The sequence below is a fragment of the Clarias gariepinus genome, chromosome 17, assembly GCF_024256425.1.
Source record: "Clarias gariepinus isolate MV-2021 ecotype Netherlands chromosome 17, CGAR_prim_01v2, whole genome shotgun sequence".
Classification (NCBI taxonomy): domain Eukaryota; kingdom Metazoa; phylum Chordata; class Actinopteri; order Siluriformes; family Clariidae; genus Clarias; species Clarias gariepinus.
In genome coordinates, this window is record NC_071116.1 from 3449686 (window position 1) to 3521774 (window position 72089).

Here is a 72089-nt window from a genome sequence, read left to right on the forward strand (position 1 = left end):
ATTATTTTGACTATAACAGATACTAAGATGTGGCAAATACAGTACAGTACGTGTACACTTGCATGTTCCAGGCATAATATGTCTTCGCATCACATGTTGCCCATGTCTTTATACCATACTTAGATGGTTTTTGTTTGGCTTATACTGCATAAATGGGCACTGAGGTGAATTTAACATGGCTCTCGCTCCTATAGTGCAAAAACACTATTTTTTGGATTGATCCACAGCCAAGACTAAGGCACTTTGGCAGTAATACCTAATGCTGAAAGATTTCCCACTTGCTAACACTCCAACTAGCAGTGGTTATATCACCAAGACATTGTTAATACCAGTGGAGCTTGGTATAAACCCAGACTTTAAACTACAAACTATTCAAGCACTGATTGAAGCTCCTGATGGTAAACTAACTAATCTTAAAGGCTAGCTGCAACTACCAACATGCTAATAGCTAGTTTCAATGATTGCTATTTTTGAATTCCATTTTTAAATTTATTTTTGATTAAATTTAGATAAACTATTTCAAGCCATGTAATGTATTATGACATTAAAATATATGTAATTATAGTGAAATTGGGTGTTATTTTAGTAAAGAATAAGCGGCAAGTGGGCGGGAGTCTGTGCTAGGCTAAAAACAAACCCTCGCCGACCAGCACTCTTGTCCATCATTTTTTTCCACTGTCTTCTCCCTGGAAAATAAACTGGACTTCATCCTACCCCAGACTGGACAGCATGAGTTTAGAGACTGCTGCGTCTTTGTTTTCATGAAGACATGGCTCAGTGACAGATTTCCAGACGACGCCATTCAGCTAGAAAAGCTATAATAATTTCCTTTTTTTGTGGCGACAGAAATGCAGCTCCATGCAAAAAGAATCATGGCAGTGGCTTGTGTGTTTACATCAACACGGAATGGTGCAAGAACTCAAGAAAATAGCACATCGCTGTTTTTTGTTACTTTATGTGGTAATTTTATGTTGTCTTGTCATTCCGTCTTGTCTCAGCTATCCAGCTAAATAGGTCTCTTAGTTAGCTAGTTAGTTTTTGTTAACTTATGTTGTTAACTTATGTTGTTTGTAGCACCTTAGTCCTGGAGGAACGTTGTTTCATTTCTTTGTGTACTGAACTTTATATGGTTGAAGTAACAATAAAAGCCTACTTGATATGACATTGACTTGATTAAAAATACTTTGTAGCCTCCCTCTTGTATTATTTCCCTTCTAATGATACATTCATGTATAGCTTATAATTGTTAAAATTAAATTGATCTCTGCTCCACTATATGCTTTGATACAACATTTTCAGCTGCACATTTTGTCACTGAACAGCAATCAGTAATGAAAAAACTGTCTTATCACAGCGTGTAATGGGAAGCTAAACCTAGTCTGTCTTTATTTCTCATATAACTATGAACACCAGATAAACAATGGGTGCCTGAGAGAGTATGATGCTTTACTTCTAATAGACACTAATGTACATGATATAAATACAGTGTGTGTTTGGAGAACATGGGAACTGAAGTACAGCCTGAGAAAGAGTGAGACATTTGATAAGGCTTTATCACATCACTAAACTAACTCTTTCGGGCAAAGGTAGCAGACCCTGACATACTGTATACTGTAGAAAGAAGGATAATTTAGTCATAAGATCACAAACTCGTGCTTTATGAATTACCAACTCTCTGGAACCCAGGGAACACAATGCTGTTGAAGTGACGGGTCGAAAAATATAGAGGATGAAAATTGTTATAGCTGGAAATACTTATTTTAATTACTTTATTACTGTGTCAGTAAGAAGAAAGTTTGAAGTGCACAAACAGTGGAGCAGGTTGTTGGGTCTTTGGGCGATTAGTTATCAGGGATTGGTTGTTAACAACAATGGTGATTTGTGATTTGCCATTGGGAGTAACCCAGTAATTGGTGCTTTGGAGCAACATTTTGAGCAAGTCTTATCTCATTGGTAGAAAGCTGATTTAACATGCTCTTTCTACTCATGTAACCAAAAGCTGTGATTTGAGCTGGAAAGACATATAGAGTGCAGGGCAGTCGCTAACAACACCGCAATATATTTAACAATATTTAATATTTAACATATCTGTTATTGCATAGTTTCGAAATCCCAAAGTGATGGGAAATTGCAAGTGATCCCAAACTTTTGAGCGGTAAGGTTTGTCTGTACTTTTGAGAGTTACCAACAGCTGTAATTAATCAAATTTCTTGTACTATCAGCATACACGGTCAATAAAAAGTTGATGCAATCAAAGTTACAAAAAGGGGTATAAAAGTTACCATGGTAATAAAGTCAGAGAAAAGTAGCTAACCCTATCATATTGAAAGCCTCTGTTGGCAACACTGGCACTAAGAGCTAAAGAAGAAATGACACATTATTTTGATTTGATAAAAGTTAAAAAGATGTTTCAAATTGGATCCTGATGTGGTGTTTAAGTGTGAACTTCATTGTAGGCGGCTCTGTTAGTATCACTACAGACACCACAGGTCACTATAAAAATGTTCATGTTCCTGTTGTGCTGTACAGTGGGAGCCACGTCAAACAGCCGCTTGGAGCATGATAGGTCCATGACAGGACCGTGACAGGACCATGATCGATCCGTGCACGGAATGTGATCCCCCGCGATGATGTAGTTAACAATGCCCCACCCCATAAACGCCCCCATGCGCTTTCTAAAAAGATAGTTGCAATGCTGTATAATTCCGCCAGATGGAGCATTGACTGCTTCAGTTAACTGCAGTGTCCAAGCAGCCGGTTACTATATTTAATATATATATAACATAACTTACGTCAACATAGTTTCATGAAAAGATGATGTGGTAAAAAAGAGGGATAAAAAACGATTCATAAAACAGATTTAAATCACTCAATACACAATCCATGATGCTTATGCTATTTTAATTAATGATTAAATTAATTAATAAAACTACTTATTGCAATATTTTTCACGACATCCTTAATAATACTTAAAGACGGTAACATCTGTAATTTATCTATACCAGTCGTTATAGGTACGGAATACAAATGCGGGCTATGTACAGTAATTTACATTATGGTGTTTTTATCTATTTCCGTTTAATACACTGGTAGATAATATTTTACTGCAAAGTGAAGCTTGAAATTTAACTTCTGCTTGAGTTTGTTTTCGTTATATTTTTGATGTTTTCGCTGATGTTTTTTTCGCTAATAGTCAAAAATTGGCATAACAAATCGATTAATGGCGCATAATATCTGGAACAAGTATCTGTTCATACGGATCAGTATGTCTTTAGTCATTTAACCAGCATAACGTTTCCCCATCAAAGATCTGATGGGACATTAATCACTTATCACTACGGTGAATAGATGCGGCGGCAGAGACAGATTAAATTCCCATAAACATTTACACTTGAACACAATACTAACAGAACTAAACAGGTCCAGAGGGTCAGCGCCTGTTATCAGGACAGGGATCACCTACAGGATACTACTGTATTTTTTACTGCTTATATATTTTTGCCATAGTTTTTGGTTTTATTCATTTGGTTTTAGCCGATTTCATGTTTTAATTGTTCGTGTGTGTACGTGTGTCTGTGTGTGTGTGTGTGTGTGAGAGAGAGAGTGCGCGAGATAGGGCTTATATTGTGATTTATCCAGGGTTACTAAAGACTGGCTTACTACTACTAATAAAAAATATTTAAATGTAACCCATGGGTCTCAATCACAAAATCAGCCAACGCTGTAAACAGATGACAAGACAAATTATATAGGCTACCCAGAAACGTTAATTCGAACATAAAAAATATATATATATATATATATATATATATATATATATATATATATATATATATAAGATCGACTATTATTGTCAGGGTCAAGTTTACGGGGCTTCTCAGTCTTTCGTTAATTTTACTACTGACTCGAAACCAATGCGGCTTATTAAAGATGCACTGTTTTATTGGACATGGCTGTTTTGTAATGTTCTGCAAAATAAACACTGTCTACGGTTCGAATATACTGTGAACGTCTCAAAGTCACGTCTCTAGATCCTTCTGCAGTAATGTTATCGTGGTGTAAATTATTAACGTATCGATGTATTTCACTTGCAGACAAAATAGACCATGTCTAGTAACGAAAGTAATAAATCTCTTACGCAGCACGGCTAAAAAGATAAGAAAAGTTACACCAATCCTGCCACGATGCTACCCTGTCCCAACACTGGCTGGGGAGATGAACTCATACCAAAACTCCAAAACTTACTATTATTTCATGAGATGAAATTAAGCTAGGATGAAGAAAACAAAAATTAACTCCCCTCTGTGTAATATCTAAGTAGAGTGTAACTGGAGCAGTCACAAAATGCCCCCCGTCTAACTCTGATTAGGAAAAGCTCACAGACACCAAACCTGCAGCACTTTGGTGTAATTTTTATTATCTTTTTAGCCGTGCTGCATGAGAGAAGTGTAGGGTTCGGGCATAACACACCTCTGAACGTCTTTTGTCTTGTAAATGATTATCTTCGTTCACCTTCCAATCCCCCACAGCGCACACACTCTACACTGTGGCTATGTCTGTTGGGGCACTTAGTTATACACAGCACCTTAATGTATGAAACACTTACTTCCTGGTTTGTTTTATTTTAAATATTGCTTATTACCTTTTCCCGCAAAATAAACATTAAACATAAACAACATGTTATCATTGTGTAAATTATTAACATATTGGTGTTTTTTAATTAAGGACAAAAACATACCCTGCGCTTGTGTTTAGGACTGATGCTGAACAGCTGTGTTCATAGGTTTAATCAACGATTTACAAGACAACAGTTAAAGCGTTTGTGGATGAGAGGTGTGTGTGTGTGTGTGTGTGTGCGCGCTCCGGCATTTCTCCGTTGCTTTAACACAAACATTTGGGCAGAGACAAGTAAGTCTGAAGTACCCCTCCCCCCGCCAAACACACACACACACACACACACACACAAACACACACAGAGAGCAATTAGCACCATGTCACAGTCAGTATTCTCCACTGAGGTTTCTTACCTTCCACTCCTTCTAAGTTTGTCTTTGCTCTTTTAATGGAGTTCTTAAAAAACCCTAAAACTTTTATACTGAGAAAAAATTATAATGGGTCACATAGTCACAAACTAGCACAGATACATATGATCAAGTGTTTAACTGTTGTTTTAATTTGTTTCTATAACCAGTAATAATAATAATAATAATAATAATTATTATTATTATTATTATTATCATTATTATTAGCCCAACTCTTTGACTATTTAAAACAACGTCGGGTCCCATTTTTGCACATTGAAGTTGTTGGTTTAAGTAAATGTATTTTTAAATACACAAACAATCCCCCAACAATTAAAACACGCACACATGACTTTAAAAATAAAATTTATTCTTCCAAAACTAGTCAAAGGTAAAACAATAATTTGTATAAAACAGGTAAAAACATGTTAAATTTTTGCTTAAAGGTCATTAAAATACCCGGATAACACCAGCTGCTTATCAGTCTCTATCTGGTTCTTTTATATTAAAATATCATTAAAAAAAAAAAAAATATTGAAGATGGAACTGTTTAATTCTTTGTTTTCCCCCTAAAGTATCAGACGTTTTGCAATTCTATGTTCAGAACATACAGTAGACCTGACCAAACATCATTCTAAAGCTGTTGCACTGTGACGTCATCCCTCCTACAGCTCCCTCAACAGCTTGTTCAGGCTCCTCCAGTAGCTCCAAAAGGCCAACCGTCATCCGTCTGACCCCCAATCCTCCAGGGCGGAGCTCTGATTAAAGAAAACAGGAGTATTTAGTGAAGACAAAGATAAATAAACGTTACAGAATATCTAGTTGTAATAAATATAAAAGATATTAGTAAACCTACACTACAGAGTGTGTAAAATACTGTTTTGGGGAATTCTGGAATGTAAATAAACTGGGATAACTTTAACCATTGAACTTTGTTAGTGTAAACCCCGGTTTGTCTGTATTATCGTCTACATTAAATTAACCGAGAATTTACTTAATGCGCTTTTCATACAAATAAGTTAGGCGATATAACACTCGTATATATTAGTTCATCTCTGAAGCCAAACTATACCTTACCCAGTACTGAAGCCCCCCACACCTCCTCACACACCTCCCCCCACACACACCTCCCCACACACACACCTCCCCACACACACACCCCACTCATTAACTGATAAACACTTCCGAGTTTTTATCCAGCTCGGTAACTAAGCGCTCGCGCTACCGCGCAAAGTCACGGCCAAATTGAGAAAAATATAAACCGGGTTATGAGCGTTTAGCTCGCGAGCTCCTGTACATCTATCCTCAGCTTGTGTCCTTCATGAACTGCATCACATTATATTCACAGATATAACCTGCAGATTAACTCTTACCCAAAGAATAAATAAATGCTGAATTAATCCAGACAACACGCGGTCAGATTCTAAAGGCCTTTTTATAAAGCACAAACACTCTTCATCCGGTAGTGCAGCTTTTGTAATAGGGACATTAATAGTATTTTCGAAGCTTTAGTGTCTTTTTTAGTTAAAGAGGATTGACATTGTGAGTTTGTGACACTGACAGTAAGCTGTAATGTTAACTCCAGACTTGGTAAACAGATCATTAAGTTATCTAAAGTTACATCTGACCGCTGCTGGTGCTGCCAGTGATTTTCAAAATGGCCGATAAAAAAACTAAACTGGGAAATAAACTTTAAACTAATCCCAAACAAATTTTATAAATTAAAACACCACTTACCGCGAATAGTCCATTTAGCCGCCATCTTCATCTCTAGTGCAGTTTGGTAGCGTCAGTTCGGCGGGGGTGGGAGCGGGTTGTTAAAATCACGTGATTGCAACTCAGCGCAGCTAAATTGCTGGCTTGTGTTAACGTGTCCTTGAGAACGATCTAGTGGTGGAACCAGGTAAATGCTTAAATAGGGCTTGAATGGGCGTGTTTACTGTGAAATCTTGACACGCCTTTCTCGAAGAAAAAGGAGGGGGGATTACGGCGTGCATAGGGCAGCCGTACGCCATTCGTACGCAATTCACACGGCCGCGGCTATTTGGCGTGGCTCCATCTGTAAGTTAACCCCTAATTAGTCTTTATAGTTCCCAAGTGCATCACATCGCCTCAATTAGCACTTAAAGGTCACAGTGATACTCCTGTCTGCCTGCTGGAGACAGCCCTAATCAGATGTCTAAAATGTGCCCTCTAGATTTTCACCTCCAACAGAAACTTGTTGGAAGAGCTTGGAAAGCAAAATTGTTTACAAGATCATTGGTTAATTAGCAGATCACATTAACATGAAGGATAAAACAGGGGCTAAGAGTGGGTTCTCCTTATTTTAGGACATAAATAATTGGAAAACCTTTTGTTCAGAAGATGACGTCACACCACTCACTGACAGACCTCTAGGTAAAATGTTGTTTACATCAAAATGTTTACATTTTCTGATGCTTGTTAGTGATATGATGGGAAGCTGCATTGACCGGTGAACGTCCTATTTGCCCTTTCAAGTAGCTCAGAATGGCTAAAAGAGCCTCATGCAGGATGTGCATTCGAATCTTCATTTATTTACTTCATTTATTTACTTTATTTATTTGTCACTCCTGTCAAGGAGATGCACAGAGAAAGGAGCTAATGCTAGTGCTTCTCTGACACATGCTAATGAGCCCCATGACTTTCTAAAAGTCGCATGTTGCTGCTAATGTTACCCTGGATTCATCACCTCCTGAGTGCCTGTCTCATCACGCTGAACCGTAACAAAGCTGTGCAGGGCTGTACGCCTCCTCGCTGATAAATATCTTTTAAAGGCATGTTTGTTTGTGATTTTTATTTTCTCATTCAAGAGGAATAAGAAGCAGGGCCAAATAAAATCTGTAGATATCAAGCGCTATAGTGGGCGATGGCTTTATGTCTTTAAGTGGCCATGGTTGGTGTCCATGGCAACGAAATGTTTATTAATATTGTGAATTTACTGGTGATCTGGAATCTCAACCTAATAATTACAACAAAAAAGGAGATATTGGCTGGAAGAGAAATCTTGAATCAAGCAGCACAAGTAAGGATGGGCGTAAATGCCTCTGTAATAAAGCGATTCAGTCAGAGGAAGTAATAAAGATTGTGCTTACTTGGAAAAAAATGGTAGAGTTATTTCCACTCAAAACTGTTAAAAATCCCCTTCACAAACAGGTTCACACACCCACAAATCCATAAAACCCCCTTTAGGATGCAATCGGAAGTGTGTGTTTGTTGGAGATAAAGGCTCTGAAAAGTCGCAGTCGTCTAATCTGGCACTCGGCACTGACAAGAAACGTCACTGACCGTGAAAACAAAGCGAAGGAGAAAGATTTCAGTGTAGCATTAGTCATTCTCGTCCTTTCAAAGAAAATCTGCAAATTGGGCATAAAAATGACTTGTGGCTCTTATCACTGCTCGGGAGAAGCAAAAAACAAATCACACTTTACATCAAATGCAGCATTTTATTTACAACTTACACCGAGAGTGCGTTTAATCACCGCCGAGCGAAATAAAGCTTTAACTCAGGCACAAGTGCCTTTACATAGCCTAATTTTTTATATCACGGTGATGTTGAATTCTTGAATCGGATTGGCTAAACAGAGCTAATTAATGTTCGCTCAAAAAAAAGAGTTTTATATACAGTATAAATAAAATTAATTACATTTAATTCAAATGTATTTGTATAATTATTTTAACAATTGTCATTGTCGCAAAGCAGCTTGAATTGAAAGAAAATTATGTAAATGTGTATGAATCAAAATTAGTAGATTATCCCTGATTGTTCCTGATTAGATTGTCCCCAGGGATTAGAGTCATTAATGCAGTGCAACATGTATTTTACCTCGTTACAGTAAATTATAGAAATGAGTTGTTAATTTACTGTATGTGCTAAACTAACTCCAGACATACATGAGATTAGAGAATAATATGTTAAACATGTAAACATGTAGCTTTAGTATAAAACCAGAGAAAAAAAATAGAAAAGATTGACACTTCTCCACTAAATGCACTGTGTTAAAAAGATAACGCTGTGTTTTGCTTGTGAGTGCACGATAGGTATTCCTCTTTTAAGCTGCACATATGGCTCTGGCCTGAGACAGACGATCTCATCCCTGTGTGTCTCTGTAATTCCGTAACACTAACACGCCGAGCTGCTCTCAGTCCTCTTGTTATTATTTGACTTTGCACCGTGAGCCCCGAGGCTACTGATGTGAGTCTTTTGCCCCAGTGTGAGTGTAAATTGTTGATTTCTGCAGTGACAGCTTGGGATAGCGCTCACACAGACTTATTAGTCTGCAGCATCACAAGCTTGATAATGGATGTCCTGAGAATGAGCCCGGACATGAGCAGATTACTGAACCGTTTGCAGGGGACATCATTGAGTCAGACACCAGACTGTGTCTTTAATGCAGCAGAAAAAACAAGAATTTATTTATTTATTTATTTATTTAATATCTAACTCTGCTTATATTAGTCTATTTTAAAAAACTTAGTACACATAAGAAAAGTTGTTTATACTGTAAGTGAAAACTGATTAAGTTTATTATAATGCGGCATTGTCTCTCACCTGATTGGCTTTTGCCAGTCACTGTGTACTTTGATTTTTTTTTATTCTGCACCATCATCATGGAAATGATGATGTTTGATTTATCTGGACGTGAGGAATATTTCACCAATTCTACTTCTACACCTCTGGCACAGCAATAAAGACATTCTCCAGATTAAGAAGCAAAGAACCAAAAAAGGGCATAATCAATCATAGTGAGGCCATTGTTGGGAATCTCCTGAGTCTTTTGCTGCTCACACTCTACTGATGAGCTGTTAGTCCTTATTAATGCTGCTCGGGTCGTTGCTTTAGTCTTTTAGCTTTCTGTAAATAATCAGTGTTTTAATTTAAATCTATCAGACTAAGCTGGCTTTAAATGGGGTCATGTTTAAGGCTATTAACACCTTGAGTGCTTTGACCCATCAGTTTAATCACAGAGGAATGAGCTTTGAAGTAAAAACAATCTCCTTGGTCACAGTCCTTAACAACCCGCTAATTAGATTATAATTATTTGACGTATATTTGTTCATCAGAATTGAATTCATGGCATGAGACATGTACAAGCTGCTCTGCTCACTCAGCACAAGGATTCTTAATTTAGATGGTTTATAGTCATTCTTAGGTCCTGATGGTGATGAGGTGAAGCTCATAATCAGCTTCACCTCCGGACCAGTCCCAGGTTAAACTTAGTCTTAAGGAGTTGAGGTGAACTCACAATCAAGTCCATACTTGATTGTGCTACTTTGTAGAAGTATTAAGGCAGATAAAATTGTTTAATACCACTGTGATTTCTTCCCTACTTCTATTTTCAATATAAAAACATTAAATATAATTCAATTTCAATATAAAAAACATTCAATAATTATTAAATGTTTATGACCTCATTCTTGATTTTGTCTCACTTTCATTTAGACTTGATTGTGACTTAATTAAAGAGTCTCAACTCTTGGTTTAGACTCAATCTTAGCTTAGTTAGAGTGGCTAAGAGAAGCTACTCTGAAAAGCTGGAAATGACCCAGGCTTGAAAACCATCACCAACCACAACATGCCATTCCCCAACTCTGTAGGGAATTAACAACTGGTTGATCACCTGAATGAGTTCTATTGTAGATTTGAAACTCCCAGTCTCACACCACACTCCTGTCCTGACCCTCTTTCCACAACACCATTATCCCATTTGACAACCACCCTCTCTCTGAAAGGCCCATCAGAGGTTATATTTCCTTCGCCAGCTGAAGAAGTTCGACCTGCCACAGGAGCTGCTCACACAGTTCTACTGAGCTGTCATTGAATCCGTCCTGTGCACTTCAATAACTCTAAGTCTGGTTTGGCTCAGCTATGAAAGCAGACTCCAGAAGACTACAAAGGACGGTTCGGACTGCTTAAAGAATTATTGGCACTCCCCTTCCCACGCTGCAAGAACTGTATATATCCAGAATATCACTTTGGACCCCTCACACCCAGGCCACCTTCTACAGTATTTGAACTTTTGCCGTCGGGTCGACGCTACAGAGCATCAAACACCAGGACAGTCAGACACAACAACAGTTTTTTTTTTTTCCAGACAACTTACCTCATGAACGGCTAAAACATTCTTCTCACTGTCAATAAATATATGTGCAATATTGTATGCAACACCACTGTGCCATATACTGTGCAATACCACAGATATTTAAATGTAACTTATTTGAAAGTAACTCACACCCTACTCCATTTGATGTTAACCTTTTTCTTAAAAAAAAATAATAATTCTTAAGTTTTTTGTGTGTGTGTCGTGCTGTTTTGTCTTGTCATTTGTTTTTTTCTGGAAGCGCTGTCACTAAAACAATTTCCTTGTATGTGCAAGCATACTTGGCAATAAAACTTTTTCTGATTCTGATCTTTCAAGTCTTTTTTTCTTTTCACAATGCATTATTTCATTGTGCATGGTGTCCAGCTCTGCATTGCACCTCTGGCTGAGGGCATGGCAACCTTTTGGATTTGCAAAAACATGCATTTTTAAGTTTTCTTGTAGGCCTTTTTTTTACCCTTGGGCATAAACAAACATAAAACAATGCAGTGTTTAAATATCTAATTATTCCTGAAGTTTCTATTATACATGTTGTGAGCTGCATAAAACACTTCAGCACATGCTGTTGAGAAAAAATTAGACATTTTGGTGTGCTGACAGTGATGTTGTTTCTTCACACCACTGATTTGTTATTTTCCTACAACAGCATGACACCAGGTGTTTTATTACTTAGATCTTACCCTACTGTTCAATAGTGAAAAACTATAGTGTCAGAATTCGTAGACGCATACTATAATTAGATAAGTGAGGCTACAGGGAGCAGAGGTAAAGAAGGTGCAGGATTTTAAGTACTTGGGGTCAACGGTCCAGAGCAACGGAGAGTGTGGAAATGAGGTGAAGAGGCGGGTACAGGCAGGTTGGAATGGGTGGAGAAAAGTGTCAGGTGTGTTGTGCGATAAAAGAGTATCAGCGAGAATGAAAGGAAAGGTGTACAGGACAGTGGTGAGACCAGCGATGCTCTACGGCTTAGAGACAGTGGCGCTGAAAAAAAGACAGAAGGCAGAGTTGGAGGTAGCGGAGCTGAAGATGTTGAGGTTCTCTTTGGGAGTGACAAGGATGGATAGGATCAAGAATGAGTTTATCAGAGGGACAACCCATGTTAGATGTTTTGGAGATAAAATCAGAGAGACCAGATTGAGGTGGTTTGGACATGTTCAGAGGAGAGATTGTGAATATATCGGTAGAAGGATGCTGAGGTTGGAACTGCCAGGCAGGAGGTCTAGAGGAAGACCAAAGAGGAGATTTATGGATGCAGTGAGAGAGGACATGAAGTTAGTTGGTGTGAGAGAAGAGGATGCAGAGGATAGGGTTAGATGGAGGCAAATGTTTCGCTGTAGCGACCCCTGAAAGGGAACAGCCGAAAGGCAAAAAAGATACTATAATAAGATAAATAAATGAATTCCGCCCTGTATATACCTATATACTGTATGATCTAAATTGTATATTTGGTCACAAGGGGTCACCACAGCGAACCATCGGAGCCTCACAACAACATGTCTCAGGTTTTACACCAGATGCCCTTCCTGATGCATCCCGTGGCTGGGTAGTGTGGGTTTTTTAACAAATCATCTTTAAATAAGTACAGACATTTACCAAGTAAATAAATCTGTTCTCAGATCATGGTAGACATAAAATTTATTGACTTTGTTGACTCGAATTTGAATTCATCTTTTTGAGATCTGAGTCCTTTAAAATGCCTGACCCATGTTTCTATGGAGAAATCTGACGCTGTAACAGTGTGGTTTCCTGCCCTCCCTGTATCATTCCTCTGCCTGTGTTATACCTTTAATAAAAGCTGTTTTATACCTTTAATATCCCTGTTGCTCCTTGTGCTATTTTACTGAGCCTCACACGCTGGTGCGTTACCTGATGAATGGAATTGCAAATATGGAAATAGAAAAGTGGAAAGATGTCAGACCCTGCGGCAGGTTAAGAGATGAGAGTTAGATAGAAGAATATGTACCATGTTGAGGTTGTTCTTCTGTTCTTATCTGTATGATGTATTTTATTTATTAAATCATTCAGAAAACTCATTGTAAGCAAGTTATACTATTTACTTAATTAGTATAAAAGTCAGGTTATAATCAATTTATAATAATTAATAAACTATGTATAAACTAGTTATAAGTAGTTTATTAATTAAATGATCTACCAGTACATCAGTATCTGGAAATTTTTATATAAACTTATAATTAAAAATATCTTGCCTCATTCATTATATTTTCAGGGAAAGCAAAGGAGAGTTGAGAAACAAATAAATGCTATGATTAATGTCTGTGTCAAGTTTAATTTATTATCTCGGGCTCTTTCCCCAACATAATAGGCTAGCCTCGGAGCTCATTGCATCAATGGATTTACTCATGATTCCCAGTTTGTTTTCATCAGCTTTATACCTATGTGAAAGAGCAGGAGCCTGAGTTGATACCAAACCGCACATGTCTAATGATTATATATACAGTATATAAAAAAACTCCTAGTCTTATAGCAGTCATAGAAAACTAATCAACGACAGGGGGGAAGCCAAGTCACTGCTGCATGGAATATTTAAAATAATGTTAGATTCACTTTTTAAATAATCTCCTTATTACAATATTGGTAAAACAGATAAATCTACCTAGGCCAAAGTGTTAAAATTACTGTAATTTGTAGTGCATTTTTCGAAAATTGAGATTTTCTCACTCTCGTATATCATTTGGAGTTGACATGTGTTTGGGCAATTTTCCATCTAGGATTAGCTTTTTGTTTGTTTGTTTGCTTGCTCTTTTTATTAGCAATTTGGAATACTCACTTGATTGTTTAAATGCTACCATTGACTTTGACACACACATTTCTTCTAAGTTGTTGCTTTGTGCTCAAATAAGTGCCATTTTTAGGTTTTATGATCTTTTCCTGATGGATGTAGGTTTTATCACACATTTTACCCCACTGCTCTTCAATACTGCAAATTTGAGGAAGCCATCTCTCTCTCTCTCTCTCTCTCTCTGCAGCTCATTAGTCTCTGTTCTGGATGTTTAGTCGAGATCCAAGCTGTCCTCATGGTTTAGCATCATCTTCCCTTCTCCTTATCTTAGTATCTCTGTCTTAGATATTGGTTTACTTCCAAAGCTTGTTCATTCTTCACATGATACGCCACTCATCTCTGATAGAAGATGCTGTGACTATCTGTTCTATTTTTATGTGAAAAAGTAATTGCTCCCTTGCTAAATTATGAATGAACTGTGTTTTTTAGAGAACTAGGGTAGGTTTTACTTGACACTTCCAAGCCCTGAATACTGTCAGCCATGTTGAATCAAGAAATAATTTAAATAAAAGCTGTCTGACAAAGTGAAACAGAAAAATCTCAAAATCAGGATGATACAAATACTTTTTTACAGCACTGTATCATGCTACTATCTTAGCATTATGGTGCCATGTTGGTGTCTCACATCCATACAGTTGGTGGACTTGCTATGCTAAACCATGACTAAATGTGATTGGGGAGATTGGGGAAAAAGGTGGAATGTTGTTTTTCTCTTCATTTTCCTCAGGTTGACAGCAATCTGTGAATTAAACCACCTAATGGAAGTAATTGCACTCATTTGCTGATCTTGCTACTGAGGTTATGTAAGGATTTCTGCTGTTCTCAGGAATCATGTTGTCCCTGAGGTGAAAGCCTCGGGTCTGAGCTCATACAGCATACTGATTTGAGACATTTCACCCACGCTGCTATGCCATAGAGGCAGGCTAATCTTGCTTACTGACCTGGAACTGGGAGCACTGGAGTCCAACAGATTCATTGTTCAAACTGAGCTCGACAATATTTCTGCTCTTCTTGAAAATGTAAGAAATGGATACTTAGGGCCCATGACAGGGCAGCACTGGGATGATAAATGTGTCAGAAAGCACTGCCTTAAATACAAGGTGAAAGCAGAGCTAGAGGAAAGATGATGTGAGAAGAGTTTAAATGTCATTATTGTTACAAGAGAGATGCTGGTGTTAATCTGTGACAGTCAGGGTGGGAACAAGTTGATATTGATATTGATATCATAGTCTTATTTTTATTTGTACATACTTCTTCTTCTTCTTTCCTCATTATTATTATTATTATTATTATTATTATTATTAGTGTTTTTATTATTATATAAAACTCTGCACAGTGTGGAGTTTGTTGCAATTTCATTTCACTACTGTTGTACTTGTAAAACAATGTATGTGACAAATAAAAAATTCTTAAATCTTGATTCATGTTGGAAATACATTTTTAGCTTGAATTTGAAAGACACTAAAAATCTCCTTTTAGCCCTGAAGGTGACATCAGAAAGACCCTTGTGGTAAAAATAAAATAGAAAGGTAGATGTTATTCTGATCCTAAAAGTGAACAACGCACAAAACAGGCTGAGTAAATAACCAAGTTCAAGTTCAAATAATAAACTATTGATAGAAATTCCGGTAAAATTTCACTTCTTCATTTCATGCTGTTATATTAAAACTAATCAGCCACACTGAATGCTCTAATAAGGTGGAGTCTCATTTCCCCCTAAAGTTGTACTTTCAAATAACAGCATTTCCCTGTGTTTTATTCCTCTTACTGTATATCATAGCAATTTGTCAATTCATACAATTCTATATTTATTATAGATTATGTAATATTTTATATACATTTGTAGTTATGTTTAAGGAACATCCTAGTCCCAGTTCCAGCCTCTCATATTTCCACAAAGTGTAAACTTCTCACTCTAAAAGATCAGTCTATTTGGAGAAATAGCAAAACTTTTATTGTTCAGCATATGTTTAATTTCTACCCAATTATTTCACTGATTTAAACCTGTATCTGCTATAGAAACCTGGAGAAAACATCAACGTATAGATCAGGATTTCTTTACTTCTACATAAATTCTCCAAAGATTTTTATGTCCTTCTGATTCACTGATCTAAGGTTGCAGGGCTGGTTAAGCTTGTAGTAGTGTTCTATAACCAAAAAGCTTCTGGGGCTCTACACAATATCTTGTCTTTTTCAGTTTCCTCTGCAGTTCTTCAGCTCATCTGATATACTCAATATGCACATTTTAGTTTTGTCAGTCTGCCATTTAAGGGCAATTACTGTGGAACCTCGGATTGCGAGTAACACAGTTTGTGAGTGCTCCGCAAGTGGCATATTTTTTTTTTTTAAATTCACTTGAAAAACAAACAAGTCTTGGTTTATGAGTACCGAGTAGCACGCATGCGCTTCTTGTTTTGATGCTGAGCGTCACGTGATCAGAACTGAGCCAGTGGTTTTTCTATCTCTTGCACTCCAGAATTGTGAGTTATCGTCTCCCCTGCTTGGACTAAGAACATTGTGACCACATGTGTGTGCGTTGAGCATATAGTGTATGCTCACTCAAGTGTCATTAGAGATTTCTTATTTATTTTTCAGATAAAACAGTGTTGGAACCCTTCAGGTAGAGGGGTGGGTCTCATTCCTCCTCTCTTTTTACTTTAGCTTCACACATATACACAAACACACACACACACACACACACACGCATGCATACACAGAGCGTCTGCGCGCATAAATGGAAACACTTACAGTTTTGTTAAAAATAATAGGTTTTCCTATGCATTTCTTTCTGAAAATCAGAGTAAAATGGATCGTTTCAGACATTGTTCAGAAGAACAGCGTACTTTGATTCAAAAGTTGATTAGAGATGGAAAAAACATACAAAGAAGTGCAGAAAATGATAGCCTGCTCTGCTAAAGTGATATCAAATGCTTTAAAATGGAGATCAAAACCAGAGAGATGTGGAAGAAAACAGAAAACTACCATTCGAATGGATCCAAGAATAACAAAATTGGCAAAGACTCAGCCAATGATCAGTTCCAGCATGATCACAGATCATCTAAAGTTACCTGTGAGTATTGTTACTATTACTGTTACTTTTACTAAGTAAAACCAAGTTATCAGCAAGAAGCCCCCGCAAAAACTTAACTGAACTTAAAAAACTTAACTTAACAAAGTCCTATTATTGAAAAAAAGACATGTGCTGAAGAGGTTACAGTTCATCAAAAAACACATTGACTAGCCTAAAGAGAAATGGCGCAACATTTTGCAGACTGATGAAAGCAATTTCTGCTATTTTTTTTAACAGACTAATATTTGTTTTTCTTCACTTTCTGTAACCTAATAATACATTTAGTACATTTTTCTTCATGTTGTAATTCAGAATAGAATGTGCAGGGTGTCCAATGGATTTGTGTGATTTAAAAATAAAAGTGATTATATGGATATGAAGATTTACTTACTTTTTTCAACACACTGCTATTATTATTAACACAACTGTATCAGTCGGGATTTATTTTAATATTTTTAAAGGTAAAGTGCAGGGTTTGTTTTATTTTTACTTTATATTTTTTATTTAAATTTTTGTATTTAAATTTTTTTGTATGTATTTTTTCGGCCTGGGGAATGGATAATTTGAGTTTCCATTATTTCTTATTGTACAATTTGTTTTGATATACGTGCCTGAACCCAGAACGAATTATGCTCACAATCCAAGGTTCCACTGTATAGTTAAAAGGCTGAGAGCACGGCAAATCGGTCGAGCATTGTATGTGACCTTGGACATTACTTGATGGATAGTGGAATAGGACTTGCTATTTGTAATCACAGAGGAGTGTGCAGAAAAGCATGCACAATTGAATGATGTCCAGCACTATATGCTCTTCAAAGTCAACAGCGACAGACAACTAAGGCCTTGTTCAGACGGGCGTTAAATCTTTGGATAAATGAACGCGCTTTGAACGTCCTAGACATTTATGTTGCGTTTTGTAGTGGCGCTCGATTTGGCGTTCGTTTGGCTCTGTCTAACACCAGCCTGCAGCCCAAATTGTAGTTTGTGAGTTAACCTGTGGGGGCAATGTCGGAAACTGGTTATAAAAGCCCATGTCATTTTATTTGATGTGCCTTATTTGAATATGGACCATTTTGCTATATTAGACATTAATCTTAATTCTTGTTTTTAAAATTCTCGAAATACAGCAACGTAGGGAGAGAAAAATTAGCCGCCGCTACTTGTTTCACCCTCTGACTGCACAACGTTGGATTAAACAATGATTGTTTTTGTGGTTTATGAAGAAATGCAAAAATGCGAAAAACGAGCTGGGCTGGATCAACTTCCTCTGACATTTTAATTAGCTTTTTTCCGCATTTCCCTATGTATAGCATGTAGGATCATGGAATATATCCGGTCCTCCGAACCGTAAAATGAACGCGAAGAAAACGCACTAGAAGCGTTTTCCTTGCGTTCTTCGGGATTTGAGCGGCAAGAAAAAGCTGCATGCAATGTTTTTTTTATGCCGTTCAAACACGCAGCCGGTCAAACGCATGTCACCAAAGCCTGTGTGAACATTCTCATTGACTCCTATGTGTAAAAAACCCTCGGCGCTTGATCTGCGCTTACCTGATGCTACGAATGCCAGAAAAACACTTGATTTTAACGCCCGTGTGAACAAGGCCTAAATAAAACCAATAGGTGAATTAAAGTATAATGTCCATTTGCAGAGTAATCATTGAAATTGTGAACATTAACAGTGGAAATTCTTTTTGGACAAATAATAAATCATCAGTCTCAGCTCATGAAGATCTGATGTATGAATTCGAAAGGTACCAGTTAGCTAAAATTGGGCTCAAATGTGATAGATATGGTGGATAGCACATCTCCACGATTCCTGGTTCTCCATGTATCCCTGTGGCTTTTTCCCAAATTTTCACCCTTCCATACTTGGCAGACTGGTGAGTCTAATCAGCCCCTAGGTGTGATCGTGGAAAGGTGTGTTTGTATGGTATTATAGGACAGTATATGTACAGTATATGTACAGTATGTATTTAATCAAGAGTTCCTTGGATAGATTCTGGATTCATCGTAATCCTCACCTGGGTAATGAAAATGAATGAATTACCTCCCATCATACATGGTATTGAGATTGAAAGAGATTTCTTCAGTAAAGGTTTGGATGGGTGTGAGTACTGTATACTCATGCTCCCTCTGCATTTAATTTACCAAATTATCTGCATCCCAAACTTTACATGTGGTCAGATGTGGGTAGAGTAGCCAAAAATTGTACCTCAAAGAATATTACAGAACTAGAATCCTTTAGCAAGGAAGAATGGGAGAAAATCCCAAGTAAAAGAATTAAAATACTTTTAGCTAGCTATAAAAATCTGCCAGAGGAGGTGTTACTAAGTACTGATTATGTAGGGTGCCCAAGCTTTTGCACAGTGCCACAATAATGTTTTTATTTATTTATTTATTTATTTATTAGTTTTTCTATTCAATTTATGGCATAAGAAGTAACTATGCATTAATGTTTGCTGACAATATTGTGCATTTTTTCTATTTCCAAGAGAGACTGTGTTAACATCATTTTTTCAATAAAAAAATTACAAAAAAAAATCTGTTATTTATCAAGGGGTGCCCAAACGTTTGCATAAGACTGTACATAGGTTTGATGTATTTTTGTGGTTTAAGAATTAAACTCTTTTTTCAAATACGATATTATAAAGTCAAATGTAATTTTTACCTCTTCATAACAGTGTAAAAAATCACCAAAAACAAACAAAGCACAAGCCTCAAGATCATCAATGTGTAACATATTTTGAGAAGTGTATTAAATCACATACCCACCTGAGCAATGACTTAAAGGTTAGTCCTCCCAGTGGGACACCTACAGTACTTACCCCAAGCTGACCTATTGGGAAGAACTGAAAGCTGGAAGGAACACTTCATGTCAAGTCATAAAACAAGGTTGTCACTTTTTTTACTTAAAGAATAAACTCTTTAATATCAGCAAGTTATATGTGTAATCTCATAGGTTTGTGGGAAATATGTTTCTTTTAGTTTAACACCTATGAACTATAAAATAGGCTTTAATAAGGACAACTCAGCTACTACAAGCCTTGAACTTCTACCATCATACTTGGCTAAAGTATGACAAAAAGACACAAAGCAGCAGCAACAGGAACATTTTAAAACCAGGTACAAAGTAACAGAATCAGAAAAACTCTGGCCTCTCAACAGCATTAATGCATGTAAACTTTATAATGAGACAAACAACAAAAAAATGGAATCGGTACGTGATGTGTACTTTGACAAGGGAATTCATGTCAGTGAGTGCATGGAGTTTCTCTTTTCCCTCTTTACTATAGTAATGTGATAGACAGCAGAGAAGATCACAGTACAATACACTACAGTACAGTAGCTGGATACTTCTACAAACTCATAATTCATTTAGAGAATGCTTGTGTGCAAATCTAATAATATTACTCTGATTTGTGTAAACCCTGCCCATACTGGCAAACTCCATCAGGCTGTGGTTTTTACTGTCAGTGAACATTTAGGGAAATGGAAGGATTGCTGGGCAACATCTTAAAACAATGCATAAAATCTCTTCAGTGCTTCTTAGATCTTTTTTCCCCACAAAGCAAAATTACAAACATGGTTTATAGATTTTTTTGTTATAATGAAAGAAATTATCTTCCTCATGTTCGTTTTAAATCTCATTAGCTCAGTTATCTTATTAGGGGTGCTATTGGGTCAATACATCTAGGTGCTTGGTTTTGTTGTTTTAGGGGGAAACAGCTGACCTAAGTATTAAGAAGACCCTAAGCTCCCTATGGGGTTTTGCTAACTGGATGAGCTGATACACTTCTTTAACAGCCTCAGTGATGAGCTGGGTTGATTTAGTCAGAGCTCAGTAGTAGAGTCCACCATCTGAGAGCACTAGATGAGCTCCTGTAAGATCTTAACACACACTCCGTCTTTCCTTAGGTGCTGATGTTGTGAATTGTCTCTTCCTCATTTAACGGCTCCCTTTAAGGTGGCCTGCTAGTCCCTACATATCCCCCTTTTGCTCTGTGCAGTCTTTGCGTGAGCAGGCTGCTGGTCCAGGAAGCTGCACACTTCAAGGCTGGATGTTGCTTGGAACAAATAGAATCTACCTTGGTAGAGATGTTGGGTCTCATTTCAAGATGGAAATCAATGTCTCTTACAGTAGATCAGTGTGGGCATCTTAGCTGCCTGGCATATGCAGCGTGAATTTGTCAATGTTCCTGGTAAGCTTGTCGAGGTCTTTGAAATCTACGCCGTGCGATGCTCTGTGGCTGAAGGGCGCAGGCTCCTGGTGTTTTGCCGTGAAGTAGGTTTCTTTGGAGGGTGCTGGGGGATGCATCCCATCACTTCTTTCACTACATGTCGGTCCAAGGGCATGGGACCTGGTCCTGCTCAGCAGGGGTAAGATAGATGCACATTGTTTCCTTGACAGATCGTGGCACCACTCAAAGGCGTGCTTGAGTTCCTCTGTGACGCTGTCGGACTCTTCTGTAATAGGGTTTAGCTGTCGCGCGAGGTGGCTGATCCCATTTCTTGCCTTATCCAGGTGAGCTTCCAGTTCCAGCTGCTTAATGCGCCATTGTACGCGTGTCAGCTCCTGCTGGAGATAGGCAGCGTGCCTGTCGCTCGGCTTGAGGGCGACATTGAGTGTGTGATGTAAGGATCCGGTGATCTTGGACAGTTCATTGGGACTGCAGCAGGGACTTGGGTCTTGTCTCATAGAGCTGGTTAAATTGTCAGGGTGCTTCTAAATAAAGGGGTTTTGAAATAGGGATTTCTCAGTAAGGACTTACCAGGACTTATTTACTTTACCAGTACTGTGATTGTTATTTAAATTTTCCTCTAGGCAAAAGTAAACAATAATGGTGATAGTATTAGTTTACTCAGCATTAGGGTTGACAACCATATACAAATTAAAACACTTCTAGACACGTCTTTAAATTTTTATAAAAACAGTTTTCTAGTTGACCTGCTTTAGCCTTGGCTTAGTGGGATCCCAGCATAAAAAGGGAAAGTACAGTAAGAGTTGGACGCCTTTGAACCTGTCACGATCTGGGTGTATTGGCAGGTGTTGAACGCCGTGGGCGGGAGGAGCAGGCATAGAGGCAGAGGGGTGGTGTAATCAAAAAAAGAGTCTTTTTAATAATAAACAAAATATAAATAAAGATACAAACAAAGAAACAAACAAACTTAAACGATACTTAACTTTGTGCTGACAGGGGCTCTCTGGTAAGACACAGACAGGGCAAGACACATAACACGCCCTGCGGCGAGACACATAACACGCCCTGCGGCGAGACACATAACACGCCCTGCGGCGAGACACATAACACGCCCTGCGGCGAGACACATAACACGCCCTGCGGCGAGACACATAACACGCCCTGCGGCGAGACACATAACACGCCCTGCGGCGAGACACATAACACGCCCTGCGGCGAGACACATAACACGCCCTGCGGCGAGACACATAACACGCCCTGCGGCGAGACACATAACACGCCCTGCGGCGAGACACATAACACGCCCTGCGGCGAGACACATAACAGGGGGACAAACACAACAGGACATAAACGAGGTGTGGAGCTGAAACGAGACACTAGGGAGAACGGGAGACACTAGAGACACAGGAGACACTAGAGACACAGGAGACACAGGAGACACTGGAGAGGACAGGAGACACTGGAGAGGACAGGAGACACGTAACGACGAGACGAGAGACCAAGAGAGGGACAGGACAAGGGCTAAAGACATGGCAATCAGCTAGGCATGGCTTCTAGCTAAACATGGTTAAGCACTGCTTAACCATGGCAGTTAGCTACACATACACCTAGCTAAGCATGTCTTCAGCCCCAACATGCACTAAGCTATACTTACCTAATAGCTAAAACACACTAGGGAATAGGGGCTCAGAAACACAGACAAGGATACCCAGTGGCTAGGCGAGGCAGCCCTCCAAGACTAAGGGAGGCAGCACTCACAAGCTAGTCGTTACTCCCAAGCCAGGAGGGACAGCACTCTAAACCTAGGCACACTGGAACACTAGGGGTAGAGGAAACACAGGACAGCTAGAGACACAAAGGGGTTAAGGCTAGAAGCATGCTAGTTACTGTAACACAATATAGATCTTAGCTAAGCACGCTCCTAGCCCCACACACACCTAACTACTTACCTGCTCTAGCTAACCACAAGAACACAGGAGGACAGGACTGAATCAGCTCCACTAACACAGACACACAAAACATACACAGAGACATTGCCGGTAAGAGAGCCCAAGTCAACACAACTAAAATCAAAGTACAAACTAAACATAAAACTAAACAGAACAAAAGCCCACACATGTGACAGTGGTAATTCCCAAAAATGCTCGACCCAGTTTCCCAGTCTAAACAGCTATTTATAGATTGGTTGATGGCTACCTCGGTTCAGGTGTGCACTGCATCACCTGACCGAGGTGCCTGCTGGGAAACTGAGTCGGCCAACAAAAACTACAAACTAAAAACAGTGACCTCTAGTGGAGGACCCTTACAGTACCCCCCCCCTTAAACCGCTCCTCCGGAGCGCTATTGGTGGTCCCAGGGCACTTCCCTGGTGTCCCTTCACCCGACCCCGACGGGCTAACTCCCATAGTCAACTGTGTGGCGGAGGCAGCACCGGATCGCTGTTGTAGGCCGGGCGGAGGGGGCAGCACTGTATTGCTCTGAAAAGTAGAGCCCCTGAAGACAGTGCTGTGTTGTCCCCCAATCCGGGCGGCCGATGCAGTACTGGCTTTTCCTCCGCCGTGCAGCGGTGGGTGCCCGACATCGAAGCCGGGTGCTGGACGCTGTGCTGGGGTGTCGCTCCGAAGGCGGTGAGCCTTGAATAAGGGCTACTGGACGAAGGTGGGGGCCTTCACATGAGGCCTGCTGGTGTTGCTGGGACCTCCTCGAGGCGCTCGGCGGCTGCTGCTGCTGGGACCTCCTCGAGGCGCTCGGCGGGTGCTGCAGCGGTGGCCTCCCCGTGAGGCGCGAAGGGTGCTGCAGCGGTGGCCTCCCCGTGAGGCGCGAAGGGTGCTGCAGCGGTGGCCTCCCCGTGAGGCGCGAAGCGTGCTGCAGCGGTGGCCTCCCCGTGAGGCGCGAAGCGTGCTGCAGCGGTGGCCTCCCCGTGAGGCGCGAAGCGTGCTGCAGCGGTGGCCTCCCCGTGAGGCGCGAAGCGTGCTGCAGCGGTGGCCTCCCCGTGAGGCGCGAAGCGTGCTGCAGCGGTGGCCTCCCCGTGAGGCGCGAAGCGTGCTGCAGCGGTGGCCTCCCCGTGAGGCGCGAAGGGTGCTGCAGCGGTGGCCTCCCCGTGAGGCCTGAAGGGTGCTGCAGCGGTGGCCTCCCCGTGAGGCCTGAAGGGTGCTGCAGCGGTGGCCTCCCCGTGAGGCCTGAAGGGTGCTGCAGCGGTGGCCTCCCCGTGAGGCCTGAAGGGTGCTGCAGCGGTGGCCTCCCCGTGAGGCCTGAAGGGTGCTGCAGCGGTGGCCTCCCCGTGAGGCCTGAAGGGTGCTGCAGCTGTGGCCTCCCCGTGAGGCCTGAAGGGTGCTGCAGCTGTGGCCTCCACGTGAGGCCTGAAGGGTGCTGCAGCTGTGGCCTCCACGTGAGGCCTGAAGGGTGCTGCAGCTGTGGCCTCCACGTGAGGCCTGAAGGGTGCTGCAGCTGTGGCCTCCACGTGAGGCTGCCGCTTTAGTCCCAGCCCCCTCTGCTATGCCTTGGTGGGTCGAGCATTCTGTCACGATCTGGGTGTATTGGCAGGTGTTGAACGCCGTGGGCGGGAGGAGCAGGCATAGAGGCAGAGGGGTGGTGTAATCAAAAAAAGAGTCTTTTTAATAATAATTAAACAAAATATAAATAAAGATACAAACAAAGAAACAAACAAACTTAAACGATACTTAACTTTGTGCTGACAGGGGCTCTCTGGTAAGACACAGACAGGGCAAGACACATAACACGCCCTGCGGCGAGACACATAACACGCCCTGCGGCGAGACACATAACACGCCCTGCGGCGAGACACATAACACGCCCTGCGGCGAGACACATAACACGCCCTGCGGCGAGACACATAACACGCCCTGCGGCGAGACACATAACACGCCCTGCGGCGAGACACATAACACGCCCTGCGGCGAGACACATAACACGCCCTGCGGCGAGACACATAACACGCCCTGCGGCGAGACACATAACACGCCCTGCGGCGAGACACATAACACGCCCTGCGGCGAGACACATAACACGCCCTGCGGCGAGACACATAACACGCCCTGCGGCGAGACACATAACACGCCCTGCGGCGAGACACATAACAGGGGGACAAACACAACAGGACATAAACGAGGTGTGGAGCTGAAACGATACACTAGGGAGAACGGGAGACACTAGAGACACAGGAGACACTAGAGACACAGGAGACACTAGAGACACAGGAGACACTAGAGACACAGGAGACACTAGAGACACAGGAGACACTAGAGACACAGGAGACACTAGAGACACAGGAGACACTAGAGACACAGGAGACACTGGAGAGGACAGGAGACACGTAACGACGAGACGAGAGACCAAGAGAGGGACAGGACAAGGGCTAAAGACATGGCAATCAGCTAGGCATGGCTTCTAGCTAAACATGGTTAAGCACTGCTTAACCATGGCAGTTAGCTACACATACACCTAACTAAGCATGTCTTCAGCCCCAACATGCACTAAGCTATACTTACCTAATAGCTAAAACACACTAGGGAATAGGGGCTCAGAAACACAGACAAGGATACCCAGTGGCTAGGCGAGGCAGCCCTCCAAGACTAAGGGAGGCAGCACTCACAAGCTAGTCGTTACTCCCAAGCCAGGAGGGACAGCACTCTAAACCTAGGCACACTGGAACACTAGGGGTAGAGGAAACACAGGACAGCTAGAGACACAAAGGGGTTAAGGCTAGAAGCATGCTAGTTACTGTAACACAATATAGATCTTAGCTAAGCACGCTCCTAGCCCCACACACACCTAACTACTTACCTGCTCTAGCTAACCACAAGAACACAGGAGGACAGGACTGAATCAGCTCCACTAACACAGACACACAAAACATACACAGAGACATTGCCGGTAAGAGAGCCCAAGTCAACACAACTAAAATCAAAGTACAAACTAAACATAAAACTAAACAGAACAAAAGCCCACACATGTGACAGTGGTAATTCCCAAAAATGCTCGACCCAGTTTCCCAGTCTAAACAGCTATTTATAGATTGGTTGATGGCTACCTCGGTTCAGGTGTGCACTGCATCACCTGACCGAGGTGCCTGCTGGGAAACTGAGTCGGCCAACAAAAACTACAAACTAAAAACAGTGACCTCTAGTGGAGGACCCTTACAGAACCTAAGAATTCACGTTTCACCATGTTACGTTTCCACTCAACTTTTGTGACTTTCACAGGTACAATCCTAGAATAGCAGTAGTCAAACCAGAAGAGGAAACTAAGAAAAGAGAAGAAGAGAGTGTGGGTTTTCTCTCCCAGGGTTAGAACTCTTAACAGGGTCCCTACACCTAGGCTCTTGGTTTTGTTGTTTGGGGGGAAAACAGCTGACCTAATAAATGAAAAGTTCCCTTTGAGGTTTTGTTAAATGGGCTGATACGCTTATTCACTAGGTTCCATGATAAGCTGTGTTGATTCAGTCGGAGCTCAGCGGTAAGGTCCACCATCTGAGCACACCAAGTGAGCTCCTGTAAGGTCCTACTGAACACTCCATCCCCACCGTATTGCAGTGAACCTCTCAAACAGCCTGTGGCTTTTAGCACAACAATAATTCAATTCAATTTTATTTGTATAGTGTTTTTAACAATTGCCATTGTCCCAAAGCAGCTTTACACAATCAAAAGAATTATTTAAGTTTGTATGGAATTTGAATGTGTATGAATCAAAATGATCAGATAGTGCCTGGTGAGCAAGCCGAGGGCGACAGTGGCAAAGAAAAACTTCCTGAGATGGTGTAATAGGAAGAAACCTTGAGAGGAACCAGACTAAACAGAGAACCCATCCTCATTTGGGTGAAACAGAGAGCAGGAATTGATCTGTATTCAAACTTTGTGTTAGTTGGCAGATGGTTCAGCATAACAGTTCATGTTAATTGATGTTAATATGGAGTCCAGTTAGATATTGAAAACTCAGGTAGACATGTATAAAGTTCCAGTCCTGAACTATCGAATGGTCAAGTCCTCAGAGAAACAGCTGCCAACACCAGTCGAGGCCAGAACCGTCTTCTAGGTAGAGAGAACCATCCCCAGACATGAGACACATCCCAAAGAGACACACGGGGCATCCATGTGACGAGATCTTCAGCCAGAAGCGGGGCACCAGGATGGGTCAGACAGGTCCGGAGGGCAGAGGGAGTCTGGATCACTGGCAGCTCAGGAACGACATGTGTAGCTCGACAGAGAGAGAGAAAGAGTGAAAGGGGGAGACAGGAGGAGAGAGGAAAGAGAAAGAGGGAGGGAAAGAGAAGAAGAGGAGAGATGGCAGTTAGGTATGGTCACAGTCACACAATGTATAATGTGAATGTATATTAACTGATGAATGCAAGCAGAGACTCCGGCAGGACTAACTATGACAGCATAACTAAAAGGGAGAGCCAGAAGGAAACACAAACATGAGGGGGAACTGAGATGTAAAGCAAACAATCACCTCACCGTCAACAAACCTGAGTGATCAATGAGAGTGGGGAGAACAGCATCTAAACATACCTGTTCACCATAATACTCCAATACGTCCATGAGTCCCCGAGATCTGCTCCTTTACCTAAGGCAAATCTATTTCTAAAAATGCTTGGCTAAATAAATAGGTTTTTAGCCTGGACTTAAACACTGAGACTGTGTCTGAGTCCCGAACACTATTTGGAAGACTATTCCATAATTTTGGGGCTTTGTAAGAAAAAGCTCTGCCCCCAGCTGTATTTTTCATAATACGCGGTACTGATAAGCAGCCTGCATCCTTTGATAAAAGTAGGCGTGGCGGATCGTAAGACACTAGCATTTCAATTAGATACTGTGGCGCGAGACCATTTAATGCTTTATATGTCAAGAGTAGTATTTTAAAATCAATGCGAAATTTCACAGGGAGGCAATGAAGTGAAGATAAGATAGGTGTGATGTGCTCGTATCTTCTGGTTCTAGTGAGGACTCTTGCTAATGCATTCTGGACTAGCTGAAGCTTGTTTATGCACCTAGTTAAACAACCAGACAGTAAGGCATTACAATAGTCCAACCTAGAGGTGATAAAAGCATGAACTAGTTTTTCTGCATTGTTTAGCGACAATATATTTCTTATCTTGGCAATATTTCTGAGGTGAAAGAATGCTATCCTGGTAATATTAGCACTGAGGGCGAGTAATACAAGCATGGTTACACAGCCCTGATCAGAGGCCAATAGGAGGTCATTTACTACTTTAACGAGTGCTGTCTCTGTGCTGTGATGAGGCCTAAATCCTGACTGATACAGCAGAAGAGATGAAATTAGTTCATTCTCTTCAAGGGGAGTAAAGTATTCTAGGTTCTGATCTGACATGGCTAGATTACCATCTGCATAAATTACATTGTTTGGTTTCAAATCCTCAATTTTATGCCTAATATTTACAATTTTATTATAAAAAAAGTTTATGAAGTCCTCACTATTACACAATGTTGTTGTGGAGATTTCTGCAGTGGTCTTATTTCTGGTTAATTTGGCTACAGGATTAAATAAAAATCTAGGATTATTTTTGTTATTTTCTATAAGAGTGAAGAGATACGTTGATCTAGCTACACTAAGAGCTTTTCTATAGTTCAGGATGCTCTCCTTCCATGCTATTTGAAACACTAACAATTTAGTTTGACGCCATTTACGTTCTAATTTCCGAGCGGTCTGTTTTAAAGTGCGCGTGTGATTGTTATACCAGGGAGCAAGTTTCTTATATCTAATTTATTTTTTTTTTTTAACTGAAGCTACATATCTAATGTGTAACGAAATGTCAACTCTAAATATTCAGTCGCCTGATCGAGTTCTGTGGGGTCAGACGGTGATCTAATCAATGTTGGTAACTCTGGGAGATTACTGATAAAACTCTGTGTGGTAGTTGGTGTGAATGTACGTTTCATACGGTAGCACCGCGCTGTGCGTATGTTATTACTATGACACACTTGAATTTAGATAAAATAGTGATCTGATATAACTTCGGACAATAGAATTGTAAATAAATTTCTTATACTTAATCCGAAGAATATTAAATCTTAAATCTAAAGTGTGACCTGCTTTATGAGTGGGTCCTACGGCACACTGATTTACTCCTACTGAGTCCAGTATGGACATAAATGCTCTACGCACAGTGTCTTCTGGATTCTCAAAATAAATATTAAAATCTCCAGCAATTAAAGCCTTGTCTACAGAAATGACTAGGTTTACTGTAAGAGGAAGTTTGCAAATTCACTAAGAAATTCAGAGTACGGCCCTGGAGGTCTGTAAATGAGAATTAGTGGAATCGACTGAGCTGTCTTAATATTTGTAGCTACACTTGTTATGTTACTATAGAGAACTTTAAATTACATTTTGCCAGTGTTTTTGTATAATAGTCAAATTATCATTGTAAATAACTGCGACGCCTCCTTCTCTACCAGTTAACCGAGGCTGGTGTATGTAGCTGTATTCAGGAGGACTAGCTTCATTTAGAGCTACATATTCATCCTGTTTAATCCAGGTTTCTGTTAAACAAAGTATATCAAACTCCTGATCCGTGATAATTTCATTAACTATAACTGCTTTAGATGCGAGAGATCTAATATTTAACAGTACAATACAAGGTTCGGGGGAGGCACGTCAACAACTACTGGCCTGACAAGTGAATGGGTTACGTCAGAATGGGTGACTCACACCACTGTAACTCACCGTGAGGACAACCATCACTGCACCACTTAACCACTAGGGAAAGTGCTATCAACTACCAGGCTTAAGCGAAGGGAAACCTATGAGATTTGTTAGGTTAAAACTGAGTGAAAAAAAGTAAGACCTAGTGGATAGGGGAAGAAAATTTTTAAAGTTGAATTTCAAATTATGAAATCATAGCCAATTATTAGGCTTTAATTAACTTAATCGATCACCTATAATTGAATTAGGGACCCAACTCTAATTAACTACTTAATAAATTTTACAATTTTAAAGCAATAATGATAGTCGATCAAGTTTGAATAAAGTTTATCATGAGAATCGTACAAGTAGTTACAGTTAGGTTAATCCACCAGTATCTGTATGATGAATGCAGAAACTGTAATAATTTATAAAATCCAATTTAAGTTTTAGATTAAACAATTAGAGAATGATCAGCATTCCAGGATGTCATCAAAAATCAATAAAAGTATTGAAACTGAAAGATGTTACGTTCTAACCACTAGACTTCGATGCTACTAGCATTAATGCTAGATGCACACAGGCTACAATGTAAACGCGCTAGGCTTTTTTTACAATTGATTCAAGACAGCGCTGGTGGTCTGCGGTTGCGCATTTAAAAGTTATCCTGGAAGAGGTTATTTAGGGTTTCCGGGTCACGATCGTTGTTATGGTTATGTACAACACCTAAACAAGCATGCTAGTTCAACACAGTTATAGGTAGTCAATAAAACGGCAGAACCTTTAACACTGAACAACACGAAAAACACTAGTTAGCTCTTTATAGCTGAACGACCTCGACTCCACTCGTTAGATCGGGGCACACAAACACAGTCAACACAGTTGTTACTGCATTTAACACAACAACATGGCTTAGACCTTGGAAAATCTCAGCCCTTTGTCAGAAAGACATAAGACACAAAACGTGTGGCCTTTAACCGCACATTTTACTTGATCAAGTTCAACACTTCTCCCATACAACGCAAATCAAATGGTATCAAGACTTTAGTTAGCTACTCTAAGCCCAGTACCGGAGAGAGTTAAACCCATAGCAATACATGGCATTTAAACGATGCAGGCAATCCTTCGTTGTCATTATGTAAACCCTGCAGGACGATGGAGATGAATTACATTAGTGTGAAAGTGAGCTGCAGATCTGTACCATAGTGAAGCCTAAGCGAGACTCTATATATTATTGCACACTTTTAAACCATCACTAAGACCTGCTTAAAAGCTGCACAGTATGATCTGGATGTGCTCTGTATGGTGAAACATCTTTAAAAGGAGGAAGCTTTAGAATTTATCAAAATTTATGATGATATTAATGTCAAGTCTGAGAGTAGCACAAACCCCACAGCAGCTGTTGTTCACTTATCCAACTTCAGAACTATTGTACAGCTCGCAATACCTGACACTTGGGATTTTGTTGCGCTGACAGCAATCACAGAAAAAGCGCACACACTACACTTTCCTGCTTTCTCATGAAGACTCATAAAGTAAACCCTGTGACTGTTAAGATAATGTGAGAGCAACCAGCTGTGGATGATGCTTTAACACTCTACTGTATGGAGAGTGTATAGAAACTATTTGTAATTGCACTAATTGCAAAACTGGTGTTATACAAAGTTAATAAACACCTTCTGACTATAATCACAATCCAGAACTCAAAGACACTGCGCTTGTGAAGTATTCCTCACCAAAATCTATTTTCCTCACCAAAATCTAAAAATTGTTTTCAGATCATTGTCAAGTATTTTAGTAGAACTGAATTAACATTTTCTCTCAAGATTCTTGTTTAATACTACAAATTCCACAATCTAGCCATCTGCTATTTTCATTTAGAGTGTTAAAGATCTCCAGCAGTAAATGGAGACATCAGGAATCGACAGGGCTAACAGAAAAAAAAAAAAAAAATCATTTTGGGAAAACACAAAATGCATAAATGTGCTTCAAGCTGTTTAAAAAAAAAACAAAAAAACATTTAAAGCATGTGTGTGATTCAGAGCAGCCTAATCTCGTACAATATCTGTGATCCTAACCAACACTGAAAAAAATATCCAGCCTGATCTACTTAAAAAAATTAAGGTAACTTTTTGCATCAGATAATTATGTAGTTCAAGCAAGACTATTCTTAGTATTTACTACTTACATTTCTTTATGTAACAAATATTTTTTGCTAGTAAAGTCTACTTAATTTTTTCTAGTAAAGTCTATTTAATTTCACAAGTAAATCCTACTTAATTTAATAATTCCCCTAGTCATTCTTTTGTGTCCATGCTACTTAACTTTAAGAGTTTAAAATATGTATTTTTAATTGAAATGTAACTATTTTTTTAAGTTTCCACATTACTTGGAGTGGGACCTACTTTGTTTTAATTTTTAAATGTCCTACACTCATTTTAAAGTTATATATACTCACATTATCTAGTTAGGCATTTCTTATATGTTATAGTTAAAATACTAGTTGTGTAATTTTGTACTTTGAAATGCAACTTCATCCAGCACAAAACTTGAAGTAAGAACCACCCTAAAAAATACTGGGTAAATATTGCTGGGTTAATTTAACCCAGCAAAATTGGTTATTTGTTTATAGTGAATCAGTAAAAAAATATAAAAAAATGAATTAAAAAAATGTCTATTAAACAGTTAAAATACTTTGATATACTGGTCTATTACAAAAAAACTTCCAAGTTTTGCAAACCATACATATATGCAATAAACATCATACTATTAAATGTTCCTAGAAAAAATATTTATTTTTCAAAAGCACAAGAACAGATAATCAACAGCAACATCATTACCATACTATTACTCACAAGGGCAGAATGGAGTAATTGCACAAATAGGCTGGGGCAGCTTCTACAGAGCAGGATCTCTGTGACTCCAAATATCTTTTTTGCAGAACAAAACTATCCAGCCCTGGTCTCATTTTAACATACAAACACTGTCTATGACTTTTCAAGTAGGCCTCGCTATTTCATAGCAACATTACAAAAAGTCCTATACAGGAGCACACTGCTTTGGATAGTTAATGTCAAAAATATAAAATGCCTTTAAGCACACATCAACCGCCCCAAGTAGTGTGCATTGCTCCAGAGCCTGTCCCACCAGAATGACGAATGCCTAAGAGCAGCGCTGGTCATTTTCTCCCAACGTCAGGATGTAGGGGTACGGCCTTGACCCTTCAGCCTGCTGGAGGTATTTCACCATGTTGGTTCCAACCTTAGAAAGAAAAAAAAAATTAAAGAAAGTAAACAATTTTGTTGAATAGCAAGGATTAAACTGAATAAAACTATTAATTTAGTGTGTAATAGGATTGATACTAAATAAAAAATGACAAAGCTGTCCAATAAGATAAGGTATAGGTAACCTGAAACAAAAACATGGAGACAGCTACTACCAAAAATAAAACAGCAAAATAAGCATGGCTTTTAGGATAAAGTCTTTTTATATGTCAGACTAGTTGATCTTGTGGTCTGCGTTGATTTTAAGCTAATTGCCGAAAAAAATGTCATAGCTGGGGTCATACTGGCACAGTCACCCAAATATTAATACTTTCATCTAGTAGTTACCTGTTCAGCTGTGGTACTTTTTCCTGTAGTTGGCGCGTTGACTAGTTAATTTAGCCTGAGTCACAGGCAACTTTGGTTAAAGAGGGCTACCTGGTTAGCTAACATGCAATTACTGGTGATACATTTGCATACTTATCAAAGGGGGAAAGGTGTAAAATATTGTTATACCTCGGGAGAAATTTGACCGCGGAGTAAATTACTAACTAGTGAAAAACGGGAGGTTAGCAGGTGTGTATATTTGTGAGAGGGTCAGTGTTTTGTAACACCCCAGCATTTTATTCTCACAAGCAGTGAGATTAATAAAGTTCTAATCTTAATGTGTTTGCTAACGCTAGTAACCTAACTAAATGCCTGCGTCATGCTAGCACTACAGTTAACGGTTTAGCGTTCATTCATCACTTCAGCATCTTCGTCACTCCGCAAACATTCTACAGAGAAAGATAAAAAGCTCAGACATCTTATCCGTTTCTTTCACACACAGCTGGGGTTCTTTGGCTAACTATAGCAGCTAAATTATCTTACCTCAGACCAGCCTGAAAGTTTAAGTGTAACCGTAACACGGTAACAGTAATAAATGTCACATATAGTAATAATTTTTCAGTCATATGTGACTTAGGTGAGTGAACATGTGTATACAGACCTTGTATTTAACGCCATTTTCCCTTAAATGCCCGAGGAGGATGAACCGTCATCAGCGGTGTGGGAGCTGAAGAGAGACACGAAGCCCAGAAAAATTACCCAAGAGCGGCAACCCAGCGTTTGGGTAGAAAAAAACAACCCGTTAAAACTTTTTACACACGAGGTGAACATAACGCTCCAAAGAGTTGTTTCCTACCGCAATGAGGCTTTGGTACACTAATTTGATACGGGGTTTCCCATGCTTTTTCCAAGGGGAGGCAGTTTTATTTAAACAGAGTAAAATGAACAAGATTATTGCTTGTTGTGTGTGTCCACTTAAAAAGATTGTCAGGGATTACGTAAAAAATATATGTTAAGGAAAAAATGCACATTGTCTTGTATTCTTAACAAATGCAGATTAAGTTCTAACTTAGATATATTTATGTAAACGTACAAACTTGATTATTTATTGTTGAATACACAGATTTAATTATGCTACATTTACAATATCTCAGATTCATTTTTTTCAGTGAAGGATGAGGATTTTATTAGGTTTCTTCTTATTAATTAAATTCTTCATTGGTGATGTCTTCACTTCATCCCTCTCCCTGTCTCTCTGTCCAGCTACGCATGTCACTCTTGAGCTCCTGAGCCAGTGATCCAGACCCCCTCTGCCCTCTGGACCTCTCTGACTCGTCACATAGATGCCCTGTGTACTGCCCCTGAAATTCCCTACAAGTCTACCCGAGCCTCCAACAACAAACTGGAATACATTTTAACTGAAAAACTACGCACAGCATGAGTGCAGATCAATCCCTGCTATCCCTTATCACCCAAATGAGGACGGGTTCCCTGTTGAATCTCATTCCTCTCAAGGTTTCTTCCCATTTTCATCTCAGGGAGTTTTTCCTTGCCACTGTCACCATCGCTTTTGGCTTGCTCATCAGAGACAATCTAATCGTGTTGATTCATACACATTTTATACAAACTTCTATAATTTCTTTTGAACCTGGTGTAACGTTCTGAGAGTAAAGGAATGATGGCTAAAACACTAATGATCTCTGACTCAAGCATCTCCAGCATGGTGTGTGTTTTTATTGATTTTAAACCTGGAGAGGAAAAATTGGACATTGAGCTCACTAACTAATAGATTGGTTGTCCTCTGGCAGAAAATTATATCTGGAACATCAACAAGGGATTATTTTAAATTCAGTAAGATTATAAAACAGTGACCGGGATGTAAGCCTTAGTAATTCAACTCATGTGTTTTTGGCTTGCCAGTCAAATGGGCGAATTCTTCTGATATTGTAAAGAAGAAATCCACAAGAGCGAGTAAGGTTAGCGATGTGTGGGGAAAATGACAGATGATTGTCCACGGTTACCCCAAGATTGCGGGCGGTGGCTAAAGGAGTGATTAGGTTGTTGTCCAGGGATATCACAAGGTCTTGACATGGGGATGAGTCACAAGGGATAAACAACAGTTCGGTTTTACTGAGATTGAGCTTCAGCTGATGAGCAGCCATCCAGGATGAGATGTCTGCCAGACATGCTGAGATCAGGGTGGAAACCTGATTGTCAGAGGGAGGAAAGGAGAGAGTAAGTTGTGTGTCATCTGCATAACAATGGTATGAAAATCCATGCGATGATATGACCTTATCAATAGACCGGGTATAGAGGGAGAACAGAAGAGGACCAAGTACTGAGCCCTGCGGGACACCAGTAGAAAATCTACGTGGGGCAGATGTAAATCCCCTCCATGTTACCTCATATGACCTATCTTCCAGGTAAGAAGCAAACCATTGCCACGCTGTTCCACAAATTCCAAGGCTTGTAAGAATAGATAATAGAATCTTGTGGTTCACCGTGTCAAATGCAGCTGACAGATCCAGGAGGATGAGGAAAGATGACAGTTGAGCAGATCTAGCAGCAAGGAGCTTCTCAGTAACTGACAGAAGGGCAGTCTCTGTAGAATGTGCCACTTTGAATCCAGATTGGTTGGGATCATTAGGATTGTTCTGTGAAAGATAAAGAGACGTTGAGTTGAGGTATAAACAGTTCTTTCAAGAATTTTGAAAAAAAAGAGAGAAGTGATACCCAGCGATAGTTGTTAACTTCTGATGGGTCCAGGCAGGGTTTCTTGAGGATGGGAATAACCCTTGCCTTCTTAAAAGCAGCAGGAACATGACCAGATGATATGGAATGGTTGATGATGGTTGTGGTGAAGGGAAGGAGGTCTCGTGAGATGGCCTAGAGCATTGTGGAAGGAATTGGGTCTAATGAACAGGTGTTTGGGTTAGATGACGAGATGATCTGCTGAATCTCATCAGATGACAGGTTGAAGAATTCTGCCAAGGGAGGGAAGGGAAGGTCCTGAGGTTCTGCCGTAGGAGTTTGGTTGGGAGCGAAGGACTAGCAGGTTGTTTCAAATTTCCCATCGTAGAATGTGGCAAAATCATCAGCAGTCAGAGAGGAAGGGGCAGGAGGAGTCGGTGAGTTGAGTAGTGAGGATGAGATGTTGTGGAGTTTGCCAGGATCATGTGCAGAGGCTTCCAGCTTTTCTCTGAAGAAGGTAGTTTTGGCAGAAGTCAAGTCACATGAGAATTTGGAGAGAAGAGTCTGGTAAGAGATGAGATCTGCACCATGTGATGAACATAAATAAAAATAAAAACATTATTCTGGCACTGTGCAAAGGTTTGGGCACCGCACATAATCAGTACTTAGTACCACCTCCTCTGGCAAATATCACAGCTTGCAAATGTTTTTTATAGCCAGCTTAAAGTCTTTTAATTCTTGTACTTGGGATTTTCTCCCATTCTTTCCCGCAAAAGGCTTCTAGTTTTGTAATATTCTTTGGTCATCATGCATCCACGGCTCTTTTAAAGGTCCTACACATTATATTTTTCATTAAATTTTAATATGATCTTTAGGGTCCTAATAAAAAAGGTTGTATTATACGTTAATTAAAAATTCAAAAGGATTGTGTAAAAAAAACACTACTTTTACCTGGTAAAAACTAGCTCTGTTCTCAGCAACCTGTTTCAGTACATGCTAATTTAAATGCTCATGACCTCTGCTGAGCCCGCCCCCCCGTTCTGTGGGGCGTGACACGTGGGGTATAGCGACGGAAGTGTAGTCCAGTGCGGGCAATGCTTTGGACTGCATTACCCACAAAGCATTGCCACAACGCAGTGCTTTGTGGGTAATGCAGTCCAAACTGGAAAACTATGGATTATAGAGCCCGAGCCTGTTTTCTTCAGTCGTTTTTGGTTTGATTTAAGTACGGAACCTACGCGGAAGTTTGTAATATCGCCTGACAACGCAGAAATTAAAAGAATGGACATGCATCGACCCGTTTGTCTTTCTCATCACTGCATGTGCATGAATTAACGGGCTGTTGCGCTGCCGCGAGCAACAACAACAAAAGCGGAGAAGCTTACCGAGAGAGATACGGACGCGATGTGTTTACTGATGTGTTTACATGACTTCTTAATCTTTGACAGACATCGTTATAAACCATCTAACGTTACAAAGGTAAGCATAATATAGTTTTCCGACTACGTACACAGTTTGCAACTAGACAATCACCTTAATGCATTGTTTATTATAAACGGGCGATTAGGGATTATATAGAGACGGATGTACACAGAGAAGAAGCCATAACCATGTTCTATGAGAGTGTAAGTTAACTTACACTCCGCATTCATCGTGATTATTAGAAAAGGCGATCTGCAAAGAGTCATAGTAAAATAAATCACACTCACTGAGCCTGGTGAAGATGAAGCAGGAACACAAAGCATTAGTACAGATCCATTTTTAGGAGCAGCTTCCTAGTAAAACCTGCTTTATATTGACCCGCGTTTATAAAGCAGTCTGGTGAAAAATGAGTAGTGCAAACATGAACGCATTTAGGTAAATCGGCAGGGACGTTAGCTTTAAAAACTAAATTCAGCCACTGCGTCCTCAGTGGCTCAGATACCTAACCCTAGGTAGGTACCCTAGGTCACTAACCCTAGGTAGTGAATGACGACTGCTGTGTTCGCTATTACACCCAACAACTGTACACAACACTCGCTTAGGCAACATTTTGCTCCAGCGGCGAAAAAACAATGTCCGACAGCGTCTTCAAACCACTGGGCGGCTCTTTATCATCGTAGAGTGGTTGTGTACGCACTCTCCTAACACACAGTTTAGTCCAAACAGCTTAAAATAGTGCATGTAGTGCTGTATGACCCCTTTAAGATTTACTCAAAAAAAGTTCAATGATGTTTAAACGAGGGGACTGTGATGGCCATTCCAAAACTTTAACTTGCGTCTCTTGAGGTATTCTATAGTGGATTCTGAGGTATGTTTAGGATCATTGTCCTATTGTAGAAGCCATCCTCCATTCAGCTTCAGCTTTTTTACAGATGGTGTGTTGTTTGCTTTTAGAATTTGCTGGTATTTAGTGGAATCCATCCTTCCCTCCACCCGTACAATATTTCCTGTGCCACTGGCTGCAACACTACCCCAAAGCATGATAGATCCACCCCCATGCTTAATGTAGTTGGCAAGGTGTTATTTTCATAAAATGTTGCTTTTTTTTTTTTAAACATACCTTTCCTGATTGTGGCCAAAGAGTTCCATTTTAACTCTATCAGTCCACAGCACTTGATTTCAGGATGCATCACGCTCCTGTAGATGTTCTGTTGCATACTTCTGACATTGAAATTTAAGATGGGGATGCAGGAAAGGTTTTCTTCTGCTGACTTTTCCATAAACAGGGCTTGTGGAACGATGCACCACCACTCCTAAGTCTGCTAAATCTTCTTGCAGGTTTTTTGCAGTCAAATGGGGGTTTTGATGTGTCTTTCTGACCAGCGTACGAGCATTTCTCCCAAATAATTTTTTTGGTCTTTCATATCTCATCTTGACCTTCACAGTTCCCCCTGAACTGCCATCCCTTAATTACATTTCTCACTGTGAAAACTGCAAGCTGACAACACTTGCTTCATGAGTCTTACACAGCTGCTTAGAGGAACCCATGGTTGCTGGGTGTCTGCAAGTGTGTGCAGAGTATTTGTAAAGCTTTAAAACTGGCATTTACTAATGACAGCTGTTGCCATGCATCAGATCTAACAAGCTGAAAAAATAATCTAAGACTCTGGAACTCCTAGGGTACCCAAAGTTTTTGCACAGTGCCACAGTGTTTTTATTTTTATTCAATTTATAAGAAGTAACTATGGATTAATGTTTGCTGAACATATTCTGCATTTTTTTCCATTTCAAAGCGAGCCTGTGTTAACATCTTTTTTTCAGTCGGTTCAATGGAGCAATTAAAAAGAAAGCACACGGTAACCCATGCGTATTGAAGACATGAGGGAATAAGTACATTTTGGGGCAAAAGATAACAATTGGAGGGGTGCATCAGGAAGGGCATCTGGCATAAAACCTGCTGTGGCGACCCCTAAAAGAAACAGCTGCAAGAACAGCATCATGAAAGATGCATCTCCCTCATGTGATTAACATTTGAACCTTGAATGTCCAAGGAGGCAATAGAGAGCAGGTTAGCAGCATGAATTGATAATAATGGCTAATTAAACCAAAGTAATATTACTTCTTGCTTGGACCTGCAGTGCTGCAAATTCAGCGGATCTGTGAGGATCTTTATACAGAAGCTCTTTAGTTAAACTGAAACTTTAAATATACAAGCAGATCTAGGGCAACATACAAAAATAATCTGAAGAGACCTCACAGTCAGGAGTAGCATATGGGTTAGTATTGGCACCCCACAGCTCCAACGCCCCCTGCTGAGTTTGGTTTACTCTCCCGGAGTGAGCATGTATTAGCAAACAGCCACAAAATCAAACCAGAAGACAAAACACATGTTTCTATCTCATCCTCCTGTCTGTAGTGATAATGTGACATCATTGGAAATGTCAGAATCATTCTGTTGCTGTAAACAGCAATTAACCCAGAGGCAATTAATCCAATGCACTGGCCGGCTTAAAAGAGATCTATTGACCGGCTGTGCTAAATCATCAATTTGGACTCATTACACAGAGACATATTTGCAAACATGGCCATAATGCTGACTGCTACAGTAAGATAATTACAGCATGGCCAAGCATTAAGAAGAAAAACTTGGATTATTATGGTGTACAAAAATTTACACATTTTATCTTTCTTCACAATGTTTCATTAAATATATGAGATTGCATTAAAAAAAATCCCTCATGCCGCACTGTTACAGTTTTTTCTTCAGTCTCATCTCTCTAAGCCACCTCAAACCATTATTTTTGCAGTTTTGGTGGATGTCACGTTATCTAATTCAACTCGGCTGTGTGTAATTGTCTTGGAAACACATTTGCAGAATTCGTGCATAAGCATTTAGACAGCACAGCTATTATTTGTGAGTTCATCTCCCAGCTCTCTGCATTTCAATCACTCGGTTGAATTGAAAGATTTTCAGAGCTGTACAATTTGTCATGTAGCAGGGGGAGGCGTAAATTGTTCTGCAAATCCAGGTTATAAATCAGTCTGCATTTCCTTTACAGATAAACCGAAGCCTTAAAAATGTTGACAAGTCACTGCTTACTAAAATGTCTCAACATTGTTGAGGTTAATTAAATGTTCATGAAGGTAGCACTCTCTTTATGCTTCCCTGATTTTTAATTTTGTATCCAAAAAAAAAATGACAGAAGTGAAAGTCCCAGGTCTTATTAGACGGTAAAAAGTGAGAAATTTGGTTCACGTCATGATGAATTCAACAACTTTCAAATAGATTTTCATTACTATCCCTGTACCTTTTTTTCTCCTGTTCTGATCTTTTTATTGTGCCGTTTGGTCTCACTTCAGTTGTCAGTCTGCTGGTTGCCTTAGAATCACTCACCCTACGTATGCTCTTTATAGATTCAAGTGATCAAGGCATAATTAAGCAATTTTTAATGGAAACCAGAGTAATCAGAGGTGTTTAAATAGAGGAACACATGCAGTGCTATTCAGAAAATAGATTTTCGGTATTCACTATTTTCTTTACTATTATTATTTTTATAATAGGTCACTTTGGCAGTGTTTTTCATTGTGGTCCTGAGAATGTAGTCAATACTACTTTTCAAAGTCTTACTATAAACATTAGTGACCAACACAAGCTGCACAACCTTCCATATATTCCATGCTGACAGCACCACGAGCACGTCCAGGTCACGCTAACAGGTTCGACCGGCTAAAAAGTGATCCCAATACCTGAAACAGTAACATCATATAAATAGCACTAATCATTTATTTGTAAAAGCAATAAAGCATCAGCATGGAATATTGATGAAATGTAAGGAATAAAGATTTACCAAAAATATTTACACATTAACCAGTGACCCCTTCCTCATGTACATGACAGAGGCAGGTTCCACTGCACTTTATAGCTACATATAGGCCTACTGTAACCCATACCAGCAGCCGAAAAACTCGAACCTATTTTACCAGTTTACAGGGGTGTAGATTTAGCTGTAAGCATTTCCATATTTAACTCATGTTATTGAAATGAAAGACACTTCAAAACCATAGTTAATCTCCATCAAACATGAGAAGATGTTGAATGAATAAATTATATTGATATGTTCCAAGGTGTTAACCAAAGGAAGGCGACTAAAGGAAATCACAAAAACTCGCCACCACAGCATTGATATTAATGCCAGGCAGCTGCTGTATTTTCGTGTATTCTGTCAGATGTTATGAAAAACACTAAAGAATGCACTGTATGTTTTTAGTTATTAATTAATTATTTATGTATATACTTGGGGACACATTTGACTGACAGGTCACTGACAGGTGGTATTTGTTCATGACTTTAAACACATCTGAATATCTAGTTGCTTGGAATTGTGGAATTCCTTCCAGAGTGGGTTAAGATGGACAATAAAATGTTTGTTTGTTTTTAAAAGATGGTGGAGCAAGACGGCCATGAGAAGCATGGAGCAAGACTTTACCCCCTTTATTAATAAATCACCTAGTCTATTATTATTATTATTAGGGTTTCTAATGAGGTATCAGTTTTTTTAGCCTGGCAGCTTATTAAAGCACTAAATTGTAATATATATATATATAAAAAAAAGACGACCAACTATAATCACAGAGCTTTAAACTCTGAGTATATAAGAATAAATGGTTTAAGATGTATTTTGCTTTTCAGTCTAGACATGAATAAACATCCTGCCTTATGACCTCTATAGTACAAAAGCAAAACCTAGCAGCTATTGAGGCACTAACTGCAAGAAAACTATTTTAGTAAACTGAATGTGCTGTGAAAATCACACACACTCATGCATAACAGCAATCTGATTGCTGAGAATGTGTCATCCATCATTTCTGACAGATTCTGCTGACCAAGTTTAAGCCTTAAGGTGTAGTATAAAGTTATTTAAATAATTCTTTTTAACCTGGTAAGTTTTCTAACAGAGAAATGAACCTGTCCTGGTGGACTTCTTTCATTCCCTCTGTCCAGGCTCCTTATCACAGGGGTCACAGCTGCGATCGATACCCGGCTCCTCTCGCCCTCTTCCAGTAACTGCACTGTACAGAGGAGGATTATTAAACCGCTCCTCTTTATGGAGAAATAATTCATGTTGAAATGCAGATGTGGATCTAACATGGACTTGAGCTTTCTTCATCTCTCAGGACGCTCTGGTTCTGTTTCTCAGAGGGGGAAATGACAAGAAGTGATTTATCGAGCTCACAGAAGTGCATTAGTCGGTTCCCTCCAGAGCTTTTGGTGTAAAAATAGCCTACTTTTTTGTGAGTTTATGTGACCTCACTGTTTAATGAAGTTTTCGCATTATTTTGCTCTATCAGACATAGAAATGAAATAAAAATTTCATAAGAAAAAAAACATAAGACTCAACTTTTTGGGACAAAATGACAGCCATTTTTAGTAGCAATTAACATTGTAAAAACTGGATTATTATCTATAATATGACTTAAGATATTGTGTGAATAGCTACATTACACTTTTTCTTAGATTTGGTCTTATCAGCTATTTGATTTTGGGACGAAATTTTGTCCTCTGTCCTGTGTTCATTCCTTCACCTCGTATGTTTTATAGTGCACATTAAGCAGTGCTGATTTTCGGTTTCCAATTATGTCGAAAGAAACTTTTTTATCAGCCTGGTCTGATCCTGACAAACAGAGATTTATGATGCTGATTATAATTGTGGTTCTGATTTGTACAGTTGGCCCTCAGTGCAAAATGAAATAAATAAATAAAGAATTCCCTGCAGGTGGATTCGGCTCGGATGTCGCGCTGCTGTAATCGGAGCACCTGCCACTTGTGTGCTATCCATTTGCTCATTCACTAATGCGTGTCTAAGTGCCTTAGATGGCCACTTGATGGAAATCATGGCGTGCTGCACCAATCAGACAGATATTATACACAGAACATGTTTATTTTTTAATTTTAATATTACTGCTTATGCTCATTTGTAAAAATATCTCAAGAATAGGAGCAGCCTTCCTCTGTGTTTTAAACTGATAATAGTGTAATTGTATAAAATGTTTATTTAAACATTAATGGAAGGGGTCAGTGACTGTCTTTTCACAGTCGAAGTTAGGAGCACCACAACAAGCCGGATATACGGTAAGTGTAATGATCTGTTGGTGTTGGGCTGTGGGCTTGAAAGGCAGGCATAGGCGCAAAGGGGATGATGGTAAAATAAAGAATCTTTTCAATGACAAACAAAACATGAACTAAACATAGACAAAAGGAATTGGGTTTACTTTGGAGCATGTTTTAACCAAAACCATTAATCAAATAATACACAGACTAGGGACTTAACAAGCAAAACAGACTTGGAGGACTAAACACAAGGGACTAAACTCACAAGACAGACTTGGCTAGGCCTACTAGCTGTTATGCACATTAGCGGCTAAGCTGGATGGTAGCTAAACAGACTAGTAGCCAGAGACCCAAGGGATGAACAGACTAGGTACACAGCAGACTAGGTATGAAAGACTGAGAACTATACAAGTTAGTGGCTAAAGAGACAAAGGTCTAAACAGATGAGGAGACTAGACAGACTAGGAACTAAACAGGTTAGTAGTTAAATGGTTAGTATTTATACAGAACAAGAACTAAACATGCAAGAGAGGTAACTTATACACTAGGGTAAACACACAAAAGGCTAATTCCCCTACAGGCTAATCCTACTAAGAGACACAGAGACAAATAGATGTACTAAATCAAGACAGAAACAAACTTAACTTAAACAGCTTCATAAATCAAATGCAAACTATAAATGAACAAACGCAAACAGAACATAACCAGACAAAACAAATACCCACTTAACAAAACCATCAATAATGCTCGACTCAGTTTCCCATAACAAATTGCTATTTATAAAAAGATCTAATGAGCTACCTCGGTTCAGGTGAGCACCCGCATCACCTGACCGAGGTGCCTTCTGGGAAACTGAGTCTACAAACGAAAACTACAAAACAAAACAGTGCCCTCTAGTGGTGAACCCTCACAGTTGTCTTTAGCATGTTAACTTTAAGAGATATAAAGAGAGGTATAAACGGTAAACTATCACACTGATTGGCCCTGTTAAGTGATGCATATAGCCACGCCCATTACTGGTACATTAATTATTCTCTTAAAAAAAAAAAAAAAACATCAGGGTGCAGATAGAACTGTCACTTGGTCCAGGTCTATGATCTTATCATTTAGTGATGCCTGCTGTAGAGTTTAACTGTACAGTATACATGTGAAGTGAAAAAGGGTTTGTACCTTTATATCCACAATTGTTTCCAGTTCAACCCGCACAAAATGAAGTGTGTGCTTTCAGCAGTTCATTAACAATGCTGAGGATGAGCGCTGGAGGAGAGCAATTTGGTCTGGTCCTGCAACACATGCTTATTTTCGCTGCACACAGTCATACAATTTTTACTGGTGTTACTACTAATGCATTGTTTTTTTGTTTTGTTTTTTCTCCAGGTCAAGTCGTCTTTAGCATGTTTGGGCAAAGGAAGCATGAAGTTTCCCTGCTAATTAAGGGTCAGAGCATTTTAATTAAGTTTACAAAGAATGTGAGAATCTCCAAAGACAGTAACCTGTGGTCTGGATCATACTGAGGACCCTGGAGCTGTGAGATAGTGATGCTCCTACATTTCTTTCTGCCAGGAAAGTAGAAGGATTTCTATAAAATGAGTGGTTAATTCCTGACATTTCTTTTTTAAAAACAAAAAAATATAAAAGTGTAATGCAATAATGTTAGAAGTGTGTAAGAGTATGTATACCACACTTGTATCCTAAGTCAATAGACTCTCATTTTTGGTGGTTCCTTGAACAATGATGAAAAGAGAAGGTTTAGAGGAAAAGGTCTTGGTAACGCTAATGGTTTCAGAGTCTATAGTTTTTTTTTTTTCATCAACAGCTTGTGTTTTCTGCGGCAGTCTAATTTCCCTGGTGACGTCCAATAATCTGCAGGTGATTAGATTTATAAGTCCTGTTATTGCACAGGATGGTTCTTGTTCTTGAGGTAGGTTACTGTTTTTTTTTTTTTTTTTTACTATTTTACAATATTTCAGAAGTTTTTCATCAACTGGGTGCCTTTTATAAAATGCTAGTGTTAGTAAAGCGTTAAAGGTTAAAAAGTGTGAAAATAAGCTGATGAGCTTTTATGTAAGCAATGATATTATTTCAGGTTGAAGCTCACGTATATGTTTGCCTATCTTTCTGTATGACAAAACTTCCAGTGGGGCAAAAAAAGTATGTAGGCAGCCACCAAGTCCTCCAACTTAATAAGATGAGAGAGGCCTGTCATTTTCATTATAGGTAAACCTCAACTATGAGAGACAAAATAAGAAGAAAAAAAATCCAGAAAATCACATTGTAGGATTTTTAATTAATTTATTTGCAAATTATGGTGGAAAATAAGTGTTTGGTCAATACAATTATTTTTATCTCAATACTTTGCTATATACTTTTTTTTTTTGTCAATGACGGAGGTCAAATGTTTTCTGTAAGTCTTCATAAGGTTTTCACACACTGTTGCTGGTATTTTGGCCTGTTCCTCCATGCAGATCTCCTCTAGAGCAGTAATGTTTTGGGGCTGTCGCTGGGCAAAAAAGACTTTCAACACCCTCCAAATATTTTCTATGGGGTTGAGATCTGGAGACTGTCTAGGCCACCCCAGGACCTTGAAATGCTTCTTACGAAGCCACTCCTTTGTAAATCTCACGATACATGGGCCTATTCATTCTTTTCTTTGCAGGGATCAGTCGTCCTGGACCCTTTGCAGAAAAACAGCCCTAAAGCATGATGTTTCCACCCCCATGCTTCACAATAGGTATGGTGATCTTTGAATGCAACTCAGCATTTCTTCTACTACAAACATGAAGTTCTGTTTTGGTTTCATCTGACCATATGACATTCTCCCAATCCTCTTCTGGATCATCCAAATCTTCTGTAGCAAACTACAGACAGGCCTGGACAAGTACTGGCTTAAGCAGGGGGACACGTCTGGCACTGCAGGATTTAAGTCCCTGGTGGCGCAGTGTGTTATTGATGGTAGCCTTTGTTACTTTCGTCCCAGCTCTCTGCAGGTCATTTACTAGGTCCCCCGTGTGGTTCTGTGATTTCTGCTCACAGTTCTTGTGATTTTTTTTGACCCCACGGGGTGAGATTTTGCATGGAGCCCCAGATCAAGGGAGCCCCACTGTATTAATACAGAGAAAACTCGGATTGCGAGTAGTTTTTAACCAGTTTATGCATACAAGTGTGTGTATAAGTCATCCTACCCAGCAGCCCCATTTCCCCCCTTCCTCCTCTCCTCTCCCTGGTCTCAGAGGTAAAGTGCAAGTTAATTTGTTTTATTTGTTTATTTTTACTTTATGTTTCGTATTAATTATTTTTATATAAATATTTTTGGGTTGTGGAACGAATCATAAAAGTTTTTATTATTTCTTATGGGGAAATTTTGCTTTGATATACGAGTGTCTCCATATACAAGCAGGCTTCCAGAACAAATTATGCTCACAATCCAAGAAATAAAATAAAAAAAATATTTTTTGTTGTGAGCCAAATACACTCCCCATTTAAAAGTAAATTATTAAATTCAGCACATTACTCACTCCCTCACTCACTCACTGTCTACACCGCTTTATCCTGTGTACAGTGTCGCAGGGGGCCTGGACCCTATCTCAGGAGAAAAGGCACAAGGCAGGGTACATCCTGGACAGGGTGCCAATCTATTGCAAGACACACATACACAAACTCACACACAATGGCAATTTGAGAATGCCAATTAGCCTAACTTGCATGTCTTGGACTGTGTGAGGAAACCACCAGCACATAACTGTTCATCACATTACTTTACTTTTACATTTTTATTTGAGCAGCTTAAACATTCTCAGTTCGAGTGTTTTACACAGCCCCACCTCAGACTGCTGGGGATATGTTTTATCTAATGTCATTATAATCAGTGCTTTTATTAGCGCCACAGGTTCAGAACATATGAGACAAACTGGTTTTAAACTGCCCGCAGGAAGAATAAACATATAATGAACTGTTTATAGATCTAAGAAGATTCAGTTTTTAAAAGTTACCTACTGCAGTACAGTAAGCCATTCTGTCCCACGCATTTGTGTTTGGATTCTGGTGGTTTGGAGGGGCATCTGTGTGTTTCACATACTCTGTGTGTTTACACATCACCCTGGCCCAACCTCGAAGGCAAAAGCGCTGTATTTATCTGAAAAAATGATGGCTGCTGTGAGATAATCTGTCACAAAACTGATCATAATGTCCCTTTTACTCAATATTTCAATTTAATTCATAGATTTACCATCACACAAATATCTGAGGACCAGCAAAGTTACATTCAATTGTCAAGCCAGTTTTGCGTGATGTTAAAACTAAATCATCTGGACAGACACATAGTGATGGATATATATACTTAGCAAAAAAAGAAACGTCCCTTTTTCAGGCCTGTGTATTTCAACAATAATGTTGTAAAAATCCAAATAACTTTACAGATCTTCATTGTAAAGGGGTTTAAACAATGTTTTCCATTCATGTTCAATTAACCATAATCAATTAATTAACATGCACCTGTGTCGTTAAGACCTTAACAGCTTACAGAAAGCAGGCATTTAAGGTCACAGTTCTAAAAACGCAGGACACTAAAGAGACTTGTCTACCGACTGTGAAAAACACCCAAAGAAAGATGCCCAGGGTCCCTGCTCATCTGCGTGAATGTGCATTAGGCATGCTGCAGGGAGGCATGAGGACTGCTGATGTGGCTAGGGTGATAAATCGCCATGTCCGCACCCGGAAACGCCTAAGACGGCGCTACAGGGAGACAGGAAGGACAGCCGATCATCCTCGCGGTGGAAGACCACGTGTAACAACACCTGCACAGGATCGGTACATCCGAATATCACACCTGCGTGACAGGTACAGGATGGCCACGACAACTGCCCGAGTCACACCAGGAACACACAATCTCTCCATCAGTGCTCAGACTGTCCGCAATAGGCAGTCCATGAGGAGGAGATGCACTGCAGTACTTCAAGCAGCTGGTGGCCACCAGATACTGACTGGTACTTTGAGCCTCCCTTCATTCAGGGACACATTGGGAAACATTTTTAATTTATGTCTTATGGTGTTGACTCTTTTAGTGTTTATACAAATATTTACACATTAAGTTTAATGAAAGTAAAAACAGTTGAAAGTCAGAGGACGTTTTTTTTTTTTTTTTTTTTTTTGCTGAGTATAGATACAGCTATGGACAGACAAATTTTTCTGAGACTGGTTTCTGGTCCTCCAGTATATGAAATGTAAAGATATCATTGAAAAAGCAAATTGACCAACTTTTAGACAAAATCTCTCTTTTATTTATATAAATAAAAAAAAAAAATATATATATATATATATATATATATATATATATATATATATATATATATATCAAGGAAAATGCTAATACAATCTTTAAAAATTATTGGCAGTCGTGGCACCGGGTCTGTCAAGGTTGCAATAGATTTAATGAAGAGGCAGAAATACAGACACAGAGCACGGATCAAACGGCTCACGGCTGCAACAGTGGCACAGGTTTAAAAAAAAACAAGAAAATCTATTTCTTCAGTGAGTTCTGTTAAAGAGACCATTGTAAACTGTCTCATAAACAGAATCAAAATGATCTATGCACCACAGCTCTTTCACTCTACATATATCATGTGTTAATGGCTGCGTAACATTGAAACAGAGTATTAAATAAAAGCTGTTTCAAATCCTGGGCAAGGCCAGGACAAGTGTAGAATCAGGTATTAAGTCACCTTTTCAGTTACTGTGCTCCTGGCGAGAGCGGTAAGGCATCTCCTGGCAGCGGCGTCCTTGTACTGGCACTAACCTCTGGCAGGGAGACTCCTGAATGAGACTCTGACAAGCATTTCTGTAATTTGAACTGTCAGTGCATTCAGTAGATCTCCAGCTGGAAAGAATGGAAAGAATCGCAGCTCAAGGGATGAGTGCCAAGACATTAAATAGTTCAGAATGTAAACACTAAATTAATAGTGTCTGGTATCATCAGTTTTTTTAATCACTGCATTAAAAATTGGAAAATATTTCAGCAAGTTCAGTGGCATCATTAGTAATGGAATGATTGTCTTAAGATTAAATGAAGGATCATATCGGATCATATATGTCTGCGTCACGATCAAATACTGAATCTCTGCCTCATGGTCTTTTTTAATAGTAAAAATGAAAAGAACTGCACATCAATAGCCAGACATGGAGAAATCACACAATCCAAACTCCTTGTTATTTTGTGGCACTGTAATGGGTTTAATAGGCCGAGCTTCTAAAAGCCTTTTCTGCGGTCGAACTCGGTTAATGCACGAGTCCTGTGTGTGTTCTTAGCTCTTAGATCAGGTAAGGAGCAGAAAGTAAATGGCATCATTGTGTGGGCTCAGCATGAACACCTGGGGTCTTGGGAAGAAAAGTGTTTTTGAAGCTGCACAACAGACCCCCTCACACACTCACATACTCACACACACTCACACACACACTCACACATTTTACTCATGCCTCCGTGTTGCACTTTGCTTTCGGCATGTTTATGCTAATCATGTTTCCTCCATTTCTCTCCCATAGTTCACCTTAATGTTCTCCAACACCTGCAGTGTAGCAGGTTTATCCTCCTTCACAGGAATCACGTAGAACATCTTTGCCAGGAAAGTATCAGAATGTACGTTCTTAGAGTAAACCTCAGCCGGAAAGAAGCTACAGTAGATTATCTGCTCATTTCACTATGTCTAGAAATGGACTGGATCTTATGTGTAAGTAATAAAGCATGATGCTGTAATCTCCTTAGCTATCGATTCTTTTCTCTCAAAATGTCTGAGCGTCCTTATTATACACGCAGCTTTGAGACTGAGATGATTTTCTTTCTCTCTCTTCTAACTAAAGAATCAACCAACCACTGTAAGTAACAATATAATGACTTCCTGTCTGCATCAATTCTTTCAGAGATGTTGAACAGGAATAAAAGAGTCTGTGTCATGCTGTTTAAGGAATGATGATGAGTGACAGCACAGCGTGATGAAGCGGAGTCACCGATCCTGCTTCAAAGTTTTGAAATAACAGCACGTCCTTGTGTTTACTTCAAAATATTATCAATGAGTAAAGTTTATTTATTCATTTGTGACAACTTTACATTACAGCTGACGAATACGAATCGAGGATTTAATATTATTGTGGTATATATTGTATATATTATTTCACTTATCATATATTCACTGTTGCCAACTTAGCGACTTTGTCGCTATATTTAGCGACTTTTCAAATCCCTCTAGCGACAATTTTTTTAAAAAGCGACTAGCGACAAATCTGGAGACTTTTTCTTGTGTTACTGGAGACTTTTGGAGACACAGACAGGCCTGTCCTCTCGTTACTCATCTCCCTGTGTCTGCTCTGATCAGTGAGCGCTAGCTCCGGCTGAAAGGAGCAGTACATTCCCGTGACTGCACAGCAGCTAACATGGATGTGAATGAGCTGCACATGTGCAAACGGTGTTGCAACGGACCTATCACTTACCTGCTTCTCCTTTGCTTGAAATAAAACTATTTAATTTGACCATTTTCTTTTTTTTTTTTTTTCTTCCGATGCACTTATATTACTCACTGTTACAAAGCTTAAGTTCATAATTATATTGGACACATGAGGAAGGATTAGGGAAAACACGCAAAATGCAAATACGACGTAATTACGTCACCAATATGCAAATATACGCATGACGTCATCTAGCGACATTTGGCGACTTTTCGAGCAGACTTTAGCTACTTCCCGTTGAAAATAGTTGGCAACACTGCATATATTTAAATATAAAAAATTCTACTTGATGGTTGTGCACCCAAACCATCTTAAACACTCGTATGCGCTTCTTCATCAAACTGTTACCACAAAGTCAGAAGCACACAATTGTACAGAACTTGCTGCAGTGTTACAGTTTCCAGATTCCATATCCAGATTGTAATCAGATTCCTTTACGTGTAGTCTAAAGTGTAAAAAAAATTGTTTTTATAAAAATCTAATCAAATTTGTCTCTTAGATGCTCTGCCTGCTCAAATTAAATTTCAAACTGTCTGTCACTTGCAACCCAACCCGGGACACAGATAGATTCAGTTAAACTTCATTGAAAAACATGGGAAAATGGAGAGGAATATAAAATGATAATGTTTGTAGAAATTTAAGTTGGAGAGTATATTTCCTTTTTTAGCGCGATTACTGTTAGTTAAATATGAAAAAGGCACAACCTTAAATATTTGCTAGATTAAAGCCCAGTCCCAATTCTACCCCTTACCCCTACACTTAGCCCTACCCCTCCGTTTGGCGCGTTCACGTGAAGGGGTAGGGGTGTCTCATTTCTCTTTTGGTTGGAGGGGTAGGGGTAAGGGGAAAGGCCAGATAGCCCTCCAAACTAAGATTTTTCGGGACCTCACTTCAAACGAAGGGCTAAGTGAAATTTTCAAGATGGCCGCTGACTCGAGCAAGCAGACCCATAAATGTAACGAATTTTTGCCATTAATAAGGATTTTTATGACAAGTTTTCATTATATGTATATTACCTTTAGTTTTGTGTTTGTGTTTATGGTGTTTTTCTGTAAAGAAACATTTGCAAAAAAAACGCTAAAGTTTGCTAGCGGATAGCACCGATTGCGCGATATTACAAAAATATATTTTTATGTCATATACACTTTACTGCATGCTACAAACAAATATAAAAGTTCAGTAGCACGGCAGTTTGCCGAGCATTTGATAACGCATTGTTTGTTTTGCTTAAGGCTATAGGTGTACATGTAAAATTAACGGATACGTATGATGACGTATAACAGTGTTGTAGTGGGGTCCCATTTCTTAGGGGAAATATTTTAACCCTTCCCCTTTCCACTTCGTTTTAAGGGACAAGGGGAAGGGGCGAGGGGTAGGTAAAGGGGTAAAAAATAGAATTGGGATTGGGCTTAAATGTGTTTTCAGGAAGAGCGCCTCGCTAACCTACAGTACAAAAACGGAGAACATTTTTTCCTGGACAGAGGATGGTGTGAAATGTCCGATAGCACTTTGAGGGGATGTAAACACGCAAAGCTAGAGGGAATGTACAGAAACAGGGCGATGTACAGTATTATGAATACCCTGCTGCATGTAAGCCTCCGATGTTGTTATCAAAGCAACCATTGCAGATACTGTAGGTCAACAACGTGTCATATCTGGGCTTCCAGTCTGAACAGAGCCAAATCCAATCTGATCAACGTCCAAGTGGTCAGTGTGGACAGTCAAGCAAAGTCTGATCTTGATTAATTTCTCCTTTAAGCTGTACCAACCTCGAGAAAAACCTGAAGTGTTCAATATGGTATCGATCCCATAGGAGCTGAGTGTCGGCCCCACTGCCAACGTGATGAGATTCAACTCGCATAGACGTGAAAAGTAAGCCATGTCCTCTAAAGGAATACAGTAACATTAATCATAAGTTAACATGGACAGGACAAGGCTAAGCGGCTAGGTGAAGTTAATGCAAAGAATATCTTAAGGTTTCTTACATTTATTAAAGTTAGCAGAAAAACACAAATTTTATGCTTTAACACAGGTTTGCACATAAATATCTAATATTTACTGGTTTGGATGATGCTCTTTGATTTTCGGGTAAATTTGGGCAACTATCAGTTAAAAGTACTGATCATAATGAGTGGTGTAGTTTCCATTTCCTCTTGCAGGTAAATGGGTTCCTGTTTGATCTCTAGCTTAAAGGAAATGACAGGAAAACAAAATGAGTGGAGTTTAAGAAGAAGATTCTACAAAGTGTGTTGTCTCGCTGTCGGCTCTCTAACACACAGGAACTCTTTACGAACAAGAAAAGGGCTCATTATTGAGACACAACCAGCACTGTCTAACACACACACACACACACACACACACACACACACACACACATATATTTGAGGCACAAGATTCACCCAAAGAGAAAATAATAAAAGATACCCCTAGAGCGAGAGCACAGAAGCCATTAAACAGGAGAGACATTACGAGGTCTCGGAGCAGTCCCCCGTCAGTGAAAGACTCTTAACACAAACGACTGTTTCACTTCACAGGAGATTTCATGTGTGAGTGCAGGGCGTACAGCGGGTCAACGTTTGCACTGTGATCTGATTCACATCATTTCCTGACAGTTTTATTTTTCCCAGCTCGCAGTCTAGCGTAATTCATCAGCTTCCATTAAGCTTCCATCACACTCCCTCACATAGAAACCACATTGTTAAGTAAAGACCTGGAATTGCACACATGAGCTCAGGTGAGACCACAGGAATATAGTAGAATACAATTAAATCACTTGTACAACATGTGGAAAATGAAGATGTGAAACTAAATTAAACATGTGTAAGTTACTGTACACTGTAAAATGGGCCAACCTTAGGCAACCCTAAAAAATATAAATTACAAAAAAATTCTAAGTGTTTTTACAATAAACAAAAAAAAAAAAAAAAAATTAAATTGCATAAAATAACAGCTTAAAAAATATATATTATTGTTAATTACTTTAAATTTTAAAATAAACATGTCCTAAAAATCTGGTTGAAAAATGTGAGTCAAGTTTAGAAAATCTTATATAAAAAAACCATAAATAAATAAATAAATAAATAAATAAATAAATAATTTGTTTTAAATAAATGCTTAAAGTATAAAATAAATAAGTTGTGTGTAAAAATACATATAAAATTAAACTACTCTTATACAAATCATTTAAATATTTAAATTAAAAAATCAATTTAAAATAAACACATTTGTAAAAACAAAATGTAAAAAAAATGTAAACAAATTAATAAGGCCAACAATTAAATGTGTACATAAATGAATTATAATTTTTATGTATTTAAGTCATGTACAGTAAACATGAAATGATGTGTATCATTTTTGTAAATAAATTAAATGTGCATCAAAAAAAATGTGGAGAAAAAGAAAATTTATATTTACAAATGCATATAACCTAAATGACTTATGAAACATTTCAGAAAATATTAAAATAAATACGTTTTGAGTAAACAATCCCATGAAAAACAAATGCAGATGGAAAAATGTGTAAATAATTGACCATGTGGACAGACATATTTAGATGTATTTAGCGGAACACCATTACTGAATATTTGTTTTAATTGCATCTGGAACCCTGTTCTCTTTTGTTGTGCAAACATCATTTTCTCAGCCCTGTAGAGAACACTGAGATACATGGATACACAGGAGCTGTGAACTGGTGAAAGTTCTGTTCGGCTCAACCAGTGAAATTTTCAATACACTCACTAAACTTAGTCTGTACTTGTGTTGCATGTTTCATTTTTTTTTACATTCTTTCTAAATTTCTGCATCTCCTTAATTTTTCCTTTGACCTATAAATACAAAACTGTTATGTCACGTTTATTTTGCAGCATACCTGAGAATGCTGTATTTATTTTTTTGGGCTGTGGAATGAATTATTTTAATTTACATTATTTCTTATGGGAAAATGTGCTTTGATTTACGAGTGTTTTGGAATATGATTATTCTCGTAATACGAGGTTCCACTGTATATATATGTATAAACAAGGAACTGGGTTTTTACAGCATCTAAACCTACATAGAGGCCATGAGAAAGCCTATTTTTTTTACTATGAAAAATGAAACTGTAAGATAACACAACTGAGTCAGAGTCAGACACATCTCTGTTTTTGGGAAACTCATATATATATATATATATATATATATATATAATTAATACATGACTAAATATGTAGCTTGTAATAGAAAAGCAGGCAAGGAGGATTAAACTATAGTAATCTGCCTGTGTTTGCATGGGGATCTGAGATGGACGGTGTCCTGAAACAGACAGCAGATGAGCTTTTTTATGGACTCAAGCTCAGCATTATGGTGCAACATAATGGACTAATCAATATCTTTTTTTTTTCTGTTAATGGAAGCCCTTATAGCCTTCGCCTCATAAAAGCAGAAGACAGAGCAGATGATAATAAGAAGCTGGTGAGAAGGATGGCATCTAAGGAGTTTTTAAATAAAAAATCATGCCGGTAAATTGCAACCTTTCTTGAGTACATTTCTTACTTTCTGCACTGTTAAACAAGGCTGTCTCTTTAACCTCATTGGCGGCTTATTATTTAGAAATTTGCTGCTCTCTAGATTCAAATATTTAACAGCTCATGTAGGGTTTAAAAGCTTCTTAGTAAACTAGTCAACTCAGCATCCAATAAAGATGTCCATCTGCTCCTATAAACTCCCCACGAGTACGCGTTTAAATTCATAGAGGAACCAAGCACTTAGAAACCTCAATCCCGGTGGATCTTTCACAGAACATCTTCACTGCAAGTGTAATCAAATCAAGGCATTTGAAGCATGATGATGTCAGGATTAAAATGCGTCGCATATCTCAAGCTTTCCATCCTCCATCTGTATCATCATCATGTTTAATAGATCTGAGGGTTAATGACTAAATACACCAGGCTTGTCTAGGGAATTATTGAATGTATGCTAAATATTCATGAACAGGTCTACAAGCATCACAGTGCCTATCTTTCATAAGAAGGACGATCCAGCAGAATGTTCCAACAACAGACCAATATGTCTATTCTTACATACCATGAAACCATGAAACAGGTTCTCAACCATCACCTATGGAACATCACCTCCACTCCTTTTGCTAGGGTATATTCCTTCTCGGTTACATTATCAACAATATAATCCAGAGGCAATTTGGCATCGCAGCCATCATTGATAAGATGCAGAAAAGGGGGTTTGTTCATGTCCTGTAAGCAGCTCCTAATACTCTCATCAGGATTGCAAACTACCATGAGGCCACACAGAAGGCCAAAGCAGCGATGGCAAGACACAATCAAGCCAGATCTAAAGATCGTATGCCCAAACCCAGGCGAAGCACTTGATATTGCGAATGATTGCAATGACCTGAAAAACAAACCCTGTGCCACCAGGACAATGCTGAAAATAAGCCCACAATTTACAATTCAATATAATTTGCACAATCATTATGAATTTAAATCACAATATGTCATCCATCTTACAGCTGGTGTATGCTTTCAGTGTTAATATGTGTGAGGTGAGTCACGCTGATGCTTCCTGACAAGCCTCATTCCACTAGAGAAAAAACAACATCATTCATCATGAAGAATCTGCTGCCTAAATTCCTACCCCCGGGTTTCATCCCAATTGGATCACTTGACAGCAAAGAAAGCAAAAAAGAAATACTACTACTACTACTACTACTACTAATAATAATAATAGTAATAATAAGAAGAAGAACAAGAACAAGAATATAAATGATAAGAATAATAATAAGGATAAAATGTATAAAAATAGTGAATGTTTTAGTCCTGTAAATGTTACATACTGTATATAGGAAATAAATTTTGAAAGCACAGACAAGCCAAGCAGTCTTCACTTTACTCTGCCGTGGGATAAACAAAGCTGGATTTCTTCCTCCTACACACTTCAACATCCATCCTGCAGCAGGAAGAGGCGAGCCAGTGGCTGTGATCTCCACCACTGCACCGCTCCACGTTCCTCCTGAAGCCTGCATTCTGATGCAGAAACATCAACCCACTCGAGTACAGCACTTTCCACGAGTCAAAAGGAGATTAAGCTGATCATAAGGGTTGTGAGGTGCAATAAAATGGATGACGGTACCCGGCCTCTGTGAATCTATTACTGATGTGCTGATGTGATACTCACATATGTATTTAAGACCATTAGCTCATTAGAAGTCTATAATGTTCCTGAGGACATAAAGGTGTCCTAAGTGGGTTAGGAGAGAGAAAGACAGACAGATAGAAAGAGAAAGAGAATTACAGACTGAGACATAAAAATACATGGTTAATAAAAATCAGTACATGACACGTTTGATCAATGAGGCCGAATGTGTTTACCTAATCCAACACCTTGAAGACAAACCCTGGTTAAATACACACTGCTTTGACAGCACGTCAAACAAACTGAGTGTCATTATTCATCCTTGACTCTATAAATATGGAGCTTGTGACTCCCACAGAAAGGGAGAAAGCCCACAATTTTCTCAGCAACGTCAACGAGGCACAATGCGATGGCAGATGCTCTCCTTGACATCACACACCTCTCTAGCAGACATCTTGTTAAAGGGACGTCTTCATAGTTTAGATTTTCCGATACTTGAAGGTAGACGTGCCGATCTGAGAGATATGAAAGATATGCTGTTTGCTCCTGGAATCTGTAAATAAGCTCAGGATGCAGGCTTTCAGATCAGCGGTGTTTGAGTTGATGTGCAGAGATGTTGCCCATCATACTAAGTTTACATGAGGCGGAGATTAGTTCTTAGCCAAGCATCCTTCTTTTCCATGTTAAGCTGTAACACAGGAAAGTGTTTAATCTGCCAGGAAATAACTTACATATGTTGGTACATGATAATTGTTTTTTATTATTATTTAAAGTAAATTATATTCTGGATGTTTCTAATGTTGCCATTAATCCCAAAACCACCCCATCATTAAAACATACTACGGATCTGCAGTGTTAGGATGAAGCCAAAGACAGGATTTGCCCACCGTTTCTTTCCTATAAGTCAAAGGATGCAGGAATAAATCTAGAAAAATAAGAAGAGTAATAAAGAAACTTTAATTCAGCTCATTTATAGACATTGCCCTTTAGAACTGCAACGGTAATAGGTGGCCTCTGTGGTTCAGAGTGGATGGTGGTATTTTGAACTTCTTTCTATGATTGAATTGTGTTTTATGTGTTCTGTTCCTTCAAGGTGAATGATTTTGGATAAGAAGGATAAAATCTTGATGTACTGTATAATAAATATGCATTGTTCTTGTGAATCATGTAGACAATATAAGAGGAAAATATTTTTTTTTTATTATTGTTGTTTATTTTATATTACTGCCTATATTACAATGTATTACAATGTTTCATTTATTAGAAAAATGACACATCAAACACTATACATTTTCCATGTACTTTTACAAAACACTTCTGTTCTTATTCACTTTTTCTCTGCCGTTTCCTCACCAGTCTTGCTTAAGTTTTTATTTTATTTTATGAAGCTGTGATATAAATAACGTTTATCTAATCTAACACTTCTTTAATATCTTTTACTTGTCAAGCTGTTGTTGTGACTCTTAACTGTTAAACCTAGCAAAACTGTGATGCACTAATGAAAGAAAAGAAAAAAAAGCTTGATGGCAGTTTGGGGAGAATTTTTTTACTTTATAAAAAGACAGGCTGATGAGAGAGGGAGTGTTTATAGCTGCTACTGAGTGAAGATAGTTCCAGCAGTTTAAAAGATCAATAAATTGCAAAATGATGTAGCAGCCTGGTTAACTGGCTTCTTTAACACTAGGACAAATAACCATGAATTAGTCTACGAGCATCAAAGTGCCCATTTTCAAAAACAAGGGCAATCCAGCAGAATGTTCCAACATCTCCTGAAGGACCTTATTACACACGCTTCTGATAATCATGCAGCATCGTATACATCACACACCACACACCTGGCCTGGATATTACATTATTTTTATATAATTACAGATTTATGAATCATGATAGACAGTGGTTGTCTTTTGCTCTCTCTCTTTCTCTCGGGAAACTCAGTTCTGAGCCACAAATAAACTGGACTTTCTCATCTTCTTGTTTTGGGGGCAGAGGAGGTGTAGTGAGCTGCATTCAGGCAGGATCGAGCTGTCACTGATAAAAGAGGCATGTGCTGAGAGAGGCAGAAAAGCCCAGATGATTGGAGGCGACGTCGCGCTGTCGGGGCGGAGCAGAGACTGTAACAGGCGGAGAAACAAAGAGTCATCAGAAACTGGGAATTCTTCCAAGCAAGAGCATGTGGGAGGACAATAATCAGGCTTCCACGGTTTGGAGGCGAAGCTGGCATTTAGAGCTGCTTTGTTTCATTAAATCATGTGTCGCTGCATTTTATGTTACTTTGTTTCTTCTAGATGAATGTTTCAGTTCAGCAAAAGTGGTGGTTTATTCTCATATTTTATTCCTAATTAATCTAATTATTGCTTATTCTTTAGAGACAGTATCATTGAATCCACATGCTGTAGATTTATAATGAGATTATTTGCCAGCTCTTTAAACATTTTATCAGTTCTACAGATTTGTATTATTTATTTAAGTAGCAAAGGTGTCATTTATACACACTATTGAATTACCACAATATATGGTGATTTCTTGAAACGTATTTATTAAAATAGATATTAATACATAAAATAAATATCAGTGCATAGAAGCAAATCCCAAAGCAAGGGCAAACTGAAGGAATGTATTTAGTTTCTATAGTAATAGTCATATACCGATATAAAGTAGTTATCTGGGCCTAAAGGTTTGACTTGAGCTTGTCAGGCATTACTTCCAACCTGAAAGCCAAGACCTACAAAGCATCGCCTTGGCCTTTAGCTGGGTTTTAAATGCTGGAATATTTTTGCCATTTACGATTGTTTGATCAGATTCGTACTGTGGTATGACCATGTCATAGTGATGAGTTTCTGATACCACTGCTGGTACATACTGTACTGCATAAGTCGCAATTAGCGGCCCCCGGGCCACATGTGGCCCGCAAGCAAAAACATCTGGCCCGTGAGATTGTTTAAACTGACAGTCTCAAAAAAGCTCTTTGTTTGGAAACCTCATTTTTCAGAACAGAAATATTTCAATCTATCTAAATTCTTATTTGTTATATCTGGATACGAGGGTGAATAAGCGCATCAGCGAGGTGCAGAGCGAACGCTCAACATGCAAAAACAAATGACGTCTTGTTGTGCTTTGCGAGCACCCAGGGGTCCGTTCTTCGTCTGTCTCTTACTCAGTTAGCTGGATTTGATTGTTGTCTGAATTTGTCCTGATCTTGGATTGTTTCGTTCTCGCATTTGTTGTCATAGCAACCTATCCATAAGCTTGAACCTGCTCGGGAGCAGGTTTATTTCATGTAAACAGGATTTAGCCCACGCTCCTGGCGGGTTATGATTGGTTGAAATAATTATATATAATAAAAATAAATATAATGATAAATTATATAAACGAAACTAATTTTATAACAAACAATATAAAAGTATACATGTATTTCAAAAATATTAATATTTCTATTTTTTTATATACAACATTTATTTTCATATTGCTTATTTTATTTCATTGTCTCATGTAATTTGTAAAGCATTAACCTCTAAATTTATGTTCTAATATAATATTTAATAGCGATTATGTGGGGGGCAATCCATGGCAGGGGGCATTTCTGCGCATAACACGTGTTACAAAAAAAAATGGAGCCGCTCTTTTTCCATTTCGTCAACCAATAGCAGGGCTTGTGATCAGTGAGTAGACAACTCAATCCAGCCATACTAATCATCAACAACAGGTGTGCTCGAAGTACCAACCTAGCCGGATCGTAATTAGCACGATGATCTCATCTTAGATGTGTCAGTTTATCTCGGATCTCGGTTCTGTCATTTTACGAGCGCCTACCATTCATCCTCCCCTATTAATTCAATAAATTAGCCAATGTTTTGGTCGTGGCCCGCCATGTAATGGCTTGGAAAAAATCTGGCCCGAGGCCAAACTTCGACCCCTGCTGTACTGTATATATGTAGAGTGCTGTGTATAGAACAGTCTCTACAGTGCATTTAAGACATTGAAGATATTTGTGAAAAAAATATTTTTGGGGTACAAAAGATAAGTAATAGAACACAATAAGATGTTTTTTTTTTTTTTGTAATTTTTGTCTGTCTGTTTGTCTGTTTGTGCATGCATTACGTAAAAACTACAGAACTAATTTTAATTGGGTGTATTTTAACAGTTGTATTTGACTGAGCTTGGGGTAACATATAGGCTTTGTTTTATTGCAATCGGTCCATGGTAAGAGAAGATATGCTACCTTAAAATTTCAAAGGAAAACAGCCTTATATTATAAAAAAATAAATAAAAATAAATAAATCTTGACAACGTCAATAGTTCATCTTAGAATTTAACAGATGGTGCTGTACATTTTTAACACATGTGCAAATGAAATCTACTTAATGAAGGTGATGTCACACCTTCATTTCGCACACTTCACGGTAACACATATAAATTTTAATTCATTCCAAAATTCAACAGATGTCCGTGTAAATTTTATAAAACATGCTCATGAGTGGGCAATTAAATTCCAACTTGTGAGCACATCTACAGCGGTAGCAAATAAAATGTAATGTTAGAGGTTATCAGCAAATGTAACGATATTCACTAATATCCTTGCCATTGGTGGCTCAGTGGTAAGATTCTTACCTGCTATTGTATGTGGATGATCAGGATTTATTCCCAGATATAGGACCTTATGCAAAAAAAAAAAAAAAGAACAACATTCCCTAATAAATCCGGTAATCATGTGGTGATTAGCAGAGCAACACTATTGATCGCTAAATATGGCAGCTCAAGCTTAGGCCACTTAGCGTAATTAGCAAGTAAATGCACAAAAGCACTTAATGTCAGCCTTCAACAAATCCCAATTAACATGAAGGTCTTTATAATTGTTAAGTGTTTAGGGTGAGCAGGGTCATGGTCATGCATATGTCATTCTCTTTCCTATGCGCTAGTCTTGTATGTGTAAAGCACTCAGGGTCAAAAAACATGATTTGTTTGCTTATTAACAGAAACATTGCAGCATGATGTGATGTTATTTTAGCTTCAGGCTATAATCCTTTTTACAATCTTCATACAAAATATGAGTGTTTTTATATCTGATTTCTGTGCGAGTTATCAACATCCATATCACTGTAAACATTCTTAATAAATAATAGATGAATGAATAAACCTGGATCTAGCTCATGCAATTTCATGCAAAATGAGACGTAGGGGAAAATAAAGTTTCTTTACAGTTTTTAAAGTGACTTGAAACATTGTAAGTCATTTAAAATAATTAACTGTTAACATGGTTACATTTATTATGTATTTATATTTCCTAGTGGTTTACTTGTGGCTCCTCCCACATGCACATCCTGACACGTGCATGTTACCATCACCTGCGGATGGAACTCACGGCAGCTCCTCACTCTGCTCTAATGTTTTGGCAGCCTGTCGTATGCACTGACGCTGTGGACACAATGCAGTCTGATCCAGGGTTTCAGTAGCTGAGAGCTCTGCCTGATGTACTCATTATCAGCATAGACGCTGCTGCTTAATGTCATGATCAGTAAAGAACGCCTGTCGACCGCTGACGGTACGGCACAACAGGTGATGATGATGCTGCCTACTGTTCCATTTGCAGAGTGTGACGGAAGTACCTGTGCAAACACCAGCCAAACAGAATTCACTTACTGTGTGTCATTCTGAGTGTCACATTCTGAGGACGGACGTGAGAATCAGCTGATGCAGCCATCACAATAAAGACTCAACTATCAATTATACACTAAAATAAACACTTTGGACTTTTACTGCCATCTAGTGTCTGTGTGTCACTGAAGAGGAACGATGCTAATTGATAGTGAGAATTTTGTAGTATCAAGCACAGTCAGCTCTACAAATATTGGCACCCTTTATAACTAATAAAATAACTGAGGGGCCAGGGGTAGCTCAGCGGTTAAGGCATTGGACTACGGTTCGGAAGATCCCAGGTTCAAACCCCACAACCACCAGGTTGCCACTGTTGGGCCCTTGAGCAAGGCCCTTAACCCTCAACTGCTCAGATGTGTAATGAGATAAAAATGTAAGTCGCTCTGGATAAGAGCGTCTGCCAAATGCCTAAATGTAATAACTACATTAAGAATATTTAAATAAATAAAAAATATTTTCAAAAAAATTATTTCTGAAAATAGAAACGGTGCAAATACATGACTTACTTTTGAGAATGCATTGTTTTCATTTGTGGATTTTATTTGGGAAAGCTGTGTTTTGTGTTTAATTTATTCGTTCACAGAAGATCTTAATTTTAAGCAAATCTAAACAGGTATATTCTGAAATCTGAAGCCAAAATAATTCTACATCCTTTCTAGAAACAGTGGCTTGTTTATTGTGTATTACAGTGTTTGTTGTGGTTTAAGTGTTTCTTTACATTCATCAAACTTCACCGTCATGGTGACAGCATGCTTTAGTTGACCAGAGCTACCCATATCGCCCATGATTTACCCTCAGTGCTATTATTTTGTTGGTCTAATAGATAAGGCGAAGCGGCTGGAGCATTTACGGCACATAATTACTTATATTACAGCTGAGTGAGGGGCTGCAAAGAGAGTTTAAAAACACCTATTTAAAATGTACCTTTACCACCTCGCTTTTATTAAAACTAAGATTCAGTTGTTTGTCACATGTACCTTACAGCAAAGTAAAATCATTTTCTGTGGTCAGAGCACAGGGTCAGCCAGGATAGGGTTGAGGGCTTTGCTCAAGAGGTCAACAGTGGCAGCTTGGCAGTGCCCGAAACGCCACCCTTTCAATCAGCAATGAAGACCCATAACTGATTTAACAGTTGTCATGATGACTAGCTAAAACCACAGTGCAGTTAAATTCACAAACAGTACAAACTCTTTTTTCGTGACATATACATTACTGCACAGTGAAATAATTGATTCTATACATATTTAAGCTTTGTTTCTATGGCTGTGGTCAGAGCACAGGGTCAGCCATTATATGCTGCCCGTGAAGCAGACAGGGTTACCACGGCTTGGAATTTATATTGAATGAAATGTGTAGCGAAAAGTCTAATTTCACACCATCGTCCATAGAAGAGTTGTTCAAATTAATTAGCAGAGCAAAAAAAATAACATTTTTTTAACATAACATAAAAATAACATTTGTTACACTGCAACAGTCCTCTGTCTGTGCTGCAATGTTTCATCTCTGGTGAGTGTGATACAGAAATATATAATATCTGTGTGATATATGCTGAAGATTTTCATCCCAAGAGGATCCAGGGAGATTTGTCGGCAAATGTCAGCAGATCTACTGAATCAGGTGCTGGTGAGAAAAAAAAAAAAAGACAGAAATGTCGAGGTTAGGCTGTCGAGGTTTAAAAGTGGTGCACTAGGATTTACATTCACAACATTCCGGTCAAAGACCCTTAAAAGTTAAAATATCAGTTTAAGGTTCTACAGAACCTTTACAGAGTTTACAGAATACCAGGGATTGCTCTGTAATTCTGCAGACAGCTAAATTACAGCCCACAGATCAAACCCTGGGCTTCAGGAGCTCAGGGCCAGGAATAACGGGCATACAAAAGAGCAGAAATATGATGAGTCAACAGAGATGACTCGGATATCGTCAGCCAAACCAGTAGCTAAGGGAGGAGGAGAAGAAATAGTATTTATGTAGCAGGGTGTACCCTACTTCATAGGGCACGAAGTAGGGTACACCCTGGAGAGGGTGCCAATCCATCACAGGGCACACACACAAACATACACTCATGCACACACACACACACACATACTACAGGCAATTTGGTAATTTAGCCTAATCTGGATTCAGGCCCCCTGTGACCCTGAATACAGGATAAAGCGGTATACAGTAGTAAGATAAGGGAGTGATAATTATTAAGAGCAAGAGAGAGAGAGAGACATACTGTACAGTGATCACATGGGTATATTTAGAACTATTTGCATTCTCAACCTTAAAAAGACTTCAAATAGGCTAATGAATTATAATTTCAGTGGTTAATATAAAATAAGAAGTTTATATTAAAGTGATTTATTTACTGCTGTGATGGCAGGCCACATCAGAACTTACCTGGGCTGGAGCCTTATCAGTCTTAACTCACACATCTCCTGTCTGGCCAGACTCAAGTGCTTCTGAGTCCTGTTCACCTAGGAGAAAGCTGCTTGCTGTCCACTCATGCGCCTGCTCTGCTGTCTCTGCATACTACATGCCTTCTGCTCAGCACTGCTGGTCTCACCTGTTCTGCACAAGCCTGTGCGTCTTTGAGGACACTATGCCTGCTGAGGATCGACCCAAACGACAACAACCCTTACCGTGATGGCTGTAAAGCCGGTGTTTGCACTACACATAGCATATTCACAAATAACGGCATACGTCGCTGCTAAACGAGAGCTTTTATTAAAAAACAATTGAGCAGGTTTACAACAGGAGAGCACTCAGCTTCTGTCTATTTGTTCAAATATGGATATACATATACAGGGAGATGGAACGTAAGGTGAAGGTGAAGGTGAAGGTGGCAATCAAAGAGTATATGACCTCTCAAACCTCTCAAAATATGTTACACATAATGGTCTTGTGGTTTAATATGCTACTGTAAAGAACACAAGATTGATCATGTCTGTTGTTGAGATGGGCTTATGCCTTTTCTGTGGATTTCTTACACTCTGATAGGAACAAGTAAAAGAATTAGATCTGAAAAAGGTTTGATTCCTAATTCTTGTTGGTAAACTGGTCAACTCCATTCTAACTAAACAAATAAAAAAAAATATGCATTTTGGTTAAACTAATATTTAATTGTGATATGCAGAAAAGTGGATTTATATGCATACAGGTGTTATATTAAAATACTGTGGTGTAGGCGGGGCGGCGGCTGACGACCATCATGCCTTGGGGAGTATTTCTATGTGTTCACCCTGTTGGGGAAGGTTGTTTGGGCTCCGGCCATGTTTGCGTGTGTTAAGTGTGTGACTGCCTGTTGAATGTTTAGGCTGAACTGTGTGGGTTCTCGAGTGAATGTGTTTCCCATGCTGAATTAATGACTAAGTGAAATAAAGTTCTCCCAGCCATTGCATTGGGAAGCAATCAAGCTCACTTGTCCTCCAAGATCCTTCTAGCGGTAAAAACGCTACAATACTAATAAATACAGGTTGCAATAACTGCATGCTCACATAATAATAAGCAACTGTACATTATACCTGCAGTGAAAGTCTCTGAGAAGAAAACATTTTCATTTATTTAAATTATTTATTTTATTTATTTATTGACAAAAAAATATTTAGTCTGTCTGTTTTTTTTATATAATTTGTGTTTAGTTGTAAGTGTGACTCTGAGGAAAAGCACATTATGCAGCCATGTGTACACACTGATAAAAGCTTGGAGTAAACCAGTAACAGTGTTGAGCATAAATAAATCTAATTGAGAAAACCTTTTTGGCTTTAAAGACTTTTAAAAGTTTAAAAATTTTCATTTGAGATAAAATGAAAGTTTGGCTGAGTCATAAGTCAGTGCCGTGTGTTTAATCAAGCTTTTGGAAAATGCAAGCAGATAACAGAATGTTACCACTCAAGTCATCTCAACGTAGGAGTCATGTTGTGTAATGTGGAATGTTTAATAGGAGAATACCTGAGAAATGGTCCATGTTAATGGTGCCATGGGGTAAGAAGGCACTGCTGAAAGTGAATGCAGAGAAAGAGAATGTTCTCAGGGTCTCTGTTGCTCTTCAGCTTAAAGAATGCATCACGCATCCAAATGAGTTTTATTTTTGCACAAAAATAATGTTGGCAAATAACCACTTGTTGCATGGCATTATTTATTATTTTATGTGCAAGTTGAAAGTCAAGACTGAATCTTCTGAGCCAATATACTTGATTGAGCTTCTTCCCTGTGAACACTTGAAAATAAAAGCAATGGAAAACTTAACAAGCAGAGCAGATTTTTTCCATATTAATTTTCTCTGCTTTGTTTTTGTCTGCAGGAAACACAGAAAAGCTCAAACATTTCCGTCCTTGTGCATCTCCTCCAGATTCTCCTAATGTGCTCCAACACCAGCTGTCAGACATAATTACTCGAGCAAATCAAGGAGGCCAGGGTTTACTCTTCATCAGTAGGCACCCAGTAGACATACATACAGTATCAGGTGCTTAAACCACCTCAGTTGTTGCTTCTCACCAGTGTAGGGCAGATTCTCCCTGCTTATCAAATTCCTGCTACAGTGAGTGAGTCCAAACACTGAGGAACAAACACATTTCACTGTTTGTATCCACTTTCTATCCTTTTAGAAACCAGGACCCACACAGTTGACGCTTTGGATGCAGATCATTTGCTAAATCAAACACTGGGGGAGCTTCACTGAAGAAATCACTTTCAATTTTAATATTATGTATGAAGGTAACTCATTGATTCATTTTCATTAACCTGGTCATTGTTGTAGCAAATCCAAAATCTATAAATGAAACTCTTCAATTCAATTTTATTTGTATAGCGCTTTTAACAATTGTCATTGTCGCAAAGCAGGATATTGTACCTGGCTGTCCTATAACTCCATGCACATTTCATCTTATCTTCATGATGGCGTTCAGGTAAGTTGACTTTGATGATCATATAGGCCTAAACATTATTTAATGTTTTTCTGCCATAATGTCTTGGTTCAATAAGCATGCGTCTGTATCATTCATTTTACTTTTACCTCAGTTAACTGATTGGCATTCGACATTCTAACCTTATTGAAACCAAGCACTTTTCTGAATTAAACAGTCCTGCTGCCTGACATTGACATGTAAATAAGAAATAGTCAAGATGTCAGAGTTCGGTCTCTTCCCACAGGCTCAGCTTTGCTGCTCCGCACTTTGCTTTGCAAACAGCAAGTCCTAGTCCATTATCCATCAAGTGAAGTCCAAGGTCACATACCATGCTTGACTGATCTGCCATGCTCCCAGTCTATTAACTGTAATTGACCTTTAAAGGCAGAGGAGGCCAAGACCGACTAAGCTGAAATGTGCATATTGAGAATGTCTGATGAGCTCAAGAACCGCAGAGAAAACTGAAAATAAAATAGATATTTTAACTGTTGCGGCAGTGGTAGCTCAGAGGGCTATGGCACTAAATTACTGATTAAAAGGTTGGCGGTTCGAACCACAGCTCTACCAGGTTGCCATTGTTGGGCCTTTGAGCAAGGTCCTTAACCCTTTATGCTCCAGGGGCACTGTAACGTGGCTGATTCCAGTAATGCTGGGATATATGAAAAAATTAATTATAACAAAACCTCTTGTGGAACTGATGTAGAGGTGAAAGAATCCTGATCTATACCAGTCAAAGTGCTGGATGTTTTCCAAAGGTGTGGAATAACCAGGTAGGAGTTAAACATATGATGGAAAGAAATTATAGTTTTACTTAAAGCTAAGTTTTTGCCATTTGTCCACATGGACTTTCAGGGCTGAGAAGTTTAAACACAGAAAATATAAGAATCTGTGACTGGGGCTTTAAATATATTGAGAAGTGAATACATTGTTAAATATTGAATTGTATGAACTGACAAATTGTATGGTATAAGATGAAAATGGTATAAGAGGAATAAAACACTTTTTTGTGGGAAATTCTGGTATTTGAAAGTACAACTTCTGGCGGATAAGACACTCCACTTTATTACACCATTCCTTGTGATTGGTGCAAAAGGTTAACGGAATGTACTTTCTGAAAGAATTATGAAGAAAGTGTGCAAAAAAGACTATGACAAGGAATGGTTCTTTTTTATCCACCTATTTACCCCTTAACTGTAACAATACCAACAACAATGACAATTCAGTGACTTGCACTTGAAGACCACCCCTGCTCATTCCCATATTTATTTATTTCTGTCTCCACTCACTTCCACCTCCACTCCACAATTTCTTTTCACTCTGACTTTCACACATTAACACCAGCATCTCTCTTGTTACAGTAATGATGTCTGAACTTTTCTCACTTCTCCTTTGACCTGACATCCTTTAAGTGTCCTTCAACACTAAGCGCATTTCCTGAAAATAAATCATTTTACATTATACCACAATGCAGTCTTTAATCTCACTTGTCAGAAGGTACTGATTAATACTCAAGAACAGCAGAGGTGCTATAGAGTTCAGTTGCAACAATGGATCCATTGAAATCCACTACTCCCAGTTCCAGGTCAGTAAGCCAGATGAGCATGCCACAGCTGCCAACACATCATTATGGCTAGCACAGCATTCATGTCTTCTCTTTAAAGGAAAAAAAATCAGGTGTGTAAAAACAGCACGTTTGTTGCACTTGCTTGTTTAGAAAGTCACTGTTTGAACCTTCCTCAGATTCGGAGGGCCAGGTTAGGCAGCTTTGGTTAAATGTCTTGAAGCGGCTTTTGCTGTATGAGCTTCCACCTTGAGACAGCTGAATCCTGAGAACAGCAGAAAACCTTGGATTATGTTAGCAGCTAGAAAAGCAAATGAGTACAGTTATAATCACTGGGTTGTTTAATTTACAGATTGCTGTCAACCTGAGAAAAAGGAAGAAAAAACGAAATTCCACCCTTTTCCTCCATCCCCTTGCAGTCTGTGCCCTTTGAGGAAGTGACTCAGAGTAATGAGCTTTCAGCGACTTCACTGGGGTTCATTGTACCAGCTGTGAAAGGGCAAGAGATTACGTGCCGAGAAAGCAGTAAGTGACAAAACAAAGTGTTAAGTCAATAACATCTGCAGATCGATGTTTACTCAGGCTAAAATCAGATCGACCCCCAAATCACCCATGCTTTCTTTCCCAGCGCTCCGCCTCATTACCCCACCACTTACACTTTAAAGTACTACTTTGCATTATCTTATCACAAGGAGAAAATGGTGGCAGAAATCTTCTCCATGATGCATGTTCACAGAGTGCTTTATCCTGGTCATATTATCTTGGTCTTTATCATGATCCAAAGCCTGTCCGAGAACCTCTGAATGGGAGGTTGGAACAAACACTGGATGGGATATGAATCCATTACAGGGTCCAACACCATCCACAAATATTCACACCGAGAGATAGTTTAGCATAGCCAGTCCACAGGGCAGCACTTTTTAAAGATAGTAGCATGATACAGTACTGTGAAAAAATGTCCACCTCCTTCATTTTTGCTTTTTGAGATCTTAAAATAGGCTTCACTTTGACAGACAGGTTCTATTTGGGTGATTAATTGATTCAACAGGTCTGACAGTAACCAGACCTTTGTGTTGCAAGGGAAATTTAACTCAGCTTTCACAGTCCATTCATGAATTAGCAAGGGGCAATTACTTTTTCACATGTGGTCAAGCAGGTTCGGATAGCTATGGATCCTTAATAAATTAAATGTATAACTTAAAAACTGCATTTTGTATTTACTCGGGTTATCTTTGTGTATTATTAAAATTAGTTTTATGATCTAAATCATTAAGTGTGACAATTCTGAAAATAATGAAAAATGTTGGACAGCACTGTATTTTTTACACAATGTGTCACTATTAATAAAGCTTACAAGTCAGACCAAGGTAGACCAGCAAAATAACAGCTGTACAACTAACCACATGAAAATGATGGAAGAACAGATAGTGTGCATCTTCTATCAGAGATGAGCAGTGTATCCTGTGAAGAAGATGTAACAAGGTCTTATCTCTTGTTAATGATTGATTTATGTTTTTATTCACTAAAGTTGGGAAACATGACATATTATTTCACATGCAAACCAATTTTCTGGCAAACTCACTAAACAGCTCTAATGGTCCATAAAACTTCTAGCTTCATCTGCTGATTTCGGGGATGACACTTCAATTCAATTCAATTTTATTTGTATAGCGCTTTTAGCAATTTTCATTGCCGCAAAGCAGCTTTACACAGTCAAAAGAATTATTTATCAGTTTGTCCCTGGTGAGCAAGCCGAGGGCGACAGTGACAAGGAAAAACTCCCTGAGATGATAATAGGAAGAAACCTTGAGAGGAACCAGACTCAACAGGGAACCCATCCTCATTTGGGTGAAACAGAAAGCAGTAAATGATCTGCATTTATACAGTGTGTAGGGTGGGAGGCAGTTCAGCTATAATAGCTGATGTTAATTGATGTTAATATGGAGTCCAGGTAGTTATTGAAAGTTATTGTGCCCTTAATTGCTGTTTGAGTCTATAGTATATATTTTTTATTATAGTTGACATAGCTTTAATTTATAGTAAGCACGTTCACTTTCAGGGATGAGTGTGAACTCTAAATGAACAGCTCCACTAGACTAAAACGCAACATCACCATCACCAAAGAGATCCAAGCTTCCCTCTTTCCACCATACACACCTGCACACCTGCACACTTCAGTCCGTCATCATTCCTTTCTGTTTGTGTGGCAACTTGCACTATGATAAAAGACTCATTAATGTATAATGCATGCTAACGAAAGGAAAAAAACACACACAAGCGCACACACACATTGGTATGCTGCATGTAGAAACTTGCATGATGTTCTCGTTCCTTTAAGCCACTTCAGTGCATTTTCATTAGCAGATGACCTTTTCGCCACTGCCTCCTGCTAGTTTCTTTGTCAGCACCAAAGACTGTAGATGGGCTGGAGCGCAATCTCAACTCACCCTTTTCCTGTGGCCAGTGGCCTATAAAAAGGCTGCAAACGTTCTTCCCAAACTTAAGCTTACTTCTCAGAGTGTAAACCTGATCACAGTGCATACTTGTTTGTTTGTAACTAGTCTGTTTTTTTAAACGCCTGTTAATAAAGACAGGTTCGTGTTTGGTGGGACCTTGTTTCCGTGTTTTTCTCTGCTTTGCAAACCCATTACACTGGTGGAGAATTTTGGCAAGCATATCAGAATTGGG